Source organism: Lepus europaeus, chromosome 3, assembly GCF_033115175.1.
Source record: "Lepus europaeus isolate LE1 chromosome 3, mLepTim1.pri, whole genome shotgun sequence".
NCBI lineage: Eukaryota > Metazoa > Chordata > Mammalia > Lagomorpha > Leporidae > Lepus > Lepus europaeus.
The window spans coordinates 1,076,919-1,147,411 of record NC_084829.1 but is presented as its reverse complement, the minus strand read 5'-3'; the positions used below and the strand labels follow the sequence as shown (position 1 = coordinate 1,147,411).

Genomic DNA, 70,493 nt, shown 5'->3' with positions numbered 1-70,493 from the left:
GGCGTAGCGGGTTAAGACGCAGCCTGCAACCCAGCATCCCATATGGGAGCTCGTTCACGTCCCAGCTGCTCCACCTCTGATCCAGCTCTCTGCTAATGCACCTGGAAAAGCAGTGGAGGATGGCCCAAGTCCTCGGGCCCCTGCACCCACGTGGGAGATCCTGATGGAGTTCCAGACTCCTGGCGTCCACCTGGCCCAGTCCTCGGGCCCCTGTACCCACGTGGGAGATCCTGATGGAGTTCCAGACTCCTGGCGTCAGCCTGGCCCAGTCCTCGGGCCCCTGCACCCACGTGGGAGATCCTGATGGAGTTCCAGACTCCTGGCGTCAGCCTGGCCCAGTCCTCGGGCCCCTGTACCCACGTGGGAGATCCTGATGGAGCTCCAGACGCCTGGCGTCCGCCTGGCCCAAGTCCTCGGGCCCCTGCACCCACGTGGGAGATCCTGATGGAGTTCCAGACTCCTGGCGTCCACCTGGCCCAGTCCTCGGGCCCCTGCACCCGTGTGGGAGGTCCTGATGGAGTTCCAGACTCCTGGCGTTAGCCTGGCCCAGTCCTCGGGCCCCTGCACCCGTGTGGGAGGTCCTGATGGAGCTCCAGACTCCTGGCGTCCGCCTGGCCCAGTCCTCGGGCCCCTGCACCCGTGTGGGAGGTCCTGATGGAGCTCCAGACTCCTGGCGTCAGCCTGGCCCAGCCCTGGCCACTGAGGGCATTTTGGGAGTGAACAATGGCCCTGGGCATCGAAGGCATTTGGGGAGTGGATGGAAGATCTCTTTCTATCTCTGTCTCTTCCTCTTTGTCTCTCCTTCTCTCTCCGTGGCTCTGCCTTTCAAATAAATAAACAAAGGCGTCCTCTACGGCTTGCCCATGGACATTGGTAGGGACTTGGATGGGCGTGGAGCAGCTGGGACTAGAACTGTTGCTCCAGTAGGGATGCAGGTGCTGCAGGTGGTGACTCAACCTGCTGTGCCCAAAAGCTGGCTCTGAATCACCCTCATATTGGCATTTCTCCGTGTGACAATCATTACTGATCAAGGAATGAAACAATAAGGGTCAGAAAAAATGCATGTAGTAGAGACTGTCTTTTATAGGATTTTATATCTATTGTCAAGCCAGCAGCAAAAAAAGAACAAAAATAAATAGTGCAATAGAAAATACTGAGGCTTGTTCAATAATGTATATTTTGAAAAATGTTCAAAAAGGCTTTTCTTTCATATTAATGAATAATTACCATTTCTGTTTCTGAGTCTTAACCTCTGCAAATTTTCAATGCTTTTGTCAAGATTAAAATTTTATTTTTTAAAAAGTTATTTATTTATTTAAAAGGCAGAATGACAGGGAGAAAGAGAGAGAGAGAGAGAGATTCCATTGACTGGTTCAACCCCCAAATGACCACAACAAGCCAGGCCAGGAACTCCATTCAGGGGCCCGAGCACTTGGGGCATCCTCCACGCCTTCCCCGGTGTGTTAGCAGGAGCCGGATTGGAAGAGGAGCAGCAGGGACTGGAACCGGTGCTCTGACCGGGGATGCCGGTGTGGCAAGCAGTGGCTTAACCTGCTGCCCGCCAGCGAAGGCCCCTGCACATCTCTTTATGTCAGGGTTGTCGATCTGTTTTCATTCATCCATCAAAGGACAATTCTGCTTTGATTTCAGCTAAAAGGCATCTTTTCCATTAAGCAACATGTATGCAAATAATCGGGAAAAATGTTAAGGCAAAGGATGAGATTGAGAGAGACTCCCAGAAGTCCCAGGTTCCACAGTAAGCGTCGCTGTTTCTTTGAGATCACTTCCGGTGGCTTTCTAACCTCTCTTCTGTCCAAGTGTGCTCCAGGGAGCAGACACCAAGCGGCCACGTAACGAGGCACGGCTGTGTTAACTGACCACGCTCTTGTCAGCTACCTGTAGTCTCCTTGCTACATGTGGGGGTCTCCTCCCCCCTCTGCCCCCGCAGAGCTCAGCTGCCCAGTGCTTGTGACATAACTGACCATGAGGCCTGGGTCTGCGCCCTTGTGTGTCAGTCCTGCTCGTCAGGCGCGAGTTCTGCACGCATGGAGTATGTTGTGCGTAATGAAATGCGCTAATTTGAAGTCCACCTGTTTATTATTAAACATCGATGGCAGTTGTAGATCTTGACCCATCAGGAAAAATCTGGGGGTGGGCGAGCAGGCATTTAGCCTGGCGGCTAAGCTGCCTGTGTCCCACACTGGAGGGCCCACGTTCCAGTCCCAGCTCTGCCTCGGGGCTCTGGCCTCCTGTGAGTGCAGAGCCTGGGAGGCAGAGAGGATGGGGAGACCTGGAGTTCTCCAGTCCTGGCCCCAGCTCTGGCCCAGCCCTGGCCACTGACTGGGCATTTGATGAATGAGCCACTGTACGGGGTCTCTCTCTCTCTCTCTCTCCCTCTCTCCTCCCAATAACTGATAAATCAACTATTTTTAAAATTGTTTACAATCTTTCTTGGAGGGAGGAGAGGTATTTTTTCACCAGGATATTTTTGGAATGCTGGCTCTTGGTGGTAATAACAAACTAACTTTTAGTAGTTTATTATACAGACCCCCCCCCCCCATCTCCTGCACCTGGGGCAGAGGGTCCTGCAGCTGGCTTGGGGCTACTGAGCTGTACTCCTGGGACCTTCCAGCTGCCAGATGCACCCAGCCCAGGGCCATCCGTGGATGCGACATGCTGCTGGAGGTGGGGCAGGTGTTTCAGGCAGCCCTGCATGGGAGACATGGTGTGGAGACATCAGGCCTCCCCTTAGTATCAGGGAGCTGCCAGGCTGCTGGCTCCTGGGGCATGCTCACTGCCCTTAGCTCTGGCCTCTTCGGGCCTGCCTCGCCTGCCAGCCCAGGCCACTCCTCTGGGGCCCTGGACGAGGCGGCCGGCACAGGGCTGGCTGTGTCTGCAGCCCCAGGCTCCTCGGAAGGGCACACCTGCTGGACGCACCCACAGGGCTGGCCACAAGGACGTGAGACTGAGCTGTGCTCAGAGGAGCCGCTGCTCCCATCAGCTTCCCCGTCTTCCTGTCCGCGGGTCTGACCCCCAAGCTGTCCGCGGGTCTGACCCCCAAGTACCCTTCTCCACCTCCTCTCTTGTTCCTGCTCTGGGAGCACCCAGCACCTGTCACTACGCGTGGCCGTGGCCCTCCATCTGGCCACCTCCCTTGATGCCCCTCCTTTGCAGAGGTCCCCTGGAGCACTCAGGCCAAACTGGGGCACCTGCTCCACTCCGAGCTGCCCGTCCTGCTCAGCCCAGCTCAAACCCCATGACCCCTGGCACACTCCACTTCAAGCTCACAGCCCCTCCTACTTTCTTCCTTGGGCCCCGGCTCAGTTACCTTCCCAGCGAGCTCTGCAGCAGGTTCACAAGCACCAAGCGCATCCGTGGGTCTGCACCTGCCATCCTTCCACCGAGCTCTCCACCCTGGGCAGGGCGCTCTCCACGGAGCACCCGGGGCTCTCTCTGCCTGCACTTGAGGCTTTGCTACTCAACATTCACGCAGGAGCATTCGAGAATGATGGTCTTCTTTCCCCAGTGGCTTGCTTGCTTCTGTATTTTTTATTTTTAAGATTCATTCACTTACTGGAAATGTAGAGCATGAGAGAGAGAGAGAGAGAGAGAGTGAGTTCACCCATCCTCTGGTTCACTCCCCAAGTGGCCGCAACAGCTGGAGTTGAGCAGATCCGAAGCCAGCAGCCAGGGTCTCCCACACGAGTGCAGGGTCCCAAGCACTTGAGCCAACTTCTTCTGCCTTCTCAGACCATAGCAGGGAGTTGGGTCAGAAGTGGAGCAGCAGGGACTCAAACCAGCGCCATGTGGGGTGCCGGTTCAGCAAGTGGTGACTTGACCTGCCATGCCACAGTGCCGGCCCCTGCATCTTTTCTCTTTGCCCTGGTACTCTGCATGGTGCCGGGTCTGCTGTGACTGTGGGCTGTGGGCCTCGTGGCAGGATGGAGGCACTGCAGACTGCAGGAGGGGGTGGGTACTCACGCAGGCACAGTTCACAGCCACCTAACCAGAGGACCTGGCCCTGTGGAGGGCACATTCCTCCCACTGGGCTGCCAGGGAAAGCGCAGCTCAGGGAGGACACGAGGCACGAATGCTTCCAGGACACTGTGAGGGTGGACGCTGAGTCCTGGGTGCACCTGCGTGAGAGCCCGGGGTCCTGCTCAGACTCCCTCTCAGTGCTCCTTCCTCAGGCTCCGATGCCTCTTTGAAGCTGGGGGCACTTCCCCTACCCGGCTGCCTGTCCCCAGCCCCACCCGTGGCCAAAGGTCAAGGATGCCTGCATGTAAGGCAGTCGCCAGCGCTGTGCCACCCGCAGGGGCTGTGTCACAAGGCTCCCCGGGAGACAGGGCGGGAGGACACAGGATGGGACGCTTGCACGCTCCCCCTGACCCCGGCACTGCAGTTCTGCAGGACTGCTTCCACGGACCACCTCTTCCTTCCGTGGCCCCTGGGTGGACCGCCGCCCGCTAGCCCTGCCGATCAGTCAGTGCCCGGTTGCTCCCCTTGCCCCCGACCTTGAAGAGTGTCTCTTCGTTCTGGCTGTTTGAGTGGAACTGCTTCCTGCCAGGACGCTGGTACCAGGTCTGTGTCGGCCACTGCTGGGGGCTCTCGCTGCTGTCTGAGCCCTGCACACGCCTCGCTGGACATCCTGAGCCTCACGCCGGGGCCCCGCGGGCAGACCGCCACCGCTGACGCCCCAGGCCCTCCAGTCCTGCACACACGGGCAGTTCTCGATTCCTGCACGAGGCACCAGGGCAGCGTGACGGCCAGTGTTCTGTTTGCTTTGCCTTCCTGGCTGTCCTGGTGCTTCAGAGGGACCAGGGGCGGGGTGGGATTCTGGGCACACGTGCCCATGACCGAGGAGCCCCGCCGCGTGCATTGCAATCCCACCCGGGGCACTTTCTGACCGTGAGGCTCGAATGCAGCTTCTTCATGTGACAAATGGAGATACAGTGAAACTGATCTCAGGGGACCGCCGCGAGGACGTGATGTCTAAGACAGCCTCCCTGCCTGCCCGGAGGGCAGGAAGCGCTCCCAGCCCCTCGCCATCCTCAGGCCGATGGGCTGACTTTTGGGATCGGAAGGGACCTTCTGGCCAGAAAGTGCCACCCAGGAAGGCTGGCCTGGCCACCTCAGACGGGGTGTCACCCAGCCCCTCTCGCCCCTGCTAGGGAGTTTCTTCCATGGCAGGTGGGAGTAGAAGTTCCCTATGTGAGTGGGCTGCCTCCTCGGGGGACTTCCCCCAAGGTATTCCAGAGAACTGGGATGAAACTGGACTGCGGCCAGGCCTGCTGGCTTGTGACTCCCCGTCTGCCTGCTCACCGCTGGGCCCCAGGGCTCAGGTCTCTGCTAGGAACCAGCTCTGCCCCCGACCCGCACCATCAGGACCTGCAGCTCTTACTCCTGGGCAGGTGGAGGATGCCGGGAGGGGCCCCTGTTGAGGGATGGGAACTGCGAAGGCCCGGCATGGCCTCAGCCTGCCCGGCAGCACCCTGAGACGCGAAGATCCGCAGCCAGCAGCTGCCCGTGGCTCCGAACAGCAACGGCTGCAGAGCTCTCACACCTTCCTCCTCCCCTCTGCCTCCACGTCGCGTGGTTTAGCACACAGCCAAGGAGAGTCCCTTTGGCTGGCCTCGGGCCCTGGTTCCAAGAAGCTCTTGTGCCACTCGGACCTGTGGCTGTGAAGGGCACGCCCTTTGCAAAGCAGAAGGTGACATTTTTCTGGTGCACACATAGGAGACTTCTGATTTTTATTTTCCTAAGAGACTTCATCACTGCTTGGGGAAACCCAAGCCGGCGAGCACACAGCAAATGTGCTCACCAGCTCTGTGCAGTCCCCGCTTGCTCCCACTTGGTCAGCTCTGGGGCTGGTCATCCAAGGCCAAGGGCAGGGTCATCCAATGATAAATGGACTCTGAGGGGAGGCTGGCGTGTTCCATCCGCACACACTGCCGTCACTCATGGGCACCCGGGATCGGGGAGCAGCCAAGTGGCAGGGCCCCTGCAAACTGCTGGGAAGCCCCTCTAACCATCTGCTTTTCTTCCTCTCTCCTCTCCCCTTCTCTCCTCTCCTCCCCTCCCCTGCCCTCCTTTCTCTTCTTTCACCTCCCCTCTTCACTTCCCCTCCTCTCCTCCCCTCTTTCTCTCTCTCTGTCTCCCCCTCCCCTTTCTCCCTTCCTTCCTCTTCTTCCTAAGGGAGAGATCATCTTCTGGTTCACTCCCCCCCAGTGACCACAATGGCCAGACCCGGGCCAGGCCATAGCCAGGAGCCTGGAACTCCATCCACGTCTCCCACCATCTTCCGCTGCTTTCCCAGGCTCATTAGCAGGGATCTGGATGGGAAGTGGAGCAGCCAGGACATGAACCAGTGCTCATGTGGGATGCTGGCATTGCAGGCAGTGGCTTAACCCACTGGGCCACAGCGCCAGCCCCCATCTAGCTTTCTTTATCGGGCCTTTGTACATGGAACATGCACAGGCACATCCCAAAATGTCTCCTCTACCAGGCTGGCTTCCAAGTCAGCAGCCAGCACACCACCACCACGTGCCGTTAGAATGCAGAACACTGAACTCCCTGCTAAAATAGCTTTCCTTCGATGCCGGACTCTCATAACTGAACTTGCAGCCTCAGGAAAGTTCAGCCTGAGCCACTCCTTATGATCAACACTTTGCATAGAGATCTGGAGCCAAAATAAACCCAGGTTGCAGATGTTCAAGCCTGCGCCCCCGCTGGAAAGAGGCTCAGGTCAGCACTTGGCACCTCCCATCAATCAGAAGTTAACTCCGGCTGGTGAGCCGGAGCTGCAAACTAGAACACTAATTGTGATAGCGCCAGAAACGACGCTGAAGTCGTCGTGCCCTGTTATCTGCCGTCACAGCGTCTTGGCACCCCCAGCTCTCTCCGCGGGACCCAGTGCCAGCGCGGCCCCCGAGGCTGGGCTGGTGCATCTGAGGACGAGGGGTCCCACCGAGCCCAGGCCAGGGATGCAGCCTCTGAGCGACAAGGCAAAGGCCGTCGGCTTTTTCTTTTTCAGTTTCTCCCTTTCTCTGGCAATAAAAGGGGAAGGGAAGAGGAAGTCCCCTGAGCAGGCTTGGCGATTTCTTGGTAAGGACATTTATAAGTACCAGCGTGTTGAAAGCACGTTCTTAATAACATTATTAATAGCTCAGAGTCAGGATGGGCGGAACCATCTGATGTGGGATCGGGGGGGAGTGAGTCTCGGTGTGTTCCCCATTTTTAAGAGACAAGCTGCTGTGTGCCCAGCTCCGGTGTGGGACGTGGGCTGGCTCGGATGTCTTCCTGGGCGCTGGTGGGGGCCTGCAGTTTGAGCATCCTGGTGCCTGAGCGAGGCTTCTGGGCGTGGCCCATCTGGCGTCCCTGGAAGCTTGAGATAAAACTGAAAACCACGAAAACACATTCTGCCCTCCCCAATCCCAATCACCAGAACCCAAGAGTTTCCTCTGTGCCTAAGAGGCAGCCCCAGAAGCTGGAAGGGGGTTCCTTGTTCAGACAGGAACTGGAGGAATCAGCACCCGGAACACTTGCAGAGGCCCTCAGCGGGAGCCCCCGCCCAGGGAGAAGCACAGCGCCTTCGAGGAGACCGGGGAAGACAGCGGTCTAGGACAAGGGCCAAGAATCGCCGTCAGAGTCGAGTCCCAGGTGGGCACCTGTTCTCCACGGGCATCCAAGTGAGCTTCCATCTGCTCGCAGGCACAGCGCCTGGCCGCCCCCACTGCTCAGTGAGAAGCACGGAGTCCACACTGCTTCCGGGCCCCCCAGCTTGGGAATCAGACGTCTCTGTAGCCCTGCGCTCGCGGAGCTCCGAGGTCTGGCCCGTGGACTCCTCTGTCAGCTTCTTGGCTCACAGTAACCAGTTGAAACTATAGATTGGATGTCCCTGATGTGAAAATCCAAAATGCTTCAAGAGCCAATACTTTCTGAGAGCTGACGTAATTCCACAAGTAGAAAATTCCACACCTGACCTCGCGTGACAAGGTCACAGTCAAAGACTGCAGGTTTGCTAAAAAAAGTTTATAGAATTGTGTAAAAACAGTTTAAAATTACCTTCAAGCCATGTGGAGGAAGTATACAGAAACATGAACAAATTTTGTATTTATTTGTATTTATTTTTAAAAGATTTATTTGAAAACCAGGCAGACAGACAGAGAGGGAGAGATCTTCTACCTGCGAGTTCACTTCTCAAATGGCTGCATTGGCCAGGGCTGGGCCAGGCTGAAGCCAGGAGCCAGGAACTCCATCCAGGTCTCCCACATGGGTGCAGGGGCCCGGATACTTGGGCCATCTTTCTTCCCAGTGCATCAACAGGAAGCTGGATCAGAAGTGGAACAGCAGGGTCTCCAACTGGCGTTCCTCTGGGGGATGCCAGAGTCCCAGGTGGCAGCTGAAGCCACTGAGCCACAATGCGGCCCACGAGTCTCTGGATTTAGACCTAGGCTCCATTGCCAAGATAGCTCATTATGTAGATGCAAATATTCCAAAATTAAAATAAAAAATCCCCAACTGGAAACCTTTCTGGTCTCAAGCATTTTGGAGAGGGGAACCCTCAGCCTGCAGTAACAGCTCCACTGACCGGGCCGGAGCCGTGCTGCTGGCTCCGTCTGCACAAAGCCCCCACTGCCGGCCGCGCCCCGTGCACTGCTGTCTGTCCCGTGGAGTGATTCCCCAACGCGGCGCTCCCTGCGCCTCAGGCTTGCCCACGAGTGGGGCCTCTGCCCAGATGCTTCCTCATCCCGGTGTGCCCAGCTAATTCTTTTCCCAGGACTTCTTCCCTAAACTCGCTGTCTTCCCAACTGGAACAGGCCCCCCCCCCCCCCCCCCCCCAGTCCCGTGGCTCCAGGAGCAGCTGTGACTGTGCCTACCACACTGATCGGTGAGCACCAGGTTCCACTGTCACCACCCCAGGCTCCCACGTTGGGAGACTCGGAGTGAGACTGAGTCCTGGCTGCACCCACGCACCTGCTGGGCAGGAGAGAGACGTAATGTGAATGAGTGAATGAGTGAATGAGAGTAAGTGCAGTGACCCAGCTGTCTCGTCCATTTCTGGGCCGTGGTTCCGAGTCCCAGCTAGAGCAGATCTGTGTTCTAAGAAAGCCAATAGAGAAACCTTGCTGGGCCACGGCCCACCTGGCCTGCCCAGCCAGGGCCTCAGGGAGGCAGAGGGGGCCCTGGCCCCGTCTTCAGGGTGACTCACAGGCACCTGGGCTGCTCATGGGCAGAAAAGGGGCCTCTGGTTTCTAACATCTCAAAGCCTTGATCCTGTCTTAGCGCAGCTGTGAGCTCCCGGGTGGGGGGGGGGGGGAGTGTCAGGAATGGCTGCCACCCCGAACGCATCTAAAACAAACTCCCCAGAGGGACCGGGCGGGGGTGGGGGCAGGCAAATAGGGTTCCTGGTTTCAACAGCTGTGCTGACGCTGCAGCTGTGGGCCCGGCCCTCCCCCCGGCAGGCGTAGAGGTGCCTTAGATGCCCGAGCACGCAGCTGGCGCCCCCCCCCCCCATCCACGCTGCCCACCGACGACTTGGGACCCAAAGACCCAGCTGCCCCAGCTGCCAGCAGCGCTAACGTCTCTAGTGGGAGGTGTATTTCCGAGCCTTGGGCGAGGGGAATGGCTTCTCCCTGGCCTTCAGGAAAGCTCGCAGCAACAGCTCAGGATGTACTCACCCACGAAGACTGGGTGACCGGCGTCGGTGTCACACAGGGTCCCGCTGGACTGTGCTGCCCCCAGAAGTGCTGCTCCCTGTGTACATGTGCAGGGGCTCCTGAGGCGGTGGGCACCTGGCTGCGCCGCCTGGGGGGTTTGGGAGACAAATCCAGAGCTCATCCTGAAGTGAAGACTGGCAGGTGCCTACCACGCGGTTACCTGTGGCGGCCAAGAGCGCTTGTGGAGTCAGAACACGCATTCCCAGGCCCCTGCTGGCTTCACGGCCTGAACCAGGCCCGTGTGCACGCACAGCCCCCGGGGCTCCTGCCGGCCCCAAGCCCGCCAGGGGCTTCTGGGCGTTGAAAGCGGAGGGTCCGAGCCTCTGCGGAGCCTGCCGCCTGCCGCCAGTGTTGGCTCCCACATTCACCTGCCTCGGTTCACGCCCATCTTACCCTCAGAGAAAAAACTTTTCTCTCTCCCTGCCTTCCACAAGGAAAGTTGAAATGGCTTCTGGGGTCCGTTTCTGTTCCTTCCTATCAAAGCTGATGTGGTCAGATAGCTGCACTGAATAGCGCGCAGCCAGTGTTCGTGGGGAACCTGGGCAGTCCGCTCCCAGGCCTCCGTGCGACTCACTCCAGGGCTGCCAAGTAGGTGGTGCCCACTCTGCACGGGCCAACCCACGCCCATGTCCAAACTTCTCTCCCCTCTCTGAGGACCAACAGGGACATGGATCTACTTCTTATAGCAGTTGTCCTCTCATCGAAAGTCACGGGGTGGGAGGGCGGCGCTGTGGCATAGCAGGGAAAGCCACCGCTTCCAGTATGGATGCCGGTTCGAGACCTGGCTGCTCCACTTCTGATCCAGCTCTCTGCTGTGGCCTGCAAAAGCAGTAGAAGATGGCCCAAGTGCTTGGGCCCCTGCACCCGCGTGGGAGACCCAGAAGTAGCTCCTGGCTCCTGGCTTCAGATCAGTGCAGCTCCAGCCATTGTGGCCATCTGCCTCTGCCTCTCTGTAACTCTGACTTTCAAATAAACAAATCTTAAAAAATAAAAACTCAGTCTTGCTAGGAAAAGAAAAAAGCATGGTACGTGATGTTAAATATGGCTAAGTTGACCTTTATTAATAAAAATGTACAGCTTTTGGTAAATTCCCCCTGGACAACACAAACCCTGCAGAGAGCACACACCGAGAGATGGTTCTCACGCCAGGAGCGGGGGGGGGGGGGGGGGGGCCCAGAACCCCAGAACACGTGGACAGCGTGCACACCGCACGAGACCCAGAGGCCCAGCTGCTCGTGCGAGGCAGGCACCATGGCTAACCAGTAACCAGAACAGATCAACAGGGCTCTTGGGACCGTCTGACAGGCAGCAAAGTCAAGTTAGGCAGTGGAGTTAAGGTGAAAAACATTCTCCCTTGCTAAAGAGCACCCTGCATTTGCAATGTATTACAACACATATTCAGTTTAAAATGAACAAACAGTTTTACAAATCTCGGCTGGATACTTCAAAAATAAACTCTGGGTGGCTTTTTCTTTTTTGGCAGCACCAGCCTGAACTCTGCGACATTTCAGAAACGGCAGGTGCGCTACAGTCTTCTGAGAAAGGCCCAGTACTTCAGAGTTCTCGGAGTGGCTGTGGAGAAAGAGCGTTACTGGCAACAAGTATTAGACGGCATTTCAAGGCCAGCAGGGAGACGTAATCGCTGGGCACGCGCTTTGAAGCGGTCAAGATACTATCGTAAATGCTTTTTCCGTTAGCATATTTACATGGCTTCTTGGTGTAAGGACAAAAACAATGCGCTTTCTCGGCAGATTGTGTGAGCTGCCGATGCTGCTCACGGTGCATCCGGGGCCCGTGCCTCCGTGGCGCGAGGCATCCTACTGTGCTGTCCCCAGTCCCCAGGGCGCTCACCTTCGGCAGACCCTCTACATGCCTGGGAAAACTGCTCCTCTTGCTCAGGGACTCTGTTTGTGGCGGAATTCGGAGGCACTGGGTTGCAACATCTCTCTAGGGAGAGGTCGGGTGTACTTTTTCATTCGTGTGGCTCTGCGTGCTTAAGAGATTTGAGTTGGTGGGATGCACTGGGCCACTGCACTGTGTGCACCACGTCCCAGGATGCCTACTGCCCCGAGCTGCAAACTGCACACACCCTCGCCACCTAAATGGGATTCTACCCACCAGGAAGCATTATTAGAGACCTAATCAGACACTTCACATAGCTCAGAGACACTGACGCTTTCCCCTTTATCTTCGGTCACACATTTTCTACTATGAGGCAGAGTTGATTGGAGTAACAAAAAAAAAAAAAACTTTTCATAAACATTTAATGAGGTAGCTGAGATCCAATATGCAAACCACAGCATACACCAAGGAGCTTAATAAATGCTCATTTTCAAATGCAAACTGTGACAGTGCTTAATAAATGCTGTTTCTTGCCAGCTCCTGCAGGTGCATGCAAACCTTGAGCAGGGGCCACCGCAGAGTGAGGACAGCAAGAAGCTAGGAGCGTGTGAAGCGAGGGGGGAGCGGGGGGCTGCTGCTCGCCAGCGACTGGAGACATCAGGGGAGTGACAGGCGAAGGGGCCTGGAGCCGAGGCAGCGGGCGCCGACGGCCTGGTGCTCTTCCAGTGAGACCGAGACACCGCTCAGAGCACCCCATGGCTTCCCAGGGGCCAGAACTACCCTCTCTCAGGAGAAGTCTGTCCCCTGCTCCCCACTCACACCTCCCTGGGGCCTGGGAGGGGCTGCTGCTCCCAGCCACTCATTCCCCTGAGTTCTCACAGGCACTGAACAGCTTGGCAGGGGTCAAGCTCAAATGCCTTCCAGGAGGAACCCAAGGGAAAAGTGGCCACATCAATCCTTGCAGTGTGGACTGGGCGACTTCCAGGAACACGGACGTTAGGAATTCACACACGCAGCCACATGCTCACAAGGTACAGCCCTGTGCACACTCACACACAAGCTTGCAGGGCACGCTCAGAGCCCACATCTCATTCACCTGCGCACACAGATGAGCATACTCTAACTCACACTCACAAGCTCAAGAAAATGCACACAAGGCCACGCCTACACTGTGCACACACCTGAGTGCACACGCCGACATGCGTATGCCCAAGCATTCATCCATGCTCACTCACACATGCTCACATGCGCACACTGACACACGCACACCCACTCGCCTGTCAATACGTCCTCACACATCTGTGCACATGCACGCACACCCTGACACACACATGCCCACGCCCTCGCCTGTGAACATGCACACCCACACAGGCTCACACCTGCACACGGGGACACACGTGCACCTGCACACTTACCCGCGCATGCGCAAAGCAGTGCATATCACAGAGCAGCATCCCAGGGTGCAGCGAGCTCAGCAGAGGGGAGGGGTGGGGGGAAAGGGAGGGGTTGGAGCCTGGCCGGACAGGGTGGCAGGGACAGCAGTCCAGAGCCCTCCACCTTTCCCGCTGTCGCAGCAGCGCAGCCAACACGCGACCGCACGGAACGCGCCGAAGACAAGCACGCAGAGAGGCGCCAGATCCCGCCGCGTTAGGTCTCCGTCGTGTAGTTACTGTAGGCCAGAGCGGGCAGGCCCGGGAAGCTGCTCCACCGCCTGGCGCCAGGCTGCGCCTCCACACGCCCTTGCTCTTTATATTTACCCAGAATGCTTTTGGCTTCTTCAGCATCCCGCAAGGGGCTCTCTCCATATTCTTCCTTCAGCCACTGGCGATACTGGAGGTGTTGGAAACAAAGCCCGCAAGTCACACACATGGACGCCACCTGGACTTACGAGGGCGGGGGAAGGAATGCCTGCACAGGCACTGGCAGCCACCGCTCTGTGGTTGGCTGGTGTGTGGCAAGAGAGGTCCTTGCACCTGCGAGGTCTTGGCTTGAGCACGGGAAAACCAGCCACACCGTGACAACGGTACTGCTCCCACAGGCAGAGGCAGAAGCGAATATGCAGTCCTGGGTACCAGGGCGGTGGCCGTGGCTGTGGCTGGTACACGGGGGATCTGCGTCAACTCTCGTGGGGTCGCTGGTAGGCAAGGCACCCTTGCTTACCACCTCCAGCCTCCCTGACTCGGGACGTGCACCGGGAGACCAGGGGACGGCTCACCTGCTGGACCTCGTGCTTCTCGAACTCCTGGAGCTGCCTCTGGAAGCCCAGGTTGGGGTTGGCGCAGGACCTCCCGGCGCGCACTGTGTGCAGGGCGTCTTCCCAGCCGAAGTCGGTGACGGTCATGATGTAGGCGATCACCAGCGTCACGCTCCGGGAGACCCCCGCCAGGCTGCAGGGCGAGGGCAGTCTCAGTGCAGGGCTCGGTCGACCACCCTGCCCAGCTGCAGCAGGGGGCTCCGGGGGCCCTGTCTGAGAGTCGCTTGCCCCGACTGCAAGTGGTCAACAAGTAAGCAAGGGGCGCGAACTCCATCATGAGAACCGGCCGCCATCCCTACTTCCTGACCCCAGGTTCTCGGGCGCCCCTGAGGCGTTGATTTTTCTACAAGAGATGGCTCCAGGCACTTCGGCTCTAGGATTTTCCGTTACTCCCAAGCCCCTCTTCAGCTACTGTCCGTTTCCTTGGACAAAATAAATAACAGAGGTAGCCCAAGGGAGCTTGAAACTGCCAAGACCCATGCAACAATCCACTTAAAACCTGCACTAGTTTGGAAATCCTCACGATTTTTTTTTAAGATTTATTTATTTATTTGACAGGCAGAGTTACAGACAGTGAGAGAAAGAGACAGAAAGAAAGGTCTTCATTCCATTGGTTCACCCCCCACGTGGCCGCAATGGCGGAGCTGCACTGATCCGAAGCCAGGAGCCAGGTGCTTCCTCCTGGTCTCCCATGGGGTGCAGGGGCCCAAACACTGGGGCCATCCTCCACTGCCTTCCCAGGCCACAGCAGAGAGCTGGACTGGAAGAGGAGCAACTGGGACAGAACCGGCGCCCAAGATTCATTTATTTTATTTGAAGGGCAGAATTACAGAGAGAGGGACAGAGATGGATCTTCCATCTGCTGGTTTATTCCACAAATGGCCAAAATGGCCGGAGCTGGGCTGCCCGAAGCCAGAAGCCAGGAGCTTTCTCTGGGTCTCCCATGTGGGTGCAGGGGCCCAAGCACTTGGGTCACCTTCTCCTGCTTTCCCAAGTGCATTAGCAGGGAGCTGGATCAGAAATGGAGCAGCCAGGAATTGAACCAGTACCCACTTGCAGATGGTGGCTTAACCTGCTGTGCACAGCGCTGGCCCCAATCAGTTCTTAAAAGGCTGGCTTTCCTGGGGCCAGTGTGTGGCACAGCAGGTTAAGCCAGCATCCCATATGCACCACAGTTCAGGTCCTGGCTGCTCCACCTCTGATCCAGCTGCCTGCTAATGCGCCTGGGGAAGCAGTGGAGGATGGCCTGAATCCTGGGAGACCCAAATGGAGTTCCTGACTTTGGCTTGGTCCAGTCCTGGCTGGCGTGGTCATCTGGGAAGAGAACCACTGTGTGGAAGATCTCTCTCTCTCTCTTTCTCTCACTCTCTCTTTCTCACTCTTCCCCCTTATCTCTAATTCTGCCTTTTTTTTTTTTTAAAAAAGATCTGGTTTTCTTAGTTACTATATAAGGACTAAATGTTAGATTTTTAAAGCCCAGGAAATACAGAAAAAGACATCTTAGTTTCATGATCTTTTTGACATAATCAAGCCAAGTGCCAGCGTGGGCACAAGGCGCTTGGCCAGTAGTAACAGTTTGGCTCTCTGTGGCCGGCTGAGTAAGGACCAATTGTAAATGCACATGCAAATGAAGACAGTGACAAATGGCTGTGCTGCACCAGCGTCGGAGTGTACCGGCCGTGGTCCAAGATGGGGAAGTCTGGCAGCTGTGTCCCCTTTAGAAAAACTCGTCTTCAGATGCACACACGGGATGAAATCTGAATTCCTAGAGTATAAGGCTCACCTGCATTCAATGTCAATAACAATGTAAAAAAAACAAAAGCCCACACCCAAGTGACGCTGCCTCCCTAGTCAGAGGGTTCTTCTTTTATTATTATTGATTTATTTGAAAGGCAGAGTTACAGAGAAAGAGGGCTGGGGGGAGGGAGGGAGGGAGAGAGAGAGAGAAGTCTTCCATCCGCCAGTTTACTCCCCGAATGGCTGCAATGGCCAGAGTTGAGCCAGGCTGGAGCCAGGAGCCGGGAACTCCATCTGGGTCGCCCATGTGGGTAGCAGGGCCCAAGGACTTGGGCCATCTTCCACTGCTCTCTCAGGCACTCTAGCAGGGAGCTGGATGGAAAGTGGAGCTGGGGCTCAAACCGGTGCCCATATGGGATGCCAGCACTGTGGGCAGTGGCTTTACCCCCTACACTGTGGCACCAGCTCTTTTCCTCATAGGCTCAGGAAAGTAGAGCAATGTCACCTCTGTTTGTTCTTTCCCAGGACAAGATGTCCAGCAGAAATGTAACAGAAACACTCAGAGAGCTTTTAAAAGATACACGCTCTTGGGTTGCACCCCTGGAGATCTGAATTCATGAGAATCCTGGAGAAGCCCGGGGGTGGGAGTTCCAGAACAACCAGGGCCCTTTAAAACCAAATGTAAACAAACACAAAGGCTCCTTCACACCAGCGTGCTTTCTAGTCTTCCAGAACACAAAAAGCTGGGGCTGGCGTTGGGGTGCAGTGGGCTAAGCCCGTGCCTGTGGTGCCAGCAACCCATATGGTGCCAGTTCATATCCCAGCTGCTCCTCTTCCATCCAGCTCTCTGTTAATGGTATGGGAAGGCAATGGAAGATGGTTCAAGTCCTTGGGCCCCTGCATCGGCATGGGAGACCTGCAAGAAGCTCCTGGCTTGGGCCTGGCCCAGCTTTAGCCGTTGTTACCATTTACGGAGTGAACCAGCAGATGGAAGAACTTTGCCTCTCCCTCTCTGAGATGTCTATAACTACCTCTCAAATAAATAAAAAAAAAATCTTAAAAACACACAAAAGACATGCAAAGATGAGGTGGGCATTGGGGGCACAGTGGGTTAAATACTGCTTGGGATGCCAGGAACCCATATGAGTGCTGGTTCAAGTCCCAGCTGCTCTATCTCCAATCCATCTCCCTGCTGAGACACCTGGGAAAGCAACAGAAGATGGCCTAAGTCCTGGGCCCCTGCCAACCACATGGGAGACCCGGATGATGCTCCTGGCTCCTGGTTTCAGCCTGGTACAGCCCTGGCTATTGTGGCCATTTGGAGAGTGAACCAGTGGATGGAAGAGCTTTTTCTACTCTGTAACTCTGCCTTTCAAATAAATAAATAAATCTTTTAAAAACTAGAAAGAAAAACCATACTAATTCAAGAACTGTCTACAGCTGCAGAGCATGGTTCTAAAAGCAACCGGACTGCCGGTGCCCCCCTCCCCGCCCCGCCTTCCTGGGCTTCCCAGGTACATCTGACACTTTTCACAGCTCACGCCTCTGCTCTCCGTGTTCATCTGTGTCACCTCTCATTTGAAACACAGGGGTCCTGGGCGTGCCGGCGCTTAGCCAGGATGTTGACCACTGGCTCCCTAGATCAATGAGCCAGGTTTATTAGTGTGGCTACTCATGGAGATGAAAATAATAGCTAACAGTTACCAAGAACTTACTGTGTGCCAGGTACAAAGTCCAGGGCTCTCTATTGTTATCCTTGGCTTTTATGTCTTTGACCTTTCTTTTCACTGTGTGTGTGTGTGTATCCTAAGTTATAGCAGCATGCAAGTGGAGAGCTGTCACTCCGCCAGTCACCTGTTTAAGGCCCAGGGTCTGGTTTAGACTTCTGAAGGCAAGGCAGTAAGGCAGCCCCAGAGAAACGCCCCAATCTACAAATCCAGAAGAAATGGTCCTTGGGTGTGACAGTGATACGATGTCAAACACCCTTATTTGCAGGCAAAACCTCGGAAAGAAAAGCCACTGAGGTCTTGGGGATGAACCTACAGAACCGGTGCCACCTCGGGGAAGCTGTTATGATAGATGTTAGCAGCTGATGAGCAAGGGAAAGCATCTGGGGTCCAGGACCCAGACAATCCCCCACAGGAACCCCAGCAGGGAGTGGAAGGAAAGCAACACAAAGGCGAAAGCAGTAAGGATTCTCTTTCAACAAAGGCAAACAAGGACTCACACAGCAGGGGACAGGTGCCCTGTGTGCTTGAGTCAGCGTGGAGAACAGAGGAATGAGAACCCGAGCGGCTGGGAGGGGCCACGCTGGTCTGTCCCGAGCAGGAGACATACGCACCAGTGCACGAGGCAGCCCTCCCCCTGCAGTCGGCATTCGTGAATGAACTTGATGCTTTCTTTGAAGTGTCTGGTCCTGGTGGGGAGAGCAAAGAGAGCGTAGTCACATCCCTCTGCTTAACACAGGAGGGAGAGAACAATGCGCTGGAAGTTTCTGGAAAGGGGCCAATCCCACATCTTTGAAACCTGGCTGCCCTGCCTGGAGACGGGGTTGCTTTGGAGAGGGTCACCACGCTGAGGGCTGGGGCAGGCTGCTGGTCATCTGGACCGTGCAGCTTCTCTGCTGCGGAGCCGTGGCACACGTGGCTTCCAACTGCGGTGGGGGTGGCTCGCCCTCCACGTGCACGCCCCTCAATGCCCGCTGACCCACGGGGACCCTCACACAACCTCTGCAGGCTTCTCTGTCCCGGCGACGGGGAGAGAAAGGTGCCTACAGCATGTGGGCTCCCCTCATCCTAAAAGCTTGGTTTCTGCTGACCGCTCCACGTGGGTCTCTGGGGACTGTGTAGGTCCTGAGTACCTGGCTCCACCGGTCCCTGCCTTGATGAGCCCCCAGCCAGCATGTGCGCCCGGCACGGCTCTGACTCCAGGGACACACCCAGCGTGCACTTTCCCAGCATCCTCCGCCGTTTTGCACATGACAGAATCCAAAGTTGCCCAGGACAAAACCCACTTCCCTCCACACACTGACAGAGCACTGCCGGTTCACCGGGGACCCTGCCGAGCTGTGAGACATCCAGAGACAATAAGATGCAGCTCCGGGCTGCAGCAGGACACAGCAAGTCACAAGAACAAGAACGGACGCTAAGGTGTGACATGATGAACACACCTGGGTGCGGCCTGCAGAAGAAACCCAGCAGCCTGGCTGCGGGCGCCTGGTGAGCAGACAGCAGGTGCAAACCCCTTTAAGTGTGCACAAGCAAACACACACATTCCAGCACCCTGACCGCAGTCACAAGGGTCGCCACAAGTGGACAGGCCCAGGGCGGCGACCAGTCTCTAACTCGCACTTTTCAAGCTCTGCTTCGGTTCCCAAACGCTGGCTTGCTCTCCGGCAGCATGCCGGAAGGATTCTTGCTGGAAGCCTGAACTCTGAGAGAGGCCTCGGAGGAGATGTGCAGGGCGGCCGGGTAGTGAGGCTGACCGCCTGCAGACAAAGGTTTCCGGGGCTCGTGCCCTGATGGGAACCTGGCCCTGGGCAGGGTCCCGGGCAGCCTGGCCGAGGGCTGCAGCCAGGAGCTTCTCACCCTTCGAGCGCTGGAGGTGGCGGGCACGGCCTCTGATCTGCAGGTGGTGGGACTGCAGCAGGAGAGGGGCTTTGAGTTGCAAGTGCCCAGGGCCACAGAGTAGCCGCTGTTGCCACAAGGAAGTCAAAGAGGCTGTGTGTGTGTGTGTGTGCATTTCTGGAAGAATGTTTCCCTTGTGATGAGAGAAATCTTCCTGCCGCGGGCTGGAGCGGGCACCGTGCTCAGGACGACATCAGCTGCCCCGTCACGTGGTGGGCTGCTGGGGACACCAGGCCTGGGAGCACCCCTGCCGGGCTTCCTGGTGAGCCTCTACCGCTCAGAAGGAGGTCACTGGTCACTCAGATCTTGTTACTCAAGGCCAGCTGTGCACCGCTCGGAGTCAGCACTCAGCACTTTTAAAAACGCTGGATCAGTTCATCTGGCCCAGGAGTGGCTCCAGGTTGCTGATGCTCCCTCTGGCCCGGGGCTCACACAGGGCAGCCTGGGCGGGGCTGGGCTGCCGACCCGGCGCTGGGACAGGCTGCCTGGATGCCAGGCTCCCTCCTAACCACAGCTGGTGTCCCGGCTGAGGCTGCTGGCTTCAGGGGCATGGCCCGGCCGCACACTCCTTTGGCCCCCAAGGTGCCTGAGAGGCTCGCCCCTGGCTGTAGCCCCCGAGCTCGCCTGTTCTTTGTGGGGGCTCCTTCCTGTTCAAGGAGAGCACAGGTGGGCGAGAGCACCGCAGCTGGAAAAGCAAAAGCAAATCCAGAAACGAGCGACAACCGCCTGCGTGGAGCAGTCAACCAGAGTGCCTAGAACCCACTGCACAGCGCAGGGAGCCACGGGCAAGGTAGCAGCGCCCCTCTGTCGGGGGGCAGGATTCCGTGTCTCGGACACACACACACACACACACACACACGGCTGATTCTGCCACCGGAGACCTCGGCCTGGCAGCAGCTTCTTACATTGGGTGTTCACACCTCATATCCCAAACTACGTGCACGACGAAACCCCCTGCTTACATACACTGGGATGGAGTCTGGGTCCAGAGTCAGCCTCCACACATGGGGACGGAGTCTGGGTCCACAGTCAACCTCCACACACGGGGACGGAGTCTGGGTCCACAGTCAGCCTCCACACACGGGGACGCAGTCTGGGTCCAGAGTCAGCCTCCACACACGGGGACGCAGTCTGGGTGCAGAGTCAGCCTCCACACACAGGGACGCAGTCTGGGTCCACAGTCAGCCTCCACACACCGGGACGCAGTCTGGGTCCAGAGTCAGCCTCCACCCGCGGGGACGCAGTCTGGGTCCAGAGTCAGCCTCCACATAAGCATGGGGGTGTCTCAGTCTGGCAGCAACCAAACCCACCCGAAACAGAGGAGCTGAGGGCGAGGTGAGGAAGTGGCCCCTGAGCCCTGCTGTCGCGTTCCTTTGTCACGTCTCTCTATGACAAGGGTTAAGGCCGAGACAAGTGTGGGACCCCGCCGCCGGCCCACCGTGCCGTGCAGCCCTCCGACCGGCGTCTATGCCAGGGACCCCAGCCTGGAAGCAGGGATGGCACCGACACCGGGCAGCTCGGAGCCCCACTGTGAAACCTGACTCCTGGCCTCCGCTGGGCACGAGGCCAAGCCAGGCAGACATTCCTAGAAATGCCTTTTCCAAGAAAAGCCAGGAGGCAGGCGGGCTCACTGCTGCTTTGGTGTAGACTGCGGGAGTCGGGGGTTATTTCCAGGGAAGCCAATGACATAAGCCCAGGGCTGGCCATTACCCTCCTCCTCCACAGCGGGAAATACCCACGGCCCTGCTCCTTCTCTTGCTCAATCCCATGAAGCAGAAGCGCCGACCTGAAGCCCCGCCCACCCGGCTGCTTCGTGAGCACCAGTTCCCCATCCTGCTCTGCGTGTCCTGCGGGCTGAGGACCTTGTGCTTCCAAAGACGTGCGGAGCACACTCTCATCCACACGGGAGCACGGCTTCCATGTGCGGCACGGACACACCGAGGGGCACCTGCGCATGGGCAGCTGGCAGGGGCATTCCGTGGCGGGGTGCCCTGAGTGTGTGAGTGGGGGTGGACATGCCTGAGCAGACGGACGTGGGAGGGGCTGTCAGGGCACGGCGTTAAACACGCAGGACAAACTCACGTGCCACTGGCACCTCCCTCACTTCAGACTTAACGCCTCGTCCATATTTCACAAGCAGGAGGTGCACTGCCGTGCTTGTCATGCCAGGCAAGGTCACCATGGCTGCACACCAGGCCGTCTGCTCCAGGATCATTTCACAGGCGGCTGGATCAAGCCCGAGAGAGAAGGACGCAGTGCAGGCCAAGGCGCAGGTCTCTAACTGAATGAGCACGTCTCAGGAAAAGCGGGGCGTGCGCGGTCCAGAGGCCTCTCCCTGCCCCCCGGGGCCTGAAGGATGTCACGATGGGCTGACCACGTCCTCAGGAGCTGCACCACAGTCCCCCAGGGCCCACCTGGCCCTGACCTGATGCCAGCTACACGCACCATCAGACGGCAGCAGAGTTGGACGGAGAGGAGACACCCGTGACACCAGAGACAGCAGACGGAGAGGAGGAGGAATGAGGCGAGAAAGCTCTGCCGGTGCTGTGGATACAACCTCCCTTTCCTGCTCAAGCTCGCTCCCCACAAAACCTCAAGCACTGCAGAGATCTGCTAGATTCTCAAACCGCTGACTATCACAGGCTCGCTGCTGCAATGATGCAACACCGTCGGCGCCGCAGCCTGGCAAGGACCAAACACTCCCAGGTTTGACAGACAGCAAGAAAAAAACGACAATTATTTGTTGAATGATGTCTAACTAGAAAATACCAGTGTGATACCTATCCATGTAAGAATGAATAAGCAGAAGTTGAGATAATCCAACCACTCACTCTCCAAACACAGTAACAGTCTCTATGAGTACACAGAAAATGCAATATTATTTTGGAGATGCTTAGTGTTAATAAAATACATGACTGCAGGCTGGGCATTTGGCACAGCAGTTACGATGCAGCCTGGGGCCTGTAACCCGTATCAGTGAGCCTGGGTTTGAGTCTTGGATCCAGTCCTGGTTCCACTTCCTGCTAACACAGACCCACTGGGTCCCCGCCACCCTCACAAGACACCTGTATTGAGTTCCCAGCCCCTGGGGGCCCTGGCTGTTGAGGGTCTTTGGGGAGTAGACCAGTGGATGGTCTCTCTTTCTCTCTCTCAGTCTTCAAATAATTAAATTGGTAATTAAAAAAAACCTTTCTCTCAATACTATAAACATGTTGCTGAGATAGGTGTCTTACAGATGAGAGAAGTGAGGTTAAAATGACTTGCCCAAGAAAGCTCAGAGAGACAGCAATACTTACCTAAACCCAATTCACTAACTCCCTGTGCCCCTACATAGACCGTCTGGGGAACACAGCCTTCAACACACACTCCATCATGCCTCAAATGACGACAAAACCATGTAGAACAGACCATACCAGGTCTGTAGGGGTCATTACGATGGACTTGAACTTTTCCATTTCCTGATGTGGTAAGGCGAGGTGGCCGGGGGAACCGAGCTAAAATGTCGCGTTAATGTTATCTCAGACCAGGTTTCTGCATTCTAAGTTCCTAAAAGATCAGAGGGGGAGATTCTCAAGGATTGAAGCCAAGACAGAAAACTGACCTTTCTGGGCCGTTTGCAGCCGTGGCCACATGACAGCAGCCTGGGAGGTCACAGGCCTCTCACTAAGCACAAGAGCAGGAACTCCTGCCGCGGGAGCTTGTGGGGAAGACTTAGCGCACTAAGTGTTAAAGTGTCTTCAAGGTTGGGTTCTGTGTCTATGTTCAAAGCCTGAGCAACACAGATTTTGAGAATTTATTTTATCATTGGATGGGGCACCCTTAGGTCCCAGGAATCAGACAAAGCCAGATGCAAGGGCTACTGTTTCCAGTTGTTGGAGTTACCCAGAGCGCATTTCCTAAGGCACAGACGTGCTCTCTCTCGATTGTGTTAACTGGAGTGCTAAGTATTTGTCCCCTGACCACGACACTGGCTGCTGATGTACAAGGGGAGGTTGGGCATCAGCTCCTAATATTTGGTGAGGTGGGCCACAGTGGGCCAAGGTTGCCTGCCAGCTGTGGGCCAGTCCTTTGATTGCATCATGAAAGCATGCTCCTTGCTGAGGTTTGAGCGTGCGGCCCTGAAAGTTCAGGTGTGAGGGCCTCGGTCTCTCAGAGTGGTCGTCCTGGGAGGAGTCTGGATCGTGGGCTGCAGGCCTCCTGGACAGCTGTGTGCCTTTGCTGAGAGAAGGGCTAGCTATTGCAGGAGCCTGGCCTCTCTTCCCTCTTGCCCAGTGCCTGCTGCCCGTCCTCCTTCCACCGTGTTAGGAAGCACCGTGAGGGCCTCGCCAGGCATGGCCATCCAATCTTGGCCTTCTCGGCCTCTACAGCTGTAAGCCAAAATTCATCTGCTTTCTTCATAAATTACCCAGCCTCAGGTATCCTGTTATAGCAACAGAACAGAGGAAGACATTCGTCACTGACAAGTAAGCTATGGGGCCAGCCCTGGGGTGCAGTGGGTTAGGCTGCCTGCTGCAGCCCTGGCATCCCGTGCCTGAGTGCTGCTTCGTGTCCCGGCTACCCTGCTTCCCATCCAGCTTCCTGCTAATGTGCTGGGAGAGAGCACTGCAGGATGACCCAAGTACGTGGGCCCCCATCCCCAACGTGTATGGAGTTCCCGGCTCCTGGCTTTGGCCTGGCCCAGCCCTGGGTGTTGTGGCCATTCAGAGAATGAACCAGCAGATAGAAGATCTCTCCATAATCCTCCCTTCCCTCTCCTCTCTCTGTCACTCCGCCTTTGAAAAACAAAAGCAAGCTATGTTTTCCAACAGAACACCACCAACAGGTGAACAGAAGTTCAAGATATTTCACAGTCCCCCTCTTAAGAAACCCAACACACTCAAAGTTCCAAACTCGGTCCCACCGTTTCCATATAACTTTGGTACAACAAGAAATATTTATGGAGTCGCAGACGTGTCTACCAGAGCCTCATTCGTGCACAAGCCTTGCTGTTATTAACACATTAAGCAGAAAATTCTCCCGGAGAATCACACAAGGGTCTACGAGCATGGCGCCGTTGTAGAGTGCCGGCTTTTTAGACTTTTTGTGAGTAGCAGTGTTGACTTCTTTTTGCAGCAGAAGTCTTACTCTTGTTGGACCTCACCGGAAACAGCATCACAAGCAATCTCTCCATCCCTCTCCAAGGATGGTGCTGGTACACCTGCAGAGCTGCTGGACCTGGGACCCCACCCCACAACCACATCCAGACACAGGAGAGGGCAAGACAAGTAAACCACCACACCACACCACACCACAAGCCCTCTTCCCGTCTTCAGGAGGGAACGAAGCAAAAGCCGTGAGCTGAGCCCTCGGCCCAGGGGTGAGTGTGCGGGGCTGGTTTGACAGAAGCACTGAAACGACAGCTGATCCAAGTGCAGCGGAACCAGGAAAAGCAGCTGTCCGTCCTGTCTCCCTTCTCCTCTAAGTGGGTTTTCCAGGCACTGAAATGTGCTATTCCGGATACCTCTAACTCTCAAGATATGCTAATACACTTTGAGTGGAGTAAAGGTACACCCTGACTCTCCAAAGTGCCCGGAGTTCCTGCAGAAGACTTTCACATCTTGCCTCCAGAAATCCTGAAGCCGACCTTTCTCAGATGATGCACGTGAAGTGAGATTGAGTGAACGTGACTAGCCTGATGCAAGGCACTTGTCAATTTGAGATTTCCTGACTTCAAGGTCTCCTTCTCACTTGTCTATGGGAAGGCCCACTCCAGTGCATCCATTAGGGCATTGTGACGGACATCACAAACAGCACGCAGCTTCCCAGCGAAGCCGAGCTCTGCGGACATGTCCAGGACAAGCAGCCATCTTCCCTGACAACAGAGGCCCTGCTGGGTTACTGTGTGACTCCTCTAAAGAATCCAGTAGCCAATCAGGCACTGCCAAGTTCAACAACATGGCAAGATCTCGGTTTGAGATAAGAGCAAGGCAACCATTCTAAAAATAGCCACCAAAACATGGGCAGAAGATTGCTGTGGTCTTCAGAGAAAGGCAGTGGCTCATTTCCTTCCGTATCAACCATGCCCTTCCAACCACTTCTGTTTCTTGACACGAGTAGTAACCAAGGAAGTTCTCTGATGCTTCTCCCCCGCCCCTTCCAGCCCTCGGGTACTACTTTGTTTTCCTAATAAAATTCCTCCTCTTTCACCCTCAGCCTTCAAGATTCTCCTGTCTGTGGGAGATCAGTGTGGAAACACGGCCCCTCTGTAGAATGCACTGGTCCCAACTTCACACCTACCGTGTCCTTTCTCACTCTGACTCGACTCTGTCCATTCCTGCCCTGCCACCTCAACTTTCCCCATATCAATCCACCTGCCTCCAGCCCTATTTATCCTTCAGACAGATGGAGCTCACAAAAATACTGCATACGTTGGGATTTCTTTGGTCTCCATCAGTGAAGACTCAAGGTTGGCTGACATTCCAACATTCCACAACTTTTACCGTAGTCAGATACTGGGGACACTGAATATAGAGAGTGGGTGGTCAGTACTACTCATAGGTAGCATCTGTATGCATTCACTCTTAAGAGCCATGAAGTAGGAATCCTGACAAGCCTGAAAACTCCCATATTTCCCACCACGACCACCGGCCGTACCTCCCTCCGTGGAACGTGGTAACCTGTAACGGTGGGAGGACCCTCGATGAACAGCGACTTGGGCTGGGCTGAGCGCACCGAGTGGTGAAGCCCTTTGCTGCTGCCCCAGCCTTTTGGCGGACACGAATCCAACCCGTGACTCAGGAAAACTAGTCTCCTCCAAGCTGTGAGCTTTTCAAGTCACTTTTGGATGGCCAGAGGTCAGTGTTACAGCTGGAGCAGCCACTGGTCGCCAGGGTCCGCCCTCGTCCTGCCACAGCCTAATCCCACCCATCTCCACACGGCTGCTGTGATCTGGACAGGCGATCATTTGTGATCCCCCTGATAGGCACGGGGTTAACACGCCATCAGCTGTGAGACTAGAGAGGGCAAGACTCTCCTGCCCCCCAGGAGTGATTTAATCTACTCAGGCAGGCTTCACAAGTTCTCCGTCCCAGCACTGGTGCTGTGGAGCAGCGGGTTAAGTCACTGCCTGCAGCTCCAGCTGGAGGAGTCCTGGCTGCTGGCTGGAGTCCCGGCTGCTCCTCTTCCCATCCAGCTCCCTGCCGATGCACCTGGGAAAGCCTCCAGAAATCCTGAAGCCGACCTTTCTCAGATGATTCATGTGAAGTGAGATTGAGTGACCGTGACTAGCCTGATGCAAGGCACTTGTCAATTTGAGATTTCCTGACTTCAAGGTCTGCTTCTCACTTGTCTATGCGAAGGCCCACTCCAGTGCATCCATTAGGGCATTGTGACGGACATCAAAAACAGCACGCAGCTTCCCAGCGAAGCCGAGCTCTGCGGACATGTCCAGGACAAGCAGCCATCTTCCCTGACAACAGAGGCCCTGCTGGGTTACTGTGTGACTCCTCTAAAGAATCCAGTAGCCAATCAGGCACTGCCAAGTTCAACAACATGGCAGGATCTCGGTTTGAGATAAGAGCAAGGCAACCATTCTAAAAATAGCCACCAAAACATGGGCAGAAGATTGCTGTGGTCTTCAGAGAAAGGCAGAGGATGGCCCAAGTGCTTGGGCCCCTGCACCCATGTGGGAGACCTGGAAGAAGCTCCTGACTCCTGTCTTCAGCCTGGCCCAGCCCTGGGCTATGGCGGACATTTGGGGAGTGAACCAGTGGGTGCAAGATCTCTCTGTCTCTGTCTCTCCCTCTCTCTAACTTTGGCTTTTGAATAAAATAAATAAACCTTAAAAAAAAAAAATAGTTCACCATACCATGAGGCAGCCACCAGAGCACGTAGCTGTCAAGCTCTTGAAATGCAACTGGTTTGAACTGAAATGTGTTATCAGTGTAAAAAAGTGGAACAGATTTCTGATGCTTGAGTATGAAAAAAGAGACGTAAAATATCTCATTCATTTTTTTTTAAGTATTTGGAAGGAACCCAGATGTCCATCAACTGATGACTGGATAAAGAAATTGTGGTATACACGCATGACGGATCAGCGCTCAGCCATAAAAAGGAGTGAAATCTGTCTTTCACAACAAAACAGATGCAATTGGAGACCATTATGCTTAGTGAAATAAGCCAGTCCCCAGAAGACAAATGTCATGTATTTTTCTGATCTATTGTAACTAATACACAGAGTACAAACAATGTTATATATAGGAGAGAAACTGACATTTTGAGATGAGATTATTGTTTACAGCCCTTGTCTATACTCCTGAGGAATAGTGGTTTTTCTACTTGCTACTTGTTGGATCCTTTATTTAGTGGAAGATTAAGCTTGTGATTATAAAGTAAAATGAAAATATGTCACTGAAAAAATTAAGAGAAAAATAAGAAAAGGAGGAGGGGGAGGGAGGGAGAGAGGCAGTGAGGGAGGGTGTCATTATTCTATTAAAACTGTATCTATGAAATACATGAAATTTGTTCCCTTTATATAAATAAAGATTAAAAAGATTGAGTACATATTGAAGTAGTAATATTTTGGACATACTGGGTTAAGTAAAGTATGCTACTAGAATGGATGTTGCTCATTTTTGCTTTTTTGCAGTGTGGCTCCTAGAAAGCTTGCGATGACTCATGTGGCTCCATGTACAGCTCACACTCGACTTCTCTGGGACAGCTGTGCTCTGGACAAAATCCAGCAGCTTCTTTGAGCGTTTGTAGGGAAAGGAGAATGAGCCAGGCTGAAGTTTTCATTGCAGGTAGCTCTTTTAAAGACCAGACCCTTCTTGTGGGCATCCCACTGGCTGTGTTGCGCAACGGAAGGACCGGCAAACGACAAGGCACCTCCAGCCGCAGCTCCGCCCTGCTGTGGTCAGCGCCAGCCTCGGCAGGCTCACATCCTCTCCCAGGGCCTGCAGCTGTACCGGGACACCAGGGCTCCCCGGGGCTCAGACAACTTCACCGTCCTCTCCTTATTTTCTAAAAAATATCTACCTGTGTATCTGGAGCCAGCGCTGTGGTGCAGTAGGTGAAGCCTCCACCTGCAGCGCCAGTGTCCCATGTATCTGGAGCCAGCGCTGTGGTGTAGCCGGTGAAGCCTCCACCTGCAGCGCCAGTGTCCCATGTATCTGGAGCCAGCGCTGTGGTGCAGTAGGTGAAGCCTCCACCTGCAGCGCCAGTGTCCCATGTATCTGGAGCCAGCGCTGTGGTGCAGTAGGTGAAGCCTCCACCTGCAGCGCCAGTGTCCCACGTGGGAGCCAGTTCGTGTCCTGGCTGCTCTTGCTCCTACCCAGCTCTCTGCTATGGCCTGGGAAAGCAGTGGAAGATGTCCTAAGTGCTTGGGTCCCTGCCACTCACATGGAAGACCTGGAAGAAGCTTGTGGCTCCTGGCTTCAGATCGGCCCAGCTCCGGCTGTTGTGGCCATTTGGAGAGTGAACCAGAGGATGGAAGATCTCTCTGTCTCTGACTATCCCTCTCTCTGTCTGCAATTTTGCCTCTCAAATTAAAAAAAAAGTCTTTAAAGAATATCTATCTATCTATCTATCTATCTATCTATCTATGAGACAGAGAAAGAGAGAGAGACGGACATTTTCCATCCATTGGGTCTCTCTCCATTGGCCAGGGCTGGGCCAGGCTGACGCTAGTAGCCAGGGACTCCATCCAGGTCTCTCATGTGGGTGCAGAGGCCCAAGCACTTGCGCCATCTTCCTCTGCTTTCCCAAGGCACCTTGGCAGACCAACGGTACTCAGATCTGCACGCCAAGGCGGGTGCCAGCACCACAGGAAGCCCCTTATCCGGCTGTGCCCCGACACCAGCACCGTCCTCCCCGTCACATACACTCCTGTGTGCACGTGTCATACCTCCAGGTACACACTTACAGGTTCTGAGATGGTGAGTCCGCTGCTGGAATGCACAGGTATTTCACTCCCTGTAGAATGATAAAACGAAGTGCATAAGTGAACATAGAAAGGGGACCCCTCGGTGGAGAACGTATCTAAAGGAACTGTTTGCTCAGACCAAAAACTAAGAAATAAAAAGGAGAAGTTTGCACTCATCTTTTGTTGCCAAGGAACTGAGGAGGAAAAACTCTAATTAAGGCTCCTGGTTACTTTCCGTGACCACACAAATATTCACTTTGCAAACAGCTCGTAGCTTTAGACAGAATTGTCCCAAAGTGACATAGGTGCGTCCTTCCCAGGGTCAGCAAGTTCCACAGCAATCATCTCAGATGCCTGCTCACTCATCACCCTTGTGACATGGATTTCACCTACGATCCCAGCGGTCCGAAAGGAAGCTCCGTGAGTAAGAACGTCAGCACGCTGACGGAACACTTCTCTTTACCATCTCCACAGCCACGGCGTCACCACGCACTGATGGGAGCCGTGCACCCAGAAAGGACTGGTTCTATTTTGCCCATTTTTTAGAACAGTATAAGTGTGTGAATCATACTAACACATTTCTTGAAAAAGAATTACCCGATTTGAAAAAGCTGACTTCATATAGTCCTCTATAAAAAAGCAAAAAAAAAAAAAAAATAGTTTGCATAAATTCATGCAACAAAAATCATATTAAGTGTGAGTTTTATCCCAAACCTGGCTGTTTCTCATTCAGAAAGCATAGCTTAAAAGGTCTTCAATGCCAAATAAAAAATAACCTTCTTTTTAAAAAATTATTTATTTATTTATTTGAAAGAGTTACAAAGAGAGAGGGAGAGACAGAGAGAGGTATATTCCATCCACTGGTTCACTCCCCAGATGGCCCCAAAGGCCAGTGATGGGCCAGGCTAAACCAGGAGCCAGGAGCTTCTTCCAGTTCTCCCACGTGGGCAGCAGGGACCTAGGCACTTGGATTATCTTCCGCTGCTCTCCTAGGTTCATTAGCAGGGAGCTGGATCAGAAGCAGTGCAGCTGGGACATGAACTGGCACCCATATGGGATGCTGGCATCACAGGCGGTGGCTTTACTTGCTACTCCACAAAGTCAGCCATATAAAAAAATAACCTTTGCAGGAGAACACGGCTTTATGAAAAATTAGGTGAACTATTTTAAACCCTTCCTCTTTTAATTACCGAATTTCACAGCATTTTGCGACCATGCCATGGATAACAAAGGGAGAAACTCACTGGAGTAGAAATGTGGCCAAGCAAGAGAAGAAATGGAGGCTGTGCGGAATCATGAGGTAGGCAGCCAAGTCCCTCAGAGCCTCAAGTTACGAAATGACTTATCTGCTAGAGTCACTAGAAATGTTCACAATTCTTCACGAAACGTTCGCGGCCATCATTAGGGATTTCTGTGTTGCACATATGTGCTACTATTGTCTGGGAAGGAGCACATCAATTTGTGGCTGCCCAAATCCTTCCATGGCCTCTGCACCTTCTGTGGCTCCCTATAGTGTGAATCCCACTTTTCCAACACAGAAACTGCTTAGGCTGCACTTCCCAATCTCCCTTGCTATACAGGTGAAGACCAAAGAGCTGATTCCGCCAATCCGACACTCCATGAGATGCATTCGGGAGTAGCACGTGGGAGAGGGGCAGGGCAGGGGGTGCAGAGCCATCAGGCCACTGTGTCTCGAGCCCTGGGGATCACGCCTGGGACTTCAGCTTACAGCCTGTGTCTCCAGCTCTTCTGGGGGAACCATAAACTCCCGGTTGTCTCTTAACAAGCCCCTCCCTTCCTGTTGACCTCCCACCCTGGCAAGAGGTCAGTACAACATTTCACCTTTATATTTCCTATGTGTTCTGTCCATCTTCAAAAAAGATCAAAACATTCACCATGGTTTTGAAGGAAAAAAAAAAAAAAACAACAACGTATGGGTCAGTGCTGTGGCCCAGTAGGTCAAGCATCCACTTGCGACACTGGCACCTGTATCAGGGTGCCAGTTCAAGTCCTGGCTGCTACTTCCAGCTTCTTGCCTGCACATCTGGGAGGTACAGAGGATGGCCTAAGTGCTTCAGTCTACCACCCCAGTGAGAGACCCAGTGTAGTTCGTGTTTAGCCGGGCCCAGACCGGGCTGGTGTGGTCATTTGGGGAGCATATCCACAGATGGGAGAAATCTCCCTCTCTCTTCTCTCTCTCCCCTCCTTCTCCTTCTCCTCCTCCTCCTTTCTCGTCACTCTGCTTTTCAAAGAAAAAATCTTTAGACAGGAAAAATAAATCATGCAATCTACTAGTACATATTCCAATAAAGTCTCCTTGGGGTCTTGACAGCGTTGAGTTAGTTCATGGCCATTTACCCATATGGGAACACTCATTCACGACCAAACACACTTCACATGTGCAGGTTTAAAGATCAGCTGGCATGGGGCTGGCATTGTGGTGCCATGGGTTAAGGTGCTGTCGGCCACACCAGCACACCATTTGGGCACCAGTTTGAGTCCCAGATGCTCCACTTCCAAATCAGCTCCCTGCTAATGTGCCTGGGAAAGCAGTGGAAGATGGGCCCCTGCCACCCATGTGGGAAACCCGGATGGATGGAGTTCCTGGCTCCTGGTTTTGGCCTAGTCCAGCCCACTTGGGGATTCAACCAGCGGAGACACGGACGATGCCTTTCCCCCTCTGTAACTCTGCCTTTGAAATCAATCAATGAATCGATCTTAACAAAAAAGATGAGCTGGCACAGGACGCAGGGAAGCAGCAGGCTCTCCCTCTCCTGACTTCCGCTCCACCACGCCCACCAGCCTCCTCGGCGCTGTGCTCAGCTCGGCTGAAGACCCGGCAGCTCTCCAGAACTCTGAGGTGACCCCGAAGCCAGGGAGGCCTTACAGCCGTGATGCAGAGGGCAAGGAAACGGAAAGCGCGGCTGTAGCAACACGAAAGTCATCTCGCGCCTCCCTCCGCCGGCGTGGATGAGGCTGGTTTCCTGCAGCGCCAGTGGGATGACTCATCAACTTTTCTCTCTGACTCTTCGGCAAGAGTCGGCGGTGGACTGGGCACCGTGGCTTGTGCAATCCCTGGCTCTCACACGCTTGCCCCAGCCTCCCTCCAGACCAACACCTCCAGAGGGCCTGGGGGGCCCAGCTTTCCACGTCCCTTCCACTGCCATCTCCGGTCTCCCCGTCTTCACCCCATGCAGGCCACGGGAGCGGATCTTCTCTCCAAGACAGGATGGAGACACTGCCTGTCACAGTGTTGATTCCAGCACCTAAACCCAGCCTGGTCCTTGTCTTGGGAGGAAAGAAGAACAGGCAGGGGCTGGAGAGAGGGCTGGTGCCATAGCTTTTTGCTATCCTAAGCGCATTTGCCATAAATACCCACGGCAGTGCAACTGGAAAGCCCTGTGCTTCCTTCAGACCATCCTGGGATGATGTCACGCGGCCCCTGGCAGTGACCCATGCAGGAAAGGACAGAACGCAAGTGCACCTTGTCAGGTGGGCAGAGACCCTGGAACCGCAGGGACGTGGTGGAGGGCACTCCTGCCCCACAGCCGCAGAGGACAAGGGGCTCACTTTTGTCCACACCGGGCCCCGCACCCTCACTGGCGGCAGCTACAGCTTCCCATCTATGAAACTTCAGAAGAGGAACAAAGAGGCTCCTGACCACAAGTTTGGGGACCCCCTGATGTTAAGGCAGGACAGAGAAAACAGACAGCCTAAGACAAGAGCACACTGTCTCAAAGACAGAACAACAGAAGCAGCTCCCTGGGGTGAAGCCAGCTGTAGCCAGCACCTACAGCAAGTGTGCTGGCTGATGAGGGCGAGGTGGCGATCAGGACACACAGGGATCCTGTTACGAGAATAGGCAAGCGCAGAAGGACCGGATGGAGCACCAATCCCGTCATCCCGGAACCCCAGGAACAGGCGAGCTGGGCTTCAGCCTGTGCCATACACAGGCGCGCTGTCCGCACCTGCTGTGGCCACATCTCCTGCCCCTGCCCGCTCGCATGGAACGTGGCTGAGAACACCTGACCGCGCTCTGCCGCCGGCTCAGTCAAGGAGGGAGAGACAACTGTCAGAAGCGCTCCGCCGCTTGCCGCCAAGAGCATCTATTTATTTTGACTTAGTCATTATCAGAGCGCACAAGGGGTCTCTCGGAGGCCACGGGCGAGAGAACCGGAGCGACCTGGAGGAGGCTTCAGCTGCCTGCCCATGTGCAGGAGTTGTGACAGTTACTTATTAATCCAGAGAGCGGCCCGGGGGCCCCAGTGCCAGCGCACATCTAGCCTAGCACCACTGAACTGAGTCCTGCAAGTGGGCCACTGCTGTGTGGTACTCACGCCCCAGCTTACAGGACTCAGACGAAGGAGAGAGAGAGAGAGAGAGAGAGAGAGAGAGAGAGAGAGGCGGGGTGGGCTGTGCTTTGTGAGGTTAAGGAAAGTAGAGCAAACTCAAAGGTCTCAAAAAGAGCGTACGCATCTTTCACATTTTATTTCAGAGCAGCTTTATATGTACAAAACAAAAATTGTGAGGTAGGAATTCAGAGTTCTGCCATTCCATTTCCCCATCCAGCATCTCATATTAGCATTACTGTCACCACTAACGAACCACACCCAGGCCCTCTAATTTTTAATCCAAAAACCTTTTATCCCTCCTATAAAAATTCTAGAGAAATCTGAGACACTCATAAGTAACAAACATGGTGGCAAGGTTTCCCAGCAGCATGGCAGTTGGTTTAGGGTATTTATTCCCTGTAATATTAAAAAAAGACAAAATTAATAAAATTGGTTATCTTCTCCCTTGAAATGTAATTCTCACTTAAATCACTCACACTTTCCATGATGGTTCAGCAAAGTGGATTGGTAGAAAGCCAATGAACATTCCACTTTGCCGGGGCTACCGAATGTCAATTGTGGCTTTCCGATTGCCAGGGCTTGTCCGGTATTACACTGAAACTGGCTCGGTTAAGGAATGGGACCACCGTGAGCGTGGCAGAACAGCCAACTCCTTCTGAGCATATGGCACTCCGAGTGGCCTGACACCCGCAGACCTGCACCAACACCGAGAGGTGGGCACCAGCATGGGGAAGAGGGGAAGAATTCACAAAAGTCCCCACCTATGTGGAGGTGACCACATAGACACTGAGTGTTCCTGGTACCAAGCGTCCCAGCGATGGGCATGCAACGATGCGGTGTGAGCATCAGGAAGACACAGAGGAGAAGCAGAAGAGCTAGGAGCCATCTGCACACAAGGGCTTTCCGGTGAAGCTTCTGTGTTTTAAGTTTCGAAAGAAACAGGAGGCATCTCTGGGCCGAGAAGACAGCATCCCAGAGGCCCTTGTTGGACCCAAAGCTGAAGCTGAGTCCATCTTCTCAACAAGTTCTCATATTTTCTCAGTTTTCTGTTTCAACAGGTATAGTAACCACCAAGAGTAAAAAAGGTTTTGGCCTTTCTTAGGGCTTGAAACTCAAGATTACAGTTAAAACGATACACAGGCCAGGAGCTGAGCAGCAGCCGAGATTCTGATTTCAAGAGTAGGAATGAGATCAAACTCTCGCTTGTTTCAAGTATGATTTCTAGAGCTCACTGTTCTTCTCTTTCTGAAACAGCATCAGTAAAAGTCTCCTTCTGTAGAACCAAGTTGGTGTTCGGCTCTGCACAGGGAAGATCCAGCCCTGCGAGCATGGAGCGTGGTCTGGCGTCTCCCAGGACAGCTAACAGAGACCCGTTACGGACAGGACGGTACCCCTGCATTAGCGGGAGGGGTGGGAACTCGGTGCAATGGGAACATGGGGACTGGAAGCCTTGGTTTCTCCTCTTAGCCCATCCAGCACCTGTGACAGCAGGACTGAGCCCAGGCAGGGTCCTCCGACAGAGACGGGGTCTTCTCCGTGACCACGGCCCCCTCCCGGAGGCATCACGGCGGCCTGCTGACCTGGATCACTCTATTCACATGGATCATTCACCCTGTGAAGGGGGCAGTGGGACAAGACAGTGACCCTACCCAGAGCTAGTGCCATTTCATTCTCGAAAACCCAGTTCCACAAACAGAAATGAAGTTAAAAGCAAAATTTAAATCGGGACCGCCCCTCCCCACAATGAGAAGCAAGACCACGGCTCACACACAGTTAACAAACCACCACACACCCAGAAAAACCCTCTCCAGCAGACATCACTTGCTGCACTTTGTTTATTGTGGGGGAATACACATAAGATTTACCACCTTAGCCAATTTTAGGTAGAGTGATATATATACACACACACACACACAGAGAGAGAGAGAGAGAGAGAGAGAGAGAGATTTCATACCCTAGTTCATTCTCCAAAAGGCCACAATGGCCAGAGCTGAGCTGGGCCAGGCTGAAACCAGGAGCCCGGAACTCTATCCTGGTCTCCCATGTGGGTGGCGGAGGCTCAAGCACTTGGGCCAACATTCATTTGCCTTCCCGGGTGCATCAGAAGGAGGCTGGACTGGAAACAGCAGCCAGGAGTTTGAACTGGTGTCCCAGCATGGGATGCCAGCGTTGCAAGCAACGGCTTAACACAACACCATTGCCCCCTCATGTTATCAGGGTTTAAGTACACTGTCCAGTGGCATTAAGGACACCCACTATTGAGTGACCACTGCACCGTCCATCTCCAGGACCTCCTCGTGGCCCCAACCTGAGACTCTGCCCACTGAGGACCAACTCACCACTCCTGTCACTGGCAGGCCTCACTCTCCTTCCTCCCTGTGACTGGCTATTCCTGCACTCTGTAGAGACCTAACGGTACGCAGACACTGAGAGAACGGACTCTGGATTCCAGAAGGCCAGACCCAGGAGATGGTGATGCTGACTTGAAATTGCTGTGGGATGCACCCTGGGTTGGACGGCCTTGTCTCTGCAAAAGCCTATGTTCCAAGGAAGCACACGAGGACTCCCGCCTCGTCCGGTGGGTAGAAGCTCAAGCCAGTGCCTGGCATATGCATTTTGATTGGTTAGTATTTCTCCTCCCCATAACATCTGGATAACGTACTCAAGGTTAAAGGAAAAGAGAACTTGAAGTAACATCCTTAGGAAGATCACACCTACAAACACGTGTGTACAGACGGACTACCAACTGGAGGTCCACACGAAGAAAGAGAAATCGATGACGAGTGGGTGGAATCCTCGGCCACCTCCCTTTTGATTGCAAGAATCTCGAAGAAACTGCCATATGAAAACCCTCAGAGCAGTCAGCTACGGTCCTCTGGTTGTGCCGCATACCCACGTTTCACTCCAGGGTCTAAACCGAAGTACACGCATGCCACTGATTCTTCCTGCACGAGCTAAATTTAGGAAACGCTAACTACAAATAATGACTTCCAAGAACTCTGTGGTCCTTGCGGGGTGGGGAGGGGCGGGCAGGTAGGAGTGGAGAGACAAGATTGAGCCTGGGGTTGGATTCTGTGAGACACGATGCAAATGAGAAACCTCCAACACCTGCTGCCTTCTTTCAGGTTAGTCAAAAACCGATGTGCGTTTGACTCGTCAGATCAACAGATGAGGGCTCGAGTGTTTATTTTTGTTCAAAGGACTTCAACGAAAAGCTAAAGTGGGCATAGTCAGCACATCCAGTTTCCTTAAGCCAGCGCGGGGTGGGTCATGCGAAGGCAGCGGGGGTGGGAGCCACCCGGGCTCCTACCTGCCACCGAAAGTCACCGCTCGGTTCTCAGGTCCCTGTGTGGACCGGAGGTGCACGGCGGTGACTCATGAAAAATGGGCCCGGGGGGAGCCGTCGCCCCACACCCAGGCCACCTCCTGTCTTACTTAAGGAAGGCAGATGCTGGACAACCATTTCCAGAAATTACCGTAAGTGAAAGCCACTGATGAGAAACCATCCAGAGACATCAATGGTAGACTCAGGAGCTTTCTCTACATTGGTATCGTCAAGGAAGGTTCTCTCTCATGCATCTCAGCTCCTGAAACAGGGTCCCTGGCTCCTCCCTGCCCACCGGACACCAGTATGCAGCCCCCTGCCTCTGATGTCGCTCTCTGCCACTGTCCCCAGCTCATCCGGCTGCAGGACACGGGGCTGCGTGAGAGTCTCAAATCTTCTGTACTTTCCTGCCCCTCCAAGTCCCTGCTGTTTCCTCTTTCTGGAACACCCTTCGGCTCAGGGCCCCGCCTAGGGGCTCCTCCTCGGAACAAGTGCCGTGGTGTAACCCACTGGCCTCTCCCCTCACCACAGCCTCCAGCTCCTGCTCTGCACGCCCCACAGCACTGCCAGCACACGAGGCAGGAGGAAGGAAGCACTGTTAAAGTCTGAATTTTTCAGAATGATGGAAGTGCTGTTCCTGGGCTGGCCGATGCACCTGCGTCGGCTCCAGAGCCAGGTCAGGTGCCAGGGGCACAGAGGCCTCGGCACTGCGCGGCGAGCCCCTCCCCGGCAGTGGAGAATTCCACCAGCGGAGGGCACGCCACTGACAGCCCCTTCCAGGGCTGCGTTGCACGGGGACAACAAGGTCTCAAGCTTCAGGCCTGGCTCCTGGAGGGCCCCTCCCAGCGGTGCCCCACAAGGCCAGCCTGAGGCCTGTGATTACTGGGGCACAGCCACGCTTGCTGGCTACCTGTTGTCTAAGGTCCCTCCCAACACAGCACAGATACCCTCCAGACCCCCCAAACGCTACCAGGCCTTGACAGAAAACAGTGCACCGAGGAGCGTCCAGGCAGTCTCATCGCACACACAGTCAGCCTGCACATCTGTGCTCTGCTACAGGTTAATGACAGCTGGGACAGCCTACCGCCCTCTCAGCAAACCGCTGTGGTCACCTCTCTTCCCTACTCCACTAGACAGAGAGGAGAGAGAGACAGAGAGAGGCCATTATTTCACCCCCTCCTCCCTCCTGCATGATGTCACAATATGTGAACGTCACTAAGGGCACTGCCAAGAGACAGTGGGTGCTCAGCAGATGGTGGACAGCAGCAGGCCTTGTGGTCAGTGGCTCTCCTGTGATGCTTGGTCACCTCGCCCAGACCAGGCTGGGGAGCTGGCAGCAGGTGGCCCCAGGACATGCCTTCAGGGGGCAAGCCGGCTCACTGGAACACAAGGTGCTGTTCAGAATAGAACTAGTGCCTCTTTGGCAGGTGAGTGAACAATGCATCCTTAGGCTCCCCTGGCCTGTGATGTAGACAAGGCTCAAGCAACAGCACAGGGAGTCCCCTGGCAGCCCCGAGGCGCCCCTTCCTTAACAGCACCCACCGCGCCCCCAGCCTAAGGCTGCCTCCTCTCTCTGTTCTGGGAAGGAGGTAGGACTCTGGCCAGTCCTCTGTGGGTGGGGCTCCGACTCCACATCAGACTGGACACAGTGAAGGCCACATCATGAGCCGAGGCAGCTCAGCACCAGGAGAGTGGAGGGAAGCCAGGCGGGGGACAGCAGCTCCCCCATTTCTCCCACCACCATACAGGTAAAGGCGGCCTGGTGGAGACGCCCTGGACACTGCCCGGTGCACACACACGCAGGTGGGGAGGGAGGACAGGCTCCGGCTGGCTGAGAGGGCCTGCACTGCTGCCCTGCCCCCGCCTGCCGTGGCCTGGCTGCAGGGAGCTATTTTTACCTCCACAGCTGCACCCTCTTGCATGCAGCACAGAAGGAAGCCTCAGGCCACCTTGGTCAGAGCCCCTGCGGGGAAGCACAAGAGAGCCCAGAGGGTCCTCGCTGGGTTCAGCGAGCCCTGGCAATGACCGCTGGAAGCCCTTCAGCCCTGCTGCTTGTCTCTGGGAGCAGTTTCCATGCACACGGGCAGGGACCTCAGTTTGCAGAAACAATAAAGCTGCTACCTCTCCTTTGTCAGCTTTGAGGTTTTTTCCTTCGGGCATGGGGCCAGGCCACTCAGCAGCATGGCTTTCAGGGACCACCATCCCAGGCTGCACTGGAGCTGCCTCCTGCTTGGGTGCTGTGGCGCTGGTCTCCTGAGACAAGGGGATTTCACAGAACAGGTCAATGTGGGTTGTACCTGCTCGACTCAAGGCTCAGGTCTCTCCCAAGGCCAGAACGGCCTGAGACACTCTGGGGGCCACAGAGCTTAGGAACAGTTCCCGAGGCAAGGAGTCTCACGCCAAGGGCCAGGCTCAACTCACCCCACAGTCCCAGAGGGACAGAGACGCCTGTCTCTCTGTGGCCACTGCGAGAGGGCGAACAGGCCAACCACCTGCCCCACCCCCACTCCCGCCGGCTGCCTCCCTGGTGCCCTCCCCATGCTCGGGCTTTGGTTCCCACTGACTTGTAGTCACAGGCCTCCACAACTATCTCCCAGTAGCTGGAGAAGCAAACAAGGATGGCCTCCCAGAGAAAGAAGCCCTAGCTCATCTCCATCCCACCTCCTGCCTTCCCGTGGCCCCGGGCTGTGAGCCCCACGCAGTAGGCTCACCCCAACTTTCACTGAGCATTTCATCTGCTTTCCCACCAGGAAGGAGGGCACCAGGTAGCTGCCGGTGCCCCCGCTCAGTGATGAAGGTTGAAACCTGACGTCTGCCCTAGTTGTGATAACTGAAAGGGGAGAAATAAGTTCTCAATTCAAACGCAGGGTTTGACAATATGCTTCACCCCAGTGCACACGTGTGCACGCACACACGCACGCACATGCATCTCCAAGCCATCCCAGGGAGTCAGGCCACAGAGACGGGAGGCGCGTTACAAGCAGGACCCAGGGCACTGGTTCTAGCGCCTTCCACTGAGCTGATGAAACTAGCTGGGTGCTGTTGCCTCACTCTCAGGATTTTCAAATACGGCTGGATCACTTCCCCTGCAGGTGTGGGCCGACACAGCTCCACCTGCAGCGCCTACCGGCACAGAATTGTCACGAGCACCTGAAAACAGCACATTTGCTTACACCAGTCTTTGGTAAACCAGGCTGCATCATGATTTTCCTTATGGTAAACACCAACAGGGGTTCCCAAGGAGCCCTTTAACTCTGCTGTGGGCCTTACCCAGTTGCTGTCTTTAGCTTCCTGTTCAAACTTCTGGTTGCGAACTGGCAGGCCCTCCACCCAGGGAGCTCTGAATGCAGAATTCCCTCGGAGACGCCCCCTCCCCTCCCGTGACCTGGAACTGGAGACACTCGTGCTCCACGGATACTTCCTGGGCTGTCTCCTCCAAACGAAGCCGCTCTCCTCTTTCCAGCCCTTCGCTGAAGCTCCACATCCCCTGTGAAGTCTTGTCCCTCCGCCCATCTCAGCATCTAAAACAGCTGCACGCTCAGGGCTCTTCTTGGGTTGATGACCGAAGAACGGCTGACTCTGGGGTGATGGGGGACAGACTACCCAGGCACAGTGCTCGGCGGTGCCCTGCAGGGAACCCCAGACCCCAGGGAGACCGTGCTCACAAGAGCTGAGTGCAACTGGGATGCACAGAATGAGCAGGAACCACGACGTGCCCACCCCGCAACGCCCACCTGGGCCGGGTGAGATCTTGCATTGCTGTGCCCTGGACGTGGCTACACAACCCCACAAACGCGTCACGGCGGGACGGTGTCACAGCACATGTGCACGCCGACGACGCTCAGATCCTGCTGTCCAGCCTCAGCCTCCCTTCCGAGCCCGCATCTCCATCTGCTTGTGAACAGCACACGGGCATCTTGCCTAGACCTGAGCCGGGAACTTTGTCCCACACCAGCTCTGCCCCAGGGCACTCACACGTGTTGGTCTTTTTCAGCCTGTAATGCTGTAGCCTCGGGTGTCCCCCCGACCCCCCCCCCATCTATCTAAGCAGCAGACAACTCCCGTTCACTGCACTCGAGAGGTGACTGCTTGTCGACATTCTGAAGCCGTTTGATGAGACTCCCACAAGCTCATGGCTTCCTGATGGACTGCTGTCTTCATGTACATAGTCTCAACCTTTGTCCTTTCCTCGGTTTGCTTTCAATTCCATTTCCTCTGATAAAACTGTTCCCGGGCCGTCTTTCTTTTGGTTCACTTGCTGGAGAACCCGTTCCCACCCTTTCATTTCCAAACTTCGTGTGTTGCATTGTGGGAGACTCAGATCACATCAAGGCTTCCATGTCTAGGAAAATAACCCACTTCCCAGTGTCCCAGCTCAAATCCCCACTTCTTACCAGGATTACAGGAAGGGCTTTGGGATTCCCAAGTCCACACCATCCACAAGTCAGCCTGCTGGGAAAGAAATCTGAACGTGCCACCTGACTTGTGCACGGAGCCTCTCTGGGTTTCTGCTTCCCCCAAGGTAACCAGACACCTCATCTCCACAAGCCCTCTCCTAGTCTGTGCTGAGCCTGCTTTTCTGGCCTGGCCACTCCGTGGACCTACTCGGCTGTGTGGTCCCCGAGTGACACACATCGCCTTTGCAATGCTGCATTCTCTATCACGAATCTCACCACCAGCTCCAACTGCTTCTCCTCACCATCACTCCCTAACTGACCTCAGCCACATGTAGGGTCACAACACATGGGCACCTTCACCAGGCCTTGCTGGCTGGCCACGTGCTGCTGAGCCTTGCCTCTGATGCGCATCTGCAACCCTGCGCCTTTCCAAGGATTTACACGCCGCCTCTCCTGAGTGCACAGCTTCGTCTTTGATCTCTGTGTTTGGTTTCAACTACAAGACAGGTGATCAGCAAATGTCTGCCAGATCTAGAGCAACAACCCCCAGTTTGGCCAAAAGGAGAACTGAGGATGTACCACCCTCTCCCCACTGCACAGACCACCTTCTGCACTCTCTAACCAGGTGGACCTCCTTGTGGGATCTCCCACGGCCACAGGGATCATTTCCTCCTGGCAACACCTGCCCCCTCCCCCTGCCTCCTATGAGGCCATCTCAATGCTGTGTCTTTAGAGTGTCTTCCCTACATCCCCCAGACCTGGGCATGTGGACCATGTATAGACTTGACAACGGCCTCACATCCAGGCCACACATCTTGGAGTGTGCAGCCATGCGAGCTGCAGTGTATGGATGCATATCTCCCTCGGCTTGGAGATCCTGGCAGATCTTGTATATTCACCACTGAGGACCAGGAGGGAAGCAAACCAGGCAAACCCTCTCCCCACACCAAGAACACAGTACTCAGCACACGTGCACTTGGGTCTTAATCACGCACAGGACTCAGAAGATGAGAGACACGGGGGGGGGGGGGGGCGCAGTGGAAAATGCTCAAGACACGGAGAGTTGCCCTGTGGGGGAAATCTAGAAAGAGTGCTCTGTAGAAGTGTGCCCTTGGTGCGTGTGAGTCCTGGAAAGAAGGAGTATGGCAGAACTGCAGGCTGCCACCGAAGGCCAGGCCCAGAGAAGCGGGCAAGGGCTCTCTGACTCAGCGATTCTAGAAAGCTCGGCTCCTCCCCAGAACCAGTGCTGGAGTTCTCCCAGTGCTCCATCTGCAAACGAGTCTGTGGCAGAAGGGCCACAGGCAGATGGAGCCACCCTCTCGTGCACTTGACTACCCACACACAAGGAACTTAGACACAGCCTGATTCGACACAGAGCGATTACTAGACAGTTTTCGATACCTACCATGATCATTTCTGTTTGAGTCATATCTATTTAAGTCTGGGGTTGGCGTCAAACAAATTTGCCTCGACACATGAAAGCTGCTAGGGGCCTTTGGTGGAGAAGGCACCGCTGATTCTTGGGCTGCATTAAAGAGATTTTCCTAGAGTGGTGCAAACAACCGAGGTTTTCTGGAAACAACTGTCAACCTGAAAAACCTTTCCTGGTGACACGAGGGCTTGTTTTTCAAAGGCCCTGGACCTTACCAGCCACTTGGCAGGGTGGTGTTTTTGTCATGCCAGTAAGGTACCTGAAACCACTCACCCCGGAAGCAATGCCCACTCCAAATAGGAAATCTCACCCAGGGCTTCCGGCTGGATCACCAGGTGAATGTGGGGACCCTGAACACGGGATATAAGCTCACGCTGAGGACCCGTTAATCAAGGAGAAGTGGAGCGGACAGATACTGAGAACAAAATCGGAGCCACTACAAAGACGTGGCTGGGGCTGTCCTCCCGAGTGGACAACGTGCTTGTTTTGTGCCTGTTGACCATGGGTGACCACCGCACACGGATCCGTGAGACACAGCACCGCCAAACTCAGGACGCCTTCGGACCAGGGGTCACCTGTCGCCACCACAGGCTCCGGCAGCCTGGCCCACCCACCTACCCGCCCTGCTTCCCTCTCCCTCTTCACTCACAGAGACACTTTGGGGATATTCTGTTGTAACACAGACATTCAATCATGAGAAGCAGAGAGAAGGAACGGAAAGCATCCTTCCTGCCGGTTCCCCCCTCTCCACCACTGTCTTCCAGGGAAGAATCTCCCTGCAGAGCCCGTGCGGCACCCCCCTTCTGCTCTCGTACCTGCACGTGCTTCACCAAGCTCAGGGAAATGGAATCAAAGGTAAATTTATTCTATTTAAAAAAATTTGTTAAATCCATGCAGTTTTGTCATAGTATGCATTTCCATGAACTTTTTAAAAGATCCTTGTAGGCAGGAATTTAAAAAAAATGGCACCAGATAAAGTTACCTTTTAATTCCATTTTCCATTGACTTTTTTTAGAAAATGATTTATTTATTTATTTGAAAGCTAGAGTTATAGAGAAGGAGAGGCAGAGAGAGAGAGAGAGAGAGAGAGAGAGGTCTTCCATTCACTGGTTCACTCCCCAAATGGCGGCAACAGCCAGAGCCGCACCCATCTGAAGCCAGGAACCAGGAGCTTCTTGGGCCCAAGCACTTGGCCCATCTCCCACTGCTTTTCCAGGCCACAGCAGAGAGCTGGATTGGAAGTGGAGCAGCTGGGTCTCGAACCGGCGTCCATATGGGATACTGGCACTGCAGGCAGCAGCTTTACCCGCTACACCACAGCACTGGCCCCATTCATGGACTTTTTGAAGGACTCTGGCCTATATACATACAGATGTGAAATATTACATAGGGGAGATAGTATCGTGGGTATCATTCTACACCTTGCTTCTTTCCCTAAGGAACTGTTCCCTGTGCAAACACAGTCTTATCTTTTTGAATGGCTGCTGCTGGTTTCCGGATGTGGCTGGACTGTAACCACTCTCTGCTGAAGAGGCAGGCTGGCTCCAGTTACTCCCTGCGACAAACACAGCTGCCATGAACATCTGTACAACTCTGTGTGTGGCAGGGAGGGGGAGGGCATGTGGCTTTTGGGGTTTATCCTTTTTGTGGCTACAGCCTCTGTGACTTGCTGGTCTTGGAAAGGACAGACCCATGGGTCCCAGGAGCTGAGGACTGATGCGGTCAGCAGGTGGAAAGGCGGGGGATGTTCCATGGGTGTGCTGAGTGGCACCAGAGCGGGGCCCAGGCAGCCAGGCTCTGTGCCTTGAATGCTCTCAGCCTCTTGTGGCCTGACCATGAGTCCGCAAAGTCTGATACAACACCTTCCTGCACCTTGCCCCCCCAGCCTTGGGCATGGGGTCCTGACTATGGCATTACCTACCATTTCTGTCTTAGATGCATGGTCCTCCCTACAGACCAAACCAAAGGAGCTGAAGGATGCCCCAGAGATCACTCGAAGTCCGGAAGCTCCACAGGGGATTCTTGGGTGTCATAACTTAGTACGAGATGATTCTGAACTAGAGGACAGGGTAGCTGCATAAAACACGCACCCCGCCTGCCAGCGCTTCCCGGCAGGTGAGGTCCTGCGCACACCGCCCATGTGAGGGAGGCTGCACTGCACTCATCAGACCCTTGGCTTCCAAAATTACTCAGGATCGAGAAATCATTCTTGACACAGCTCGACCTTCACTCCCCTCCATGAGCTGCGAGTGGCCAAAGACATGATTTCTTTCTTTGCATGGAGCTGAAAGTGCACATGGCGCTTCCCCTGTGCTCAGCAAACACCTGCAGAGCTGGCACCCATGTGCCAGACCCAAGGCGAGTGCCTCCAGAAACCCCAACACGGCACCTGCCTGCCACCAGCTCAGGGGCCAGGCCAGGGGAGCTGGAGCACCAAACAGGTACCATGCCGTCCGCTCCGGCCCAGCAGCTGTCCCAGGACAGACAGCACAGAGAGGGGGGAGAAGCCCTGCGGTTGGTGGGCACTGGTCCTCTCAAAGCAAGACGAGCTGGGGTTGGGCTTTGAGGCAGCGGTGGACTTGGGCAGGCGAGAGTGGGAGGGAAGAAGAAAGACGAGAGAACAGAAGCAGCTCGCTCGAGCTTTAAATGCCCCTGAGCACCTTGCTTCTGTCCCAGGGGCGCCTCTAGCCAGGGGCCACTCGGCCCCCGGGGACAGACCCAGTGCAAAGGACAGGATTATCCAAGCAAACCGGGCATCTCACCGTGGTGAGGGTTTCCTTATACACACACACAGGTGAGTGAAGACAGCAGTACAGGCGGGGCAGAGGCAACAGCAGACATCAGGACCAGGAGAAGACATCTGACACAAAACTCACAGAATTAAATTCTAGGCACAGTCACCGGAAGAAGTGTCCTTAATATTAAAGGAAATCTAAGACAGATCACCAGGAATGGATGGAAGTCTGCCCGTGAAGGCACTCCGTTCTGTTAAACAGGAAGACAACTTAAATGGCTCAGAATATAAAAGTCACACTAAAAAAAAAGTCCCAGCTGAAGTCTAGCCAGTAAATCCTAGCTGGTTTACATAGCACCCTCTGCTTTGCATATATACGTACAAGCTATTTCTCTCTTTTTAATCATACAATATACATCATTTAACAATTAAAATCTTTAGGTCGCCAATCTAGTGAAGGCATGCGAAACGTTCAAGGCGTTTTTGTTAATAGTGAAAAATAGTTTTGCTTCCTGCAGGTGCTCTGGTTAAGTACACAGAATGAAAAATGAAACAAACTCTGAAATTTTTACCTTAGGAAGATAGTGTTCTGTTTCTTTTTTCAGGGGAAGAGAGAAACCTTTCATTGCTCAATATTACTTCCTCAGCACCTACGAATAATTTCGGGCTTCTGATTTGAAAAATCACGTCTTTGACACAGGAGTTTTCATTCTCCCCATCCCAAAACCTGGAGAAATCAGTAGGCACCGAAGACGCGGGCTCACACCTGTTGCATCCTAAGGGACACTTTTGAGAGAACAGAGCAATCCCCCTCTGGAGGGCTGAGCAACCCCAGCTTAACCATTATCTTTACAATTCTGGCTCTACTTTCTGTAACCAATGTGACAATGGTTTCCCCCCTAAGGGCACTGTCTGGCAGGAAGACTTCAGCTTCCAGCCCTAGCTCTGGTGTGAGCAGTGCCCTAGCCTGGTTACTCCCGAGGAGCCAGGGTGATGCCATCCACTTTGCTGGGCTCGGCATTCATGAGAGCAAGGTGCAGAGTCCAGGCCACAGGAGAGGAAGTCCCGGCATGGAGCTCCCTCCCAGCCAAAATGCTGTCCAGGCCACAGGGTCAGAGCCAGGTAGTCTGAACTCCCAGCCTCCACCAGAGGCCCACTCAGCTTCTCACTCACCCAGCACAAAGGGAGCTTCCACAAACAAGGACCCCGTTAGGTTCCTCCCTGATCCAAGCCACAGCTCTTCTCTCACTGGACTATAATCACCAAGGATATTTATAAAACAGCCACAATACATAGCTTGTTTATACACAAAGGGCTCTGCCACCACAGACCCCCGGGGCCTGGCACACAGTAGGAGCTCAAAAGAATCATTAACCCCTTGACTTCAGAGAGAGGATTTGTCTGCAAAGCAGCAGGACATGTGAGGAAGGCATTTGTGGCCAAACCCAAATCCTGCCCATTAGAAGCAGAGAAGAATAAAGCTCCCTGCGGGGACGTGTGGGGAATCAACATTCACACCCAGCTACCGAGGCGGCCAGGACAAGCATCGGGCGTGCCGGGAGAATCTCTAGCCTGGGAGCGAAGCTGGCTTCCCATCCAGCAGCCCGGGCCGGCTGTAGGGTCCTTGGGCAGGGCCCTTCACGTCTCTCAACCTCAGGATTCTGGTTCACGCGGTGGTGGAGCTGGGACCCCACTTTGCTGGGATTCCTGTGTCAGACGAAGAGCGGTGGGCACAGAGATGGAGCTGGAGCTCTTCCGAGTCTCGGTGGTAACTCACAATGCAGTGACTGTGACGGCCCGGGGGTTTCTACGGCGTTTCTGGGGCCCTTCGTTCTGGGAGGTCTACCTGTAACTGGGGGCTCAGGCCCCGGAGCTCCTGGTTCAGAGCGTACAGCAATCCTGTCCCGCCCACCAAGGAAGCACCAGAGGCTGCCCAGCTCCAGCTGACCCCCAGAACTCCCAGCAGGCTTGAGACCAGCACCTGCCAGCCTCTCTCCCACGTGAGGCTGCCCCACAGAGCCCAGACACTGCCAACACAGAGCTCCTCCCTACCCCCAGCTACCCAAATGATGCAGGGTCACATCTAACCCAGCCAAAATCAATCGGGTCGTCAGTTCCCCAATTCCTCCCTAAATGAAACCAATCAATGTGCAACGACTAAACATATCTCTAGCAGACCGTCCCTTGTGGGTGCACTCGCTGCGGCTGATACTGGCGGAGTCTCAGTTCTCGCCACTCAGGTTGTAACCTTCTTCTGAAGGTACAATCTCCATCCTATCCACAGCAGGTTCTTGGAACAAAACAAAGGCAAAGAGGACCAGGATGTGGCGTGTGTACAAAGGCAGCAAGCCCAGGGCTGGGGCTGACTCCCCCTCCCCAGGAGTCTCAGCTCGGCAGCTGGGGGGGGAGCAGCCCTCAGAGCAAGCACCCGCCCAGGAGCCTTGCCCAGACTCCAAGGGGCAGCTCGCCCTTCCCAGGGGTCTCCTTGGCATCCCGTGACCTTAGCAGGTGACGGAGACAGGAGCGAGGGCTCACACAAACTGCTCCCTGCTCGGAAAGACTGACAGATGTACTCCTCCAGCCTTTCTTCCATCAGCACAATGGGGAAACTGAGAGGCCTCCAGCCGGCCCAATCCCCAGGCTCAGTGTTTTTCCCCCGGGGCATCACCTCCCAGCCCATCCTGAGAATCCTCACAGGGCCCCCGACCAATGACCCCGGCGCTGGAAGCCGCCTTCCACCGCGTGCCTTCTTTCTCACTCAACTCCCCCACAAGAAAAGCAGATGTAAGATTGTAAGCGTCCTTGATGATGGCTGTGAAGCAACCAAGTGCTTAAAACCCACCAACATGTTTGCAGAAGCCACCCAAAGCCGTGTCTACAGTGTGGTGCCCGGGGCCTGCCTGGATCAGCAGCAGGACACATGGACACATGGGACAATCTTCCCCCATCATGCCCAGCCCCAGACTTGGGCACCTGCCGTAAATCTGGGGCCATGGGATAAACACGCGTGGTTTTGGGATCCCAGCTCTCTCCTCTCCTGTGCCTTATTCCGGCCCCCTGCTGGGCCCCTCCCCAGGTGGAGCAGCAGCTCACCCCTTTGGCTCAGCCCTGCACACGCTGTCCCCTCTCCCCTTCATCCTGCCCTATTTCCCTCCAAGAATCAGGGCCAGGCTAACAGAGCTGCCGCAGAATAAAATCCACCCACCAGCCCCACTGACTCCACACAACCAGTGACCCGGACTCATCGCGGGCTGGCTGAGCTCAAGGCTAGAGAGAGCAGCTTGAGATTTCAGACAGACCAAACCCTGCAGCTTTGATCTGTTAACGAACGCGGTGTGCAAGTTCAAATGACTTCCGGCGCTTCAGTTCCCTACTCTGCAGTCAGAGGGGCTATTGTTTGAGTGGCTCCTTAAGGATGTATTCATGAACTACCTGTGACCAAGGGGGGAAGGCTACTAAACGGTGGGGCTGATAAAGACGAGCTCACATGGAAGTACTTGCTAGCAAGCTCAGGCAGTAACAGCACCCAAAGACTACAACAGGATGTCCCCAGATGAAGGCTGTCCCTGGGGAAAAGTGGGCAGAATTTTCTGTCTTCCCCCATGCTTTCCTCTTTCCTTCCTCTCGTTAAAGCAGGGTTTGGCCTTTGTAGACGACACAGACCAGGGACAAAAGACAGCACGTCGTGTGCTGCTGGTGGAATGACGCAGTGGGCCTGCGGCTCTCAGGGTCTACGCGCTGGTCTCTCTGTACCTGGGTTACAGGCCCACCTGCTTCACGCACCTGCTGCCCTTTCCCATGTGCAGAATGGGGAGGCAGGACAGGTATGGACTGTGGCTCTTTCGTTTCTAACACGTGGAGATCTGGTATCTGGGCAAAATCACAATGTGAACATATGTAAGGGCCATGGCCACACATGACAGTGTGTTCCATGAAACAGGGTGTTCGAGTGTCCAGCAAGGAAGGCCTGGAGGGTGAGGGGGAAGGACCTGTATGTAATTTATTAAAATAAAGGAAACCTCAAGCCTCATCTTGTGATTTAAGAGGAAGTCAATCATGACCAGTGTGCAGTTTAAGTTGGCCATAGCTTGGCTATATTTTAAATGCAAACTATTGTTGATAAATTTAAAAAAAAGCTATTTTCAAAGCAACTGTGAAGCTCAAAAAAAGTTTTGTTTTTGTTTCCAATAAAATCAGGCTGCAACACAAATCTTCCCAGGTTAGCAAAAAAAAAAACAAAAAAAACAAACAAACAAAAAAAAAAACACAACCCTATGAGCTGAAATAGCAGAAGGAAGTGGAGCTCACGGACCTGGAGGAACGAATTCAGGTTTGCTCAGCACCCATGATGCTCTGGTGCTGTCACAATGAACGGAGTCACTTGTTCTACGTTCTCTCCTGTTCTCTTCTGTCTTTGCTTATTTCATGCTAACTATATTCTGGCAGCTCAAAATTGGACTCCAGAAAATAAAAATAAAATAAAAAATACTACCTTCTCTTGAATGATATGAATTTCAGTGAAAACAGCTAGAACCGGGATTGCTTCTTTAAGAACAAGTCACCCCTCCCTCTCCAGCACCCCACCCTAAAATAGAAAAACACATACAAATCACAACCACACGCACATTATTTGCTAGAAAGCGGTAACTTGGGCTTTGTCAAGGCTAATAAACAGAAATAGATCTTGCTCCTGGCCAACAGCTAAAACCGTCCAGTGGGTTAAATTGAAGATGTTTTTGGAATTAGTGTGCAAGTAGACACACCCTGTTTACCCCAAAACCCAAAACACAGCAACAGCCTCTTTGCCGAGAGTTTCCAAAGTCTCCTGAGGCCATTTACCTTCATTGTCTCTGACTCTCGAATGCAAATCAAAGGTGTCTGAGCTTAGATGGGGGAAAAACCAGGAAATGAGCCGCCTGGGAGGTGATTTGGAACGGAATGAGTGTTCAGTGTCCCTACATTCCACAGGGAAATGCAGCTGCAGCTCTTCGGCATTTAGCCAAGCCAGCCAAGCCAGCAATGCCGCTGGAGCACAGTCAGGGGAACGCACCCGGCCGCCGTCGCCGTGCCAAGGCTGGGAGTCACGCAAACACAGCCTGAGCACCACAGGCAGAGCGCCAGCCGCCGCGGAGCCCACAGAGAACGAGGCTGCCGTCCTCTGGCGCTCCCGGTGCCACGGAACCCCCTGCAGACCCAGGCACACACCTGCTAAGCCCTCTTACCTCCAGCAGGGGCCTGGCACTGTCGTGGACAGACAGGATATGGGTCACCTTGTTCTTGCTCAGCTGTTCTGCATCTCTGGCGTCTGTCATTGAACAAAGGGGACGAGTGTGTTAATTGTCTCTGAAAGTTAATGCTCCGTAAGTCCAGCCAGAAAAAAACAAAAGCCCACAACACTTTGTATACTTTTTTCTTGAAACTTCATCATTGACCATATTCAGAACCATCTAGGTTTGGGGATGGAGAGCCATGGCTTTTCTGTGTTTTGTCTGGGTTTATTTCTGATTGGCACATCTTTTGATCCGGAGTTTATGTAAAACCAGAAATGTCCTTCAATGAATGAGCACTGTAATCATGATGGCTGCCATCAAAGGCTGTGAGTCTATGCGGTGATTTTGTAGTTCACACGGGCAAGATCAGGCTTCGACAGGAGACGCAGAGCAATAAAGATGTTTAAAATATTTTGAAAATCAATTGCCTTTTAATGATGAGTCATCCAGGTTGCAAGTGAATACAAAAGACCCACTTGCTGCAAAACATACAGAAACCCACCAGCTACCGCTGTACCCTGACAGCAAACGCAGGGGCAGGAGGAGATTCAGACAGGACTAGGCTTACAATGTCTACCTTCACTTTGGAGCAAAAGGAAACATGGAAGATTTTCTGGAAATTCCAAACAGAGTTGTCCATCCATCAGCAGTTGGTCATTACATTATTTACATTGGAGTCTAAACAGAAACCAAAATAATATTCCTTCCACTGCTCCAGCCTGCAGAAAGAAGATTAAAGGGAGTAAGTCCCCAAACTGGAACCCTCTGCCAATCAGCCAAGCTGAGGGTGAGCACAAAATGAGCAGGTCAGCTCCCTAGAGCCCTGTGCTGACCTGGCTGAGTTCTAGGAAGAGGGTGAAATGGACTGAACAGAAAGCGCTTCGGTAGCATGCTTGCATGCTCTGCAGACTACTGGCTACCGTGGGGACATGCTGAGGATGCAATGAGAGGCAAGAGGGAGGCAGGTCTAACTTGTAAGTAAATACGGCCATCCCACAGGGAGCCCTGTAGGGGGCCCACGGGCAGCCAGCCTCCGTCCACACACCAAAATGAAACCTGCTCGTCCTCAGGTGTGTGCCACAGACAAGGAAGGACACAAGCTGGACATGGAGCTTTCAGAGCTGGAGGCGGCCTCCCTGCAGCCAAAGAGGAAACCTGGGGTGCAGAGCAGGTGCGTGGCCCGTTCCCGTGGATCTTCCTAGACTTCAGTTCTGCCCAGGGTGTGAATTTTAACAATCAGTACTTGTTTTAATATTGGTTCTTCCTATATTCACAGGATCCATGTCTGTGGATTCGACCACGGAGTGTAGATCAAAATAATCAGAAAAGAAAATCACATGGGTACCAAACACGTACAGATGTCTGTTCCTTGTCATTACTCCCTATAGAAGGTATAACCATGGTACAACCACTATACATGGCACTCACACTGCACCGGGAGGCGATGTGAAGCACACAGGGGTGCACACGGCCTCTATGCAGATACTGTGCACAGAAGGGACTTGGGCACCCACCGATTTTGAAGTCCCTGGGAGTCCTGGGACCAGCCCCCTACCGATACCAAAGGATGACTGGATATTTTTCTTTCTAGGACAGGTTTATTGAGAAGTAATTCGCACATCACAAACTCACCCTTTAAAATACAGTGCAGCCGTTTTTAGCATACTCAGAGCTGTGCAGCCAGAGCCACAGTCTGACTCTTACACATTGTCTTTGCCCTATCAATATGTTTTGGTAACACAGATTATGGTCTTTACAAGTTGTCTGCGGAGCTGATGTCATCGTGGCACAGTAGGTTAAGCCACTGCTTGTGACACCAGCATCCCACATGAGTGCCGGTTCGAGATCCCGCTGCTCTGATTCCCATCCAGCTCCCCGCTACTGTGCCTGGGAAGGCAGTGGAAGATGACCCAAGTGCTTGGGCCCCTGCCACCCATGTGGGAGACCTGGATGAGTTCCTGGCTTTAGCTGGGGTGTTTGTGGCCATTGGGGCCATTTGAGGGGTGAACCAGTGACTGGAAGTTCTCTGTCTCTCCATCTCTCTCTCCCTCTCTCTCACTCTGACTTTCAAATACATAAAGAAATCATTTTTAAACAAACTTGTCTGGGAATAAAGTCATGCATCTGTGAATACAGAAGATCACTCAGTGACTGCTGCACGCCACAGAAGAGGGAAGGCGCCCTGGCTCCTGCTCCCTGCTCCCGTGCAGCTGTTTTCTCCCAGTGCCTTCTGGAACCCTCGGGGATTCTCTCCTCCCCTGAAGCACAGCGCAGAAGGCGGAATCCACACTGATAGAGGACGACCCCAGGCCTTTCATTCTGACAGACGCAAATCACCCATCACTGTGGACGGCTCCCTGCAGCCATGGGCACCGTGGTGGTGAGGGGCTGTGAACACGGCCAGGAGCTGGCCCTGGGGCCACCGTCTTGCCCACATGCTGGAGCTCAGCCTGGAAGTCTCAGACCAGCTCTTCCTGGGCACAGAATCGCAGGGGCAGAACCTAGTCCCTCGGCACTCAATGCAGAGCCTGGCCCCCGCAGCAGGGCCTCCCCTGGAGTGGGTTAGCAATGCTGGCTCACAGGCCCACCACAGCCCCACTGACCACAGCCTGCACTGTATACTCTGAGGGTCATGTGCACCCCACATCCTGACCCTGGTGGCCTGGGGGAGTGGCCTCTGCCCTAGTGCCAACACTGTCTCCCCACCAAGCTGTATTACTGTTTCTAAGCCAGAAAACCGCTCAGAGCCACTTGTAGTCACAAGCACAAGCCACTTGAACAAAACCAATAGGAGTACCAGAAGTGGAGTAGCCGGACTTGAGTGACAAAGAGAGGAGAGACAGAGGGAGAGAGAGATCTTCCATCTGCTGGTTCACCCCCCAAATGGTCACAGGGGCCAGGGCTGGGCCAGGCTAAAGCCAGGAGCCAAGAGCTTCATCCAGGTCTCTCACATGGGTGGCAGAGACCCAAACCCTTGGGCCATCTGCTGCTGCTTTTCCCAGGCCATCTGCAAGAAGCTGGATTGGAAGTAGAGCAGCCAGGACAACCAACCAGTGCCCATACAGGATGCTGGGTCACAGGTGGAGGGTTCATCTGCCACACCACCCCAGTCCCTACCACAGGTGGCCACTGCCTGCACTTTCCAGGAAAAGGAGACAGGCTGGGTGTCCTCCATCGCCACTCACTGGTGCAGACCTGGCCAGGCGTTGGAGCCTACGAGCATCTATTTCACTCCCACGGGGGCCCCACAGTCAATGTGTTTCCATCTCACAGTGGACACTGGCTTCCCACAGCCAGGCACCTGCACTGAGCTGAGCACCACTGTGCTGGCTGGCTCAGCCCCATCACACCCCGTGGGGCTGACGTTACTGGGCACGTGCCGAGCTCGTGGGCAGTGGACACCTGGGGTTCCGAGGCCATCCGTCAGCTTCTCTGTGATCTGCAGATCCCTTCCTGTTCTGTGTCTGCTCAGGGACTCTCAATACCCGAGCACGGGGACACCTGGCCCTGACACGCTTGTCCAGCGAACACCTTCACTCACAGCATTCTCAGCACACGAGGCAGCTTCTTGCCACTGCTCCATCTTTCCATCATTCCCAGTGAGCCTTGAACCTGGTATTTCATAAATGCTCAGTGGACTAACTAGTGAACACAACAAAACCACACGCCGACAGCAGAACAACCGAAGGCAGCTGCAGATGCCAACCAGCTACAAACGAGGAGAAGCTGGGGTGCTGGGAACATCCCAACTGGAGAAACCCCAAGGCCGGAGCCAGGAGCTGTGTGGGACCCCAACATCACTGAGCATTCAAAGACAGGTGTAGATTCTAGCTTAAGAAGAGCTTTAAATACTTCCTTAATACCAGGTGTGCATGTCCTTAAAAAAAAAAGGCAACTTTCTATGAATAGAAAAGTTACAACTCTCAGGTACTGCTGGCAGAAAGAAGTACTGAATTTGGTCAACAGTTATTAAAACTTTTAATTTGCAAAACTTTCACCTGACAATTCCACTTCTTGGGTTTTTTTTTTTTTTTAAAGATTTATTATTATTTGAAAGGCAGAGTTACAGAGAGAGAGAGAGAGAGAGAGAGAGAGATCTTCCATCTTTAAGTTCCTTCCCCCAAATGGTTGCAACAGCTGGAGCAGGACCAGGTCAAAGTCAGAGCCAGGAGCTCCATCCAGGTCTCCCATGTGGGTTGCAGGGGCCCAAGCACCTGGGTCATCTTCTGCTGCTTTCCCAGGTGCATTGGCAGGGAGCTGGATCGGTAGGACTCGCATTGGCACCCACGTGGGATGTTGGCATCACAGGTGGCAGCTTAACCCACAGATTAACCGGTTGCAGCGCTGGTCCTAGCAATTCTACTTCTAAGAGCTTACACTAAACTCTTCTCAAACATAACCCCACCCTATGAAGGCAGTTAATAGTGCCTCACTAAATAACTTCATAAAGAATTTGCTCACGGCATGTGTCCCATGCCTCCGCCCACCCACCACGAAGCATTTACTGCTTTGGCAGAACCACGAAGCTTACTAAAGTGGGGGCTCGGTGTTATTTTTAACGTGTTCTAGTAGCAATTAGCAGCTGTCAGCTCCCTGTGCTCAATCCTCTTTGAGGCCAATCAGCGGCACTAGGAGTCCATCAAGGAGAAAGGGAAATAAACCCAGAAAGGGGGGAGGAGAAAGGGAAATGAACTTTACGCAGAGAAATCATAAAAACTGTTTAGCATCAATCTGAACTGAATTTAACAGCTTCAGTAAGAGCCAGGCGAGAGACGGGATGTGTGTTCAATCTGGCTCGGGTCCTGGCTTCCTGGGTGAGAGGGGCAGCGTCAGGTCCTGGGAGCAGGCCTGGCTGTGGTGTCCGACAGCCAGAGCATGCGGACCGGCAGCAAGTCTGCTAGGTCTCTTCCTCCCATGAACCGCACCTCACGTAAGGGGCCGGTGCTTTTTTTTTTTTTTTTTTTTTTTTTTTTTTTTTTTTTTTGACAGGCAGAGTGGACAGTGAGAGAAAGACAGAGAGAAAGGTCTTCCTTTGCCATTGGTTCACCCTCCAATGGCCGCCGCGGCCAGCGCGCTGCGGTCAGCACACCGCGCTGATCCGAAGGCAGGAGCCAGGTGCTTCCTCCTGGTCTCCCATGTGGGTACAGGGCCCAAGCACTTGGGCCATCCTCCACTGCCCTCCCGGGCCACAGCAGAGAGCTGGCCTGGAAGAGGGGCAACCGGGACAGAATCCAGAGCCCCAACCAGGACTAGAACCGGTGTGCCGGCGCCGCAAGGCGGAGGATTAGCCTGTTGAGCCGCGGCGCCGGCTGGGGCTGGTGCTTTCACTTACACTCAGAACTCAGCAGGGGGAACCGGCCTGGTGACCACCATGCATTTTGTTCCATGGGCGAGGGAAAAATGGAACATCAATAGCTGCAGCAAATCAATGAAGCCAGGAAGATCATCAGGCAGTTGTGAGGAAAGACGGCAACAAAGGTGAGAACAACCTTGAGATGAGCCCGCTTACGTCACCTGGGAGGCTTCAAAGACCACAGATTCTGAGCACTAGTGAGCGGCCAACCAAAGATCATAAATCCATTCCACAGCGATGACACGTGCCTGGTGTCACCGTCTCAGGGTAATAACGACCTGGCAAGCACAGAGGCAGGAGGACTGGAGAGGTCGTGGCACACACACAGCCTGACGTCGCCTGGTCAGCTGCTGGCCAAGGGGCCGGGGCACGGTGTGAGCAGTGGCTGCTTCAGAAGAGACTGAAGGCAGACTGAGTCCACGCCTCGAGTGGCCATCACGCGTGAGAGGTCTAAAGCTGTTCTTTAAAACTGGACTCTGGTGTAGTGGGTAAAGCCGCTGCCTGCAGTGCCGGCACCCCATATGGGCACCGGTTGGAGACCCAGCTGCTCCACTTCCGATCCAGCTCTCTGCTATGGCCTGCGAAAGCAGTAGAAAATGGCCCAAGTCCTTGGGCCCCTGCACCCATGTGGGAGACCCCGAAGAAGGCCCTGGCTTTGGATCAGCACAGCTCTGGCCGTTGTGGCCACTTGGGGAGTGAAACAGTGAATGGAAGACCTCTCTCCCTCTGCATCACTCTGACTTTCAAATAAACAAATAAGTAAATCTTAAAAAAAAAAAAAAAAAAAAAAAACCTCGGTTCTCCCCTTCCACGAGTGTCTGCCTGCACACGCGTGGAGAGCCAAATGCAGTCCATTCGCATGTCGGACTGGGAAAGGCAGGAAGTCCGCCCCGTGCTTCAGCAATGGGAGAATCCTGAGGAGGCCGGCCTTAGACAGAAGTGACAGACATGTGTGTGGTTCTGCTTACCTGAGACACCGAGAGCAGCCAAACCCACAGAATCAGAAGGCAGAGGGTGGTGGGCTGGGGCGGGGAGGTAGAAGAGGGAGTCGGTGTTTCATGGGTGCAGAGTTCAAGGTGGTGACGGCTGCACAGCGTGGATTACTTAAAGCCACTGGTGTGTGTGCTTACAAACGGCTAAAGCGCTACGTTTCACTTAATGTGTATTTTCCTTCAATGATTCCAAAGAGAGGGAACTCACCTTTGAAGTTGCCGATGTACAGGCCAGTCAGGATCTGGGAGAAAGACACAGGCATGAGTGTTGCAGACCGGAAGCAGCACAGGAGGCGCTGTCCCTGCACACCTGTCACGCTGCCATCCACACCCAGGCCCCAGCACCTCCCCGGACAGAGGGCACGGGTTGTCGGGCACCCACGTCTGCAGGCTCAGCTTGCTTGTGACACTAGGACGCTGCTCAGATGGCCTGTGGATGGCTGCACACCGGTGCCCACCTACTCACAGAACTCAGGCCCCAGATCTCGTGGTGCCCCCGGGCTTTCTGAGAGCCCACATGCCATCCACCTCTCCTGCCTACCCTTTCCTCCACTGCGCTTCTCCCTGTTGCCTGAGGCCTGTGCACCTGCTAGACCCCTGCTCTCTCCATCCTTCAGGCCCCAGCTCTGACTTGCATCCCGTGGGAGGCCTGTCCTGAGCTTCAAGTCTGGGTGGGCCCCGGTTCAGTAGCCACAGCTCCCTGTGCCCACCCAGTGATGCCATCCCGGAGGCGTGACTACATGGAGCCTGCCCCCATGCCGGACTGGGAAGCACGCTAGGCAGCAAATGCATGGTGTGGCTCACTGCTGCACCCCAGCTCCAGCCCCAAGACGGCCATTCCACGAGCACTGTCGCGAGAACGGAGGAGTCACCCAGACAGATGCAAGGTAACAAGCAGGTCCCCAGAATCCAGCTCTCCCACTGCTGTGCTTCCCAGACTGGGCTGTTCACCAGACCCCCAGGATCTGTTTGGGCAAGGCCTCCTGCCTGCCCCCACCCGCAGGGCATGCTATGCGCTCACAGGTCTCAGGTGAGAACTGCGGGTGGTATGTTTCACGAGCACCCCCACAATTCTCAGACTGCAAAGCCAATTCTTTGTCCTGCCAGTTCTTCACATGGCCACTGCAGAATCCAAATACAGACACTGCCCTGGAAGCTAAACATGTGCGCGTGACATCACCTGCTGGTTTCCAAGAGCATACACTGGACTGGCACTGGTGACACCTCACAGTGGATCCCCAGATGCCCTGGCCACGCCCGCCCTCGGCCCCACCCCCGAGTCCCCCAGCTCCGGCCTCTCACGCTTCCTGTTTTTGTCCACTCCCAGCGGAAGGTCAGAGCAGCCTGTGTCGCATTCCTCGTGTGGGCTTCTGGCTTCAAGCACTGACCACCGACGCACGCACTGAGTCGCTGCACCTGCCGGGGCAGCTGTACCAGGCCCGGTGCCACCCTCCGTGTGGGAGGACAGCTAAGCTGAGCAGACATAAAACTGCATGGGCCCAGCTGGGACCCTTCCAGGAATGAAGAATCACCCTGGCTGACCCAATACCCAGGGTGCAAAACTAGCCAGCACGGGGCCCTGGGTCTGCAGCATCCTGACTGAAGTCGCAGCACTCAGGCCGGGCCTGTGGCTAGGAACTGGGGAGAGAACACCCACAGGAAGCACGAGCGCCCACGGCCAAGCTCCAGCACTTGACAGCTCCTTCTTGGAGCACAGTCAGCCGCTAGGTCCATCCTGGAGAAGGACGGCAGTGACGTCTGTGGGCGCTCCCACGTGGGGGGGCTTCTGCAAGTGCCACCTCCTGTGCTCTGGGGTCTCTCCTTATCAGGATGTGACATCAGGCACCAAAGGGCACCACCATCACATGGCTCTCGTGGCCGATGGCGACAAGAACTCCCTCCTGCAGCAAACTTCAGCCGGGGTCTACTGCGCTATCGTCCCCACTTTCCCACCAGGCCTGGGTCTGCTGAGTCCAGCGTAAGCAGAGATCCGGGCTGAGGCACTTTACCGAGGAGGCCCTGGCCCCCGGTGGCTCCCCAGCCTCCTCTTCCTCCACTCCTGATATCTCAGATGCCTCTCGGCAATTCTGGCCCCTGCCCTTCTCCGCCATGGGCTTTAACCGCTGTCATCTTCCCCCTCCAACTTGTCCCTGAGTACTGGGAGCTGAGTTCCGTCTCTCCTCTGTTGGAACAGTCGTGAACAAAGTCTTCCTTGCCATTGCTAACAAACGTCCAGAAGTGGGTCAGAAAGCGGCTCTACATCAACACAGTAGACCGTGATGACAGACGATGATACAAACACGTCACCCAAAGTCACGGGACGCATCGTGGTTGGGCAGCCAGGCACTGAGTCCCTGTCACCTCTGGGCCCCACGCTGGGCACTTGAGGTTACAGGTGTGATGGAGAGAGGGGTGGCCTCTGTGGAGCGTCTCATGTAGGGAAGGCGGAAGTGACCTGACCACTCTGTGGCCACACAGGACCTCCAGGAGGTGGTTCTTTCAAATAAATCTCCATGCTGAGTGGATTTAAAAAAAGATGTTCTACATTATTTTTAAAAATATTTGTTTATTTGAAAGTCAGAGTTACAGAGAGAGAGAGAGAGAGAGAGAGAGAGAGAGAGAGATCTTCCATCTGTTGGTTCACTCCCTAATTAGCCACAACGGTCAGAGCTGCAATGATCCGAAGCCAGGAGCCAGGAGCTTCTTCCAGGTCTCCCACATGGGTGCAGGGGCCCAAGCACTTGGGCCATTTTCTACTGCTTTCCCAGGCCATAGCAGAGAGCTGGATCGGAAGTGGAGCAGCCGGGACTAGAACTGGCGCCCATATGGGATGCCAGCACGGCAGGCAGTAGCTTTACCTACTACACCACAGCACCGGCCCCAATATATTAGTTTTACAAATAAATGAGGACATGGCATAAGACAATCTCTGTGCTCTAATGTTCTAGAATCATGACTTCACAATCTGCTCTTGGGAGCTCCGTGCCAGGTCCTGTCCTCCATTCCTCTCAGGATGGAGCTTATGCTAAGTCTTGGGCCTCGGCCCCACCACCAGCACCTTCTCCAGTGTTGCCAGCACAGGGGATGGCTGGTACAGTGAGTCAGCGCAGCCTTCAGAGACAGCCTAGGGCCCCCCAGTGCCGAGAACCCCATCTTCAAATACTATAAACTGAATACATAAAGAGCAAAACCTAAATCTCTGACAAAAAAAAAATACTGCAATTGAAAAAAAAAACAAAGCCCATGTGCGGGCTGCCTGTGGCCCTTGGACATCTAGTCTGTGACTCCTCCCTGCTGCCTGCATCCAGTAGGTAAGCGTGCGTTTTCTAAACTGGATTGGTCCTCCACGGATAGGTACTTGACTAAATGTTCTTTGATGAATGAACAAACAGACGAATGTGAACAGGGTGGGAGGTGATGCCAGGAAAGGAGACAGAACCCAGGGTGAGGACAGGCACTGGCGCAGTGGTTAAGTCAACACTTAGGACACCCACGTCCTGCATCAGAGTGCTGGTTCAAGTCCAGGCTACTCTGCTGCCCGTCCAGCTTCCTGCCAATGCAATCCTGGGAAGCAACAGATGATGGTCCGAGTGCTGGGGGCTGTGCCACTCGCATGGAAGACCTGGGTGGTGTTTATGGCTCCTGGCTTCAGCCTGCACCAGTCGTGGGCTGTTGCTGGCATATGGGAAGTGAACCAGAGGATGGAAGATCTTGTCTGTCTTGCTCCCTCTCTGCCTTTTTAATCCAATGAAAAGTTTGTTTACAGTGATGGTCTGCAGAGCCTGATGCGAGCTTTGCTGGAGACTAAATATTGCCCCTTTCTGCCCTGGGTGGGTTTCCACATGGGAGACAGTGGCCGGCGTAGCAGCTGTGCACAGGCAAGGACAGGAAGCCTGGGGAGGAGAAAGTGAGGACGAACTACTAAGTCATTTAACATGGATATTGAGGGCCAGCACTATGGCGTAGTGGGCAAAGCTGCTGCCTGCAGCGCTGGCATCCCATATGGGTGCTGACTTGAGCCCTGGTTGCTCCACTTTCAATCCAGCTCCCTGCTAATGCACCTGGGAAAGCAGCAGAGGATGGCCAAGTGCTTGGGCCCCTGCGCCCATGTGGGAGACTAAGAAGAAGCTCCAGCCTCCTGGTTTTGGTTCTTCCCAGCTCTGGCCATTGCCGCCATTTGGGGAGTGAACCAGAGGATGGAAGACCTCTCTCTCTCTCTCTCTCTCTCTCTCTCTGTAACTCTGCCTTTCAAATAAATACATAAATCTTTTAAAATGGGCATTGTACATGTAATTAAAATACTCCGAAGTACTATGAAGAGAGGACAGAGTTGGGTCAGTCAACTTTTTAACTTCATTTCCCAGAGCAGGAGAGTGAGCTAGAGTTGCAGGGCTGGAATTAGAAAGCAAATTGCCCAGCTCCCATTTCAGTAGTCGGATCGCGGTTCTCGTCCATCTAGAATTACAGTTCGAGACCGAGGAAGGCTGCTTCCAAGCAGACAGAGTGAGGAAACTTCCACACTGGGGCAGGGTTGTGGCGCAGGGGGTTAAGCTGCCTCTTGGGACGCCAGCATCCTGCTAGTGTCAGTTTGAGTCTCAGCTGCCCCACTTCCCATCCAGCTCCCTGCTAATGTGCCTGGGAAGACAGCAGAGGATGGCCCAGGTGCTTGGACTCCTGTCACTCACAGGGGAGACCTAGATGGAGTTCCGTCTTCAGGCTTGGGTCTGGCCCAGCTCGCTCGCTCTCTCTCTCTCTCTCTCTCTCTCTCTGTTACTTCTGCCTGTCAAACCAATCAATATATCTTGGAAAAAAAAAAAAAAACACTTCGACACCAGTGAGCTTTATAATTAAACTTACAACTGAAAACATCTGCCGTATCTCCTGATATTACAGTGACTGCTTTTCCCCAAGCAAGAGAGGAAGGAAGGAAGGACAGGAAGGGAGAGGAGGCTGGGACGGGACGCTGGCCGGGAAGAACAGGTGTTTATCTGGTCCAGTGAAGCTCAGTAGCCAACTCCAGGAGAATCTGAACTCAAGCTGGGAGCAAGAACATGGCAATGGCAACGCACCGGTGCCTGCCAGGCGGCAAGGACACGTGAGAACAGAAAGGTCTGTAAGCAGAACTTGGGGATGTCCCCCCCGAAAGAGCACGCACAGGGTAATCCTCCCCTCTGCTAAGGCTGCTCTTCCCCACCGCGCACCCTTCATGCCTCCCACGATATGACAGTTTCTAGGTCCCCATGAGGTGACAGTTTTCAGGTCCCCCACGAGATGACAACTCCTAGGAAGGTCTCTCCTGACCACCAAGCTCTGAGCACCCAATCTCAAGTCACTATTTCTTTTCCACCACATCTACCAGGGGCATTTGTTTTCCTTCTGATGTGTCCCCAGACCTGCCCATCAGTGAAGAGGCGCTGCCGAACCAGCGCCAACACTCAGGAGGATGCTCTCCAGCGCCGCGGCTGGCCGAGGAGGTTCCCTGCTTTGGTGACAGGAAACACAGCAGAACCCTCGTGAACAAACGCTCTGACCATCACACAGAAGTCTCAGGCCTGATGCTCCTCTGGGCCAGCACCTGTCACCCTTACATTACTCCAACACCAGTCATAAAGAAATGTGAAAAAGAAAAAAAAAGCTCTGGCTACAAAAATGCTCTTAACCAAAAACAAAGCAAACACTGCTTCCAAGGCAGGAAATGCTTTGTTTTTAAACATTTCCCTCAGTCCTTCAGGATGCCAAGGGATCTACAAACCCCACCCAGAGATCTGTGCGATACACTGCTGACCAGGGGGCAGCACCAGGTCGTGTGTGTGTGTGTGTGTGTGTGTGTCGGGGGAGTCTTAAATCTTCCTTGGCCTCCAAGGGCTTTCTGGGTTTCAATGCCGGGAATGAAGGGGAAGACTCTGGTGGATTCCCTTGAGGGTTAAAGGTCACCCAGAACTCTCTGAAGGCCGTTTGGCCATGGCCTCCGTCAGTCTACAGCTGGGAAGGGAAGAACCTAAGGATATTCTCGAATGCCCCGAGAACCTCACTTTCAACGTGAAGCAGAAATGTACCATGAAGGGAGAGAGGAGGTGACATCCCCGGGGGGTGGGGTGCGGGAGCGAACACAGAAAGCACCAGCGAGGAGCTGTGTTGTCAGCCCTGAGCCGGGGACACCCTGGGCAGCAGAGCGCCCACACCTCGCGTGTTACCCGGTACGGGGCTAACACAGTGCTGGGAGAGCAGTGACGAGCTCCCAAGGCTGCCTGTCACCTGCCGTCACAGGCAAGGGCGGCATCTAACTAGCACAGAGCCGCCTGCGCTCCGCGCCGCGCTCCCCCACGCGAACCGTGCTTCTCGGCCTCGGAAGCCCGACGGTACCATGTGGTAACCAGCAGGCTCCCACTCACCCAGGCCTCAGGAGGTCCTGGGACGGACGGACCTGGGGCTCCCAGATGGTAATGATGTCACCCTTCACCCCCAGGGGATGTCACACTTTGTGGAGGGGATGCTACAGGCAACTACTGGGTGGAGGCCCAGGACATTGCTAAACCCTCCTACAGTGCACAGGGCAGTCCTCACGACAGTGATTCTGCAGCTCCAAATGTCAGCAAGGCAGAGGCTGGGAAGCTGAACTATGGCTCTTTCTCAACCACACTCCCTTATCTGAGGCCAGAGCCGTCCTGAAACAGGTGCCAGCCATACCCAAGGCAGATGTCGTCACTGTACCCACTGGTGGGACACATCCCAACATGCGAATAACATGACAAATTTGTGCTTTAGAATCTGTGAAAATGTCTCGTAATGAATTCTCACTTGCTTCTCCCAACAGCGTCAGTAGTAGCTGGGGCAGGTAGCGTTGTGCTTGTTAAATAGGAAATAAGCAAACCAGACGAGCTATCCAGCGAGGCCTTCCAGTTCCAAACGTCTCTGGATCCACGAAGAGAAAGACACTGAAGATCCAAAACGTGAAACTTGTTCAAAATCACGCCCAAGAAGTGGCAGGATGGTGGGTTTGGGGGCTCCTCCTAGCAACAATGGGCCTCTGATGGCAAAGTGATACACCGATCCAAGCGACTGCCCCCGGCACCACCCACGAGCTCCCCACGGAGTACTGGGGCGGCACCATTCCCACCAGGCAGGAGGTACTCAGAGCAGGGAGCGAGGAAAAGGCCACCAGCCTGGATGCTCAAGGAGACAAACCCACAGTGGTCAGCGCGGGGCCAGCTGTCAGGGCCAGCGGCTCCTCCCATCCTGCACGAGCAGGGCGAGGCTCTGTCCTTAAGTCAGCAATCAGGGTTGATCCAATGGAGACACACACCCGAGAAGCTCTGCAGGCAGCTGTCTTTGACACAATGCTTGGCTAGAGCTTTTTGTTTTGTTCTGCTTTGTCCTGAATGGGGTACTGTAGAACTTAAAACCACTCAGATAGCAGCGCGGAGGGGAGACCGACGCACAGGACCTCCCTCTAGAGGTTCATTCGTTCAGACTCTTGCGAAAACTTGGAGTCAACTAGGAGTTTTCAAAGGCTCGAGAGGCACATGAGGGTTGCATGCAACAGCTGTTTAGTTTAACCCTCGCCTCACCGGGGACGTCTGCCAGCCTGTTCTAGCAGCAGTGAGGCGATCTCACCGTGGCCATAACCCAGCCCACTTGGCTTCAGATCCAGCTGAGTGGCTGTGGGCAGATCCCTTAACCTCTGTGCGCCTCACCTGCAAGACAGGCATGAAAACAAGAGCACCTGCTCTACAGGTGGGTGGCGAGGTGTGGAGATGAGCTGCTCCATGGGGTGATGTGGGCAACACGGGGCCTGGCACGCAGCAGCCCATCAGGGGTTATGATTCTGGGCAGCTGGGCGGCATCGATGTGAGAAGCGTGTGAAAGGCAGTGAGATCGTTTTGCTGCTTGCCTCCTGTCCCTTTGTCAAAGCCAAACACGAAGGCTGAGAGGAGGTGGCTCTGCCCGTTTTACAGTTAACCTGAGGAGCTTTTCAGGCTCACTTCCAGGGACTTTAGGACTCGCTCGGGATGAAGTGGCTTCCAGATCAAAGGAAAGACTTGTGCTATCTTTGAAATGAACAGGAGCTGGAGTCCAAACCTGTTAGCACTGGAGCTCAGGCACATCACCTAACCTGTCTTTCTACATCTCGCCGTCTCCACAGACCGGAGAAGACAGCCTGGCCTCACAGGGCTAGAATGAGGCTTAGATTTTTACTGAGGGCAGGCGCACGCTACGAGGCTCAATACAGAACGGACCCCAACTGCCGGGCTGCTTTTCTCCACTTCGTCAGCATCTTTGGCTGGCCACAACACAGAGCATCCTGCCCCGACTTCCCTAAGACGGGCATGACACTCCGCCACGCAGGGGCCTGGGACGGACCGAGGAAAAGATCCTCCGTGGGATGGAAGCATGAACGGAAACTGCTTCCTCCGAGCGGCAGGATGCAGTCTGCATCGATTACTCGTGTATCTTTTGGTCAAGGATGACCAACTTGTAGGAGATGGTCCTAATCGCTTCTCGACCTTTTGGCTAAGATCAAGTGTAGGAGATGGGCCTAGTTACTGCAGGGCACACACATTGCAAGCCACATTTTTAGTTCCGAAGGTGTGGTACTTTTTTCATTCATAAATTTCCTGAGAAAGACATTTCTATGGTTAGCTTCTTCTACAAACTCTGCAAACCACACCAGCCATTTTTTTTTTTTTTTTTTTTTTTTTTTTTTTACAGATGGGTAAAATACGAAGCCTTACTCCAAGTCACACAGTAAATCCATGGAAAATCCTAGAAAAGACTCTTTGTTACTGGTTCCCGGCAATTTACTTTGGCGCCAACTAACCTTGTGACGCGTGTGACCCCAGCAGAATCCTCTGCCAGCCTCCAGCACTATCCAGAGGCTGCCTTCATCGCCTCTTCTACTCCTCCACTCCCGAAACTGCCTGTCTTGCCCCAGGAGCTTCTGTTACACCCAGCCTCATGTCGGCTCCACCTCCACCCTGCTTTCACACACACAACAACCAGCGTTATGCAATACAGTGCCATTAGCCACCGTGGCTAGTGAGCACTTACAATGTGGCTAGTTGCAAGTGAGATGTGATTCAAGTCTAAAATACACACGAGACTTTGAAGACTTGGCTCAGAAAAAAACTAACATATTCCACCAATAATGCTTTGGTTACAAGTTGAAATGACAATATTTTGTGAACCTTCGGTTAAATAAAATAGATCATTTAAGTTAATTTCACCTTTTGCTTTTTACCTTTGTAATGTGCCTACCAGACTACTTTAAGTGACCTACGTGGCTCAGGTTACATTTCTCCAACACAAGTGCTGGTACAGTTGAAGGGCTTTTGTCTGTGCCACTGACCAATACCCCTGCCCTGGCACACCATCAGGCTCAGAGTAAGTGCACAGTATTTATGTGCTGAGTGGATGCAGTCTCTGAATCTCTCCATACAAGGTTTCTCCACTCTACACTGGGTATCACGTCCCTACATCCAAGACGTCAGGACAGGAAAACAGCCAAGATGTATTACTTCGACAGTAATACGCTATTCATATGCTTCTGCTGAAAAGTGTTAAAATAATTTTTGATGCCTTAAGGCAATCATTTGTATTCCTGAACAGAGTCTTTAAATTATAATATACAACACTGCAAATTAAATGCAGAAAGAGGTGGGGAGTGAAGAACTCAGGTATGAGAAACAAGAAACAGTCCAAGGGAAACAGAAGGGTGACCACAGTCAACGGCGTCCACGGACACGTGATGAACATCTTTGTTCTGTTCTGATTTTATTTTTATTTCTTATTGTATTTTACTTAAAAGGCAGAGACAAAGACAAATATCTTCCACCTGCTGGCTCACTCCCTAAATGTCTGCAACAGGTGGGGATGGGCCAGGCCAAAACCAAGAGCTCAGAACTGGGTCTGGATCTCCCCAATGAAAGGCAGGGACCCAGATAACTGGAGCCAGTACTGCAGCCTCCCCACGACCCGCCCCCCAGGTGTTCATCAGCAGGAAGTTGGAATCAGGAGCCGAGCCAGGACTCCAACCAGACACTGCCAGCATCCCATGTTGTACCCTAACACCTTGCCAAACACCTGCCTCCTGTTCTCTAATTTTAAAATCAGAAGGCGCACGGTGCTGATGGATTCCAGCGCAAATGGGCCCATAACGCAAGTACTTATCCAAGGGATAGATGGCTGTCTCCCAAACTTGGCCAATGGCCAGGAAAAAGAAAAAAATAAAGGAGGGAAAACCAAGTGATCAAAATGCTTGGTACCAAAATACCTCAGTGAGTGGCATGAGGCCCCAAACACACAGTTCTCTCATAAACCAGGTCTCCAAGTCTTAGGTGAAGGGACTTAAGCCGGGACACGGGATGCCCCCCCACGGCACATTTCCTGCCCTGCCTTGAATCCCAGCACTCCAGCTACGGAAACGACCCGGCGCACACTCCGGGAGATGGATGGGAGCCACACTTCCACACCCACCGACCACAGATGCCCAGCCTTTGTGCAGATGTGGGTGGCTGGAACACAGTGAAGGACGGGACACAGCAGGCAGAGGGGGGTCTGACCAGAGCCGGTCACTAAATCAGTACTGACTGCCTCGAGGGCCCTGCAGGCTTTTCTCTGAGTCTACACCAGCAAGACCTGGAGCACGAATCCTCAAGCCTGGGCTCCACACGGGCACACCCCAGGCAGCTCCCAGCTGCAGGGAGACCCCCTGCCAACCCCACAGAACCGGGCCAAAGAGAGCCACACCGACTGTTCTAGAACACTCAGCGCGAGACCCCTAACAGGCTGCCCCTGCGGCCGCCACGCCGCCCAGGGTGGGGGTTCCAGGAGGGGGGCGCCACTCCGTCCTCCAGACCCTCTGTCCACGTCTCCGTCCCCCGGGAAACACTCGCGTCTACACCTACACGGGAGGGCAAGCGAATCGGGAGAAAAGAGGAAATGGCAGCCCAGAGACACCCATGGACGCCGGCTGACTCAGGCTGTGGGCGGCGAAGCTTCGAGAGCCCACTTCGGGGCCGAAAGAAACCACAGGCGCTCGGAGCGCGGCGGGGGGCCCCCGGGCAGCGCGGGTGTGGACGCCTCCAAGGGCACGGCGCGCCGAGGGCCGGCCGGGCGTGCGGCGCTGCTTCCCGGCACCGAGCGGCCCGAGGCGCGGGCACCCGGGAGCACGGGCGGCCTCCCTCCCTGGGCCCGGGGCGACGCGTTACCTTGTTCATGCCATTGCCCATGGTGGCCGCCGCGCTCTAGCGCCCGGAGGGCATGTTACGCCCGGAGGAGGGGCGCGCGGGCGGGGCGCGCCGCGTCAGCCACCACGGTCACTGCCGGGGCGGCCCGGCCGCTCGGGGCCTGGCATGGACGCCCGGACTTCCCGCCCAGCCGCCCCGGAACTTCCCGGCCCCGGCAGGGCACTCGGGCTCCCGCACCTCTGCCGGGAAGCGGTCTCGCTCGGCCGCCGGTCCCCGCCCCTCCTCGCCGGCCGGGCCGCGCCGGGCCCTGCGCTCGGGGTACGGGGCCGGGGCCCGGAGCGCAGGCGCCGTGTGCGGGGCCGGGGCTGCGGGAGCGGCCGCCGCCGGGGCCTGCCACCCCCACGCCGGGTGCCCCCGCCGGCCCGGGCGCCCTGGGCCGTTCCCAGCAGCAGCTGCCCGGCCTGACTGCTTCAGTGAATCAGGCGCTCACAGCCCGGTCTCGGGGGCTCCCCTGCCTGGGTTTTCTGCGTGTGACGGATTTAGGCTGGGGGATTCCTGCGGCCCTGCCCCGCCCACCGCGACCGAGAAGGCACAGCCGGTGGGGAAAGGTGGGCTAGGTGACTCACCTCTGGGGAGGCCTGACCTCTCCGCCCTGGGCAGGCAGAGGGCCTTCCTGAACACCCCCAGCTTCAGACTGGGTGCGTCCCCTGCATCAGGCCACTGGGCACTTCTGGAAGGCGCGTGCCCGGGGTCCCCCGGGGGCCTCGCCAGTGTCTGCGCTGTGACCCCGTCTGGGCAGCTTCCCTGTCTGACCTGTGACAGACTTCGGGAGAATTCTGTCGCCCTTGCTACATTCCGAGGTTCCTCCCCAGGGGACACAGTCTAGAGTTAGGGGCATCTCGGTTTCATTTCTGGATCCTCAGCAATGCCCTGCACATAGTAAGCGCTTAATAAATGCTTAGTGCATCCATCTGAAGATGGCTGACTGTCTGCTGACCTCCTTCCTTCTGCTCGCCCACACTGGGGGAGTTACCATCGCACTGGCCTCCTGTGTTTCTGGATCCTGCCGGGGAACCTCTGCTGGGCTGCGCCCTTTACCCAGACCTCTCAGCTGGGGAGCTGCCCCCTGTCCTCAGGATTGCAGCCCTAAAGTGGTCTCCTCTGAGACTTCCCGACCACTCGTTACAGCCTCAGCCCTCCATCGCCGTCATACTACCCCAGTATTCTTCATGTCACTTCACAGTATTGGAAAGTGTCGTATTTGTTTGCTTGTCTCACGAGACAGCAGTGTCCAGAAAGACAAAGGACTTTGACTACCACAGTCAGCTGGCCTGGGACAGCATTTAGCACAGAAGAGACTTAGTAAATATTCATGCATTTTGTGGGTTGAGAAAATAGCAGTGAGCTTCGGAAGAATGTTGTTTTGGGAAGGGCTTGCAGAATTCACTTGCTGCCATTCCTCTTACTGTGCATCACATCTTCTGGCCAGGAAAGGGTATCTGAACCCCACGTGGGGCCCAGCATGGTGGCGCACCAGGTTAAGCCACTGTTCGTGCTGCCTGCATCCCGTATCAGAGTGCCCGTTGGAGTCCTGACTGCTCTGCTTCGGATCCAGCTCCCTGCTGATGCACCTGGGAAAGCAGCAGAGGATGGCCCACGTCCTTGGGTCCCTGCCACTCATGTGGGACACCCGGATGGAGCTCCTGGATCTGGACTCCAGCCTGGACCAGCCCTGACTGTTGTGGGCCTTTGAAAACGAGCAAGCAAATGGAAGACTTCTCTCTCGCGCTCCCTCTCCTCCCTCTCTCTCTCCCTCTCCCTCTCCGTCACTCTGCCCTTTAAACAAGTAAATCATGTTAAGAGAAGAACCCTACATGTAGGATGCCCCCACTCAATGTGCACTTGCATTGTTACCCGTAGCCGGACGGGGCCCGGCCCAACCAGCAGCCGTCTTGCCCCTTGCTTCGTGCCTGTTCCTGCCCTACCTTCACTTCCTCTTCTGCGTCCTGCCTCCAGTCGCCTGCAAAGCCCACCCACTTGCCCTCTGCTCGAGCCGTCATTATGTCATTATTTTGACTACCTTCCTGGCTAGAGGCGGCACAGTCTGGTTCGTGGACTGCCTGGGGAACCCCAAGGCCAGCCTGGGTTCCTAGCTCCCCTCATGATCAACTCTCCCAAGCCAGCTTCTTCCTCCCTAAAATGAGAACCTGCACCTGTGAATGTCTGAAGTTCTCTGAATTACTTTTACTTCCTTCCATTTCCTCTTGTGCCACTGTGTTTCCAGGAGTCAGATGTACTTTTAAGAACACAGCTAGTTAGGGTGTTGGCACTTGCCCAAAAGTGTCAAGTCCAGACCCAATGTTTTCATCTGTC

At 54.6% G+C, this 70,493-nt stretch overlaps 1 protein-coding gene across 6 annotated transcripts; it reads right to left on the bottom strand.

Moving 5' to 3' along the window:
* Window positions 1–10,768: 10,768 nt before the first annotated feature.
* On the bottom strand, window positions 10,769–68,319 carry DUSP22 (dual specificity phosphatase 22). Of its 6 annotated transcripts, XM_062183772.1 has the most exons (10): window positions 68,142–68,316; window positions 57,143–57,176; window positions 51,167–51,308; window positions 50,542–50,624; window positions 29,080–29,129; window positions 17,894–17,968; window positions 13,777–13,948; window positions 13,319–13,391; window positions 11,571–11,712; window positions 10,769–11,291 (listed from the first exon to the last, which is right to left on the bottom strand). In XM_062183772.1, the coding sequence occupies exons 3-9, from the start codon at window positions 51,231–51,233 to the stop codon at window positions 11,615–11,617; spliced, it is 618 nt and encodes a 205-aa protein (XP_062039756.1). In that variant the 5' UTR covers window positions 51,234–51,308; window positions 57,143–57,176; window positions 68,142–68,316; the 3' UTR covers window positions 10,769–11,291; window positions 11,571–11,614. The 6 variants fall into 6 exon arrangements, with proteins under 6 accessions (XP_062039756.1, XP_062039766.1, XP_062039776.1 ...); XM_062183782.1 differs by lacking the exon at window positions 11,571–11,712 and having other exon boundaries at window positions 68,142–68,319; XM_062183792.1 differs by lacking the exons at window positions 11,571–11,712; window positions 51,167–51,308.
* Window positions 68,320–70,493: the final 2,174 nt, after the last annotated feature.

Coding starts and splice junctions, on each gene's coding strand:
- DUSP22 (XM_062183755.1), bottom strand. CDS start 51,233: ATGGATGGACAACTCTGTTTGGAATTTCCAGAAAATCTTCCATGTTTC. Junction 50,625..51,166: donor CCTTTTGCTCCAAAGTGAAG/GTAGACATTGTA, acceptor GTTCAATGACAG/ACGCCAGAGATGCAGAACAG. Junction 13,949..17,893: donor GAGGGCTGCCTCGTGCACTG/GTGCGTATGTCT, acceptor CTCGCCCTGCAG/CCTGGCGGGGGTCTCCCGGA.